At 28.7% G+C, this 72,089-nt stretch overlaps 4 protein-coding genes across 8 annotated transcripts; 2 read left to right on the top strand and 2 right to left on the bottom strand.

The window, feature by feature from the left end:
- Nucleotides 1-17,579: 17,579 nt before the first annotated feature.
- On the top strand, nucleotides 17,580-30,455 carry LOC123305386 (protein inscuteable homolog). Its single transcript, XM_044887088.1, has 7 exons — nucleotides 17,580-17,621; nucleotides 25,304-27,040; nucleotides 27,629-27,871; nucleotides 27,932-28,103; nucleotides 28,319-28,682; nucleotides 28,750-28,873; nucleotides 29,085-30,455. Exons 2-7 carry the CDS (start codon nucleotides 25,307-25,309, stop codon nucleotides 29,214-29,216), a joined length of 2,769 nt encoding a protein of 922 aa, XP_044743023.1. The 5' UTR covers nucleotides 17,580-17,621; nucleotides 25,304-25,306; the 3' UTR covers nucleotides 29,217-30,455.
- Nucleotides 30,456-31,235: 780 nt separating this feature from the next.
- On the bottom strand, nucleotides 31,236-34,945 carry LOC123305091 (MIT domain-containing protein 1-like). Of its 5 annotated transcripts, none has more exons than XM_044886704.1 (5): nucleotides 34,877-34,926; nucleotides 34,663-34,794; nucleotides 33,514-33,890; nucleotides 32,684-32,883; nucleotides 31,236-31,740 (listed from the first exon to the last, which is right to left on the bottom strand). In XM_044886704.1, the coding sequence occupies exons 3-5, from the start codon at nucleotides 33,880-33,882 to the stop codon at nucleotides 31,581-31,583; spliced, it is 729 nt and encodes a 242-aa protein (XP_044742639.1). In that variant the 5' UTR covers nucleotides 33,883-33,890; nucleotides 34,663-34,794; nucleotides 34,877-34,926; the 3' UTR covers nucleotides 31,236-31,580. The 5 variants fall into 5 exon arrangements, with proteins under 5 accessions (XP_044742639.1, XP_044742640.1, XP_044742641.1 ...); XM_044886705.1 differs by having other exon boundaries at nucleotides 34,888-34,925; XM_044886706.1 differs by lacking the exon at nucleotides 34,663-34,794 and having other exon boundaries at nucleotides 34,877-34,945.
- LOC123305090 (GA-binding protein subunit beta-1-like) lies at nucleotides 34,715-40,161 on the top strand. Its single transcript, XM_044886701.1, has 8 exons — nucleotides 34,715-34,837; nucleotides 35,195-35,293; nucleotides 35,372-35,434; nucleotides 36,609-36,758; nucleotides 36,827-37,024; nucleotides 37,264-37,555; nucleotides 37,694-37,867; nucleotides 38,741-40,161. The coding sequence occupies exons 2-8, from the start codon at nucleotides 35,222-35,224 to the stop codon at nucleotides 39,256-39,258; spliced, it is 1,467 nt and encodes a 488-aa protein (XP_044742636.1). The 5' UTR covers nucleotides 34,715-34,837; nucleotides 35,195-35,221; the 3' UTR covers nucleotides 39,259-40,161.
- A 954-nt stretch (nucleotides 40,162-41,115) lies between these two features.
- Nucleotides 41,116-63,424, bottom strand: LOC123306182 (circadian clock-controlled protein daywake-like). The gene is made up of 5 exons (XM_044888082.1): nucleotides 63,252-63,424; nucleotides 47,330-47,570; nucleotides 42,950-43,083; nucleotides 42,450-42,602; nucleotides 41,116-41,777 (listed from the first exon to the last, which is right to left on the bottom strand). Exons 1-5 carry the CDS (start codon nucleotides 63,322-63,324, stop codon nucleotides 41,623-41,625), a joined length of 756 nt encoding a protein of 251 aa, XP_044744017.1. The 5' UTR covers nucleotides 63,325-63,424; the 3' UTR covers nucleotides 41,116-41,622.
- Between the last annotated feature and the right edge of the window lie 8,665 nt (nucleotides 63,425-72,089).

Here is a 72,089-nt window from a genome sequence, read left to right as displayed (position 1 = left end):
ATTTTTTAAAATACAAACAACAAAAAACGCAGTATTTAATATTTACAAAGTATTTTATATTTTTATAAAAATTAAGACATCTGCTTTTGATTAAAAAAGGATACATCCATCATTCACTTTGGATGCATGATATGTAGAGATTTGGAACAAATAAAAACTAGAACATAATATACCACACCTTCTTCCGATTTGTGGCTTAAGTAGGGATACCTTTAAGTAAAGTGATTTAGGAAACAAATGTGTTTATAATAAATATATAGGACAGTCCTTAAAAGTGTGTATAAGTACTTAAAAATATGCGAAGTATGAATCAAGATCAAATCAAAAAGGTCTAGTAAAATTGAAAAAGAGATTAAAGTGAGAAAGAACTCAGAAAACAGATTAATTAAATTAATTATCAAAATTATAGAGTGAATCTCAATTTTAAATAAAATTCTACTAAGTCTTAATCAAATGTGAAAATTTTAGGAGGGGTTGCGCGATTGGTTGATGGTCAAATAAACTTGAATAAATTAATGACTTTAAAAGTAGGCATATTTAACAGTGGTGTCTTGGGAAAACGGTAGATGAATGATATGTTTTCATAGATTTCTTCAAAACAAGTCGGTAGAAATTGAAAAAAATACTATTTAAATTAAAGTTAAAGCCTTAACAAATTATCGAAAACAATAAAAACCAGTTGTGCCCGGCTAATTAAGGATGTATGAGCACGGTAGTGGGGACACAAATTTAAAAAATATATATTTTCAAATTTGATGGGTAATCATGTTACAATTTGACAATATAAGATGAAAAGTGAGAATAGAATTTTTCGATATCTCGAGTAATTTTCAAAATATCGAAAATTTTGTTTCATTATTTAGCTTTCAATATTTCGAAAACCAAGCCAGATTTCGAAAAATTATTCTTATTTTTCGTCTTCATTCATTCAAGTTAAAACAAAATTCATCATCAAAGTTGAAAATAACGTACAAATAATTTCAACCACAAGTCTAAACTTGCCTTGGCGCTCGTACTACCTTAAATCTATAAAAATTCTTTAAAAATTGATAAAACTAATGAATTTGCTGCAATATTAACTGAAATAATTAATACTGAATTTTCAACTCAATAAATATTTTGAGTATTAAAACAATTGGCTGAGAAAATTTTGGAAAAGTTTTATAACAATAAGTTTTTTATGATTATTATTCTTAATATTTATACTTATTGCTAATCTTCGAAAAAAATTTTTAGGTGGAAGTGCAAGTCATGACATTTAAGATATCTATTTGTTAACAAAAATTATAGTACTCTGCGCTTCCACCAAAATTTTATACAATTTTTAAAATATTCCTAAATAATGAATCGCATATTTACTTGTTTTATATCAAGTATTCTTAATATTTATAGATTTTATATTTCTGGGCTACCTCATTGTCGAAGGTGATTTCCATGAAGGAAATAAACAATCAAAATTAATGTTTTTTTAATTCTATTTTACCTGTATTGACATAAAAAAACACCTCTGATTAGTCATTCTTTTAAAATCTTTTAGTCATACATAAGTAATTCAAGCGGAAAAAGAATTACTAAGATATAATTATCATTGCAAAGTATAATTAAATTTAATTTAATGTAGGGTAAAGTGTTGTACCTTAATGATAATATCCCTTGCATCACCTTTGAATTTCTTAAAATATAAGACAATCGGCGAGACTTAATGAAGCATGCATCGGAGAGAATTATTATCCATTCTTTTTGCTATTTTACTTTTGATATCAAGTAAGAAATACAAATTTTTATACCATGTATATATAAAATATATCATGGTATACTAAGTTTAGTCCCGAGTTTGTAACGCTTAAAAATATTGATGCTACCAACAAAATTTTGGTATAGGTGTTCATAAAATCACCTAATTTGTCCATTTCCGGCTGTCTGTCTGTCTGTCTGTAAACACGATATCTCAAAAACGAAAACAAATATCAAGCTGAAATTTTTATAGCGTGCTCAGGGCGTAAAAGGTGAGATCGAGTTCGTAAATGAGACACATAGTTCAAGGTTTAGGGCCGTAGATTTTAAAACTTCAGAAAGCACAAATTTTCAAACGAACTAGTGAGGGTCCAAGTTCGATAATTTTTCGAAGAAATACAGCTGTATGAAATTTTGCTAAAATTCAGTGTTTTTTAAAAGTTTTCTTTAGTACTTTTGGTGAATATGTTTCAATTTTAAACAAAGCGTAGAATGTTGAAGAAAAAAAGACAGAAAAGACACAGCGTCATGTAATTTTGATCATATAAATGAAAATAATGATCCAAGGTACAATATTTTGTCAAAATAATTAAACCTTGTATAATTTGTCTCAATATTTTTGGTCATGTTTAAAATTAAATACCTTTAATTGTAGATGTAGGTAACGTTTAAAAAGTTCATGTTTTTACATGGTGAAAGTTCATTGACCAATGACATTGATTTTTTTTAATGCGATCATTTATAATTTTTGTGACGACAGACTTCAAATAGAAAACCAAAAAACTATATCTACACCTATGTATGTATGTCGGCGTGATTTTAATGAGATAATTTGTAATTTTATGTCACAAACACGAAAAAAAAAATTGTTTAAAACATAAAAACAAATGTAATTTAATTTAATTTTTCAAAAATTAAATGAACTGTTTATAATGCTTACCTCCATATAAATATTATCGAAGATAATAAATGAGAACTCTAGGATATGTCGAAATAAATTTCGATTTTTGCCCCAATTCCTAGATCAGTTTTTTGTATTTTTAAAATACGTATTTTCGACTACCAAGTAGTCATCATCAGTAAGAATTAGCTAGTGAATGTTACTCTTTGCTAATTTGGTGGCGGACTGCACACTGTTACATTCGTGTTTTTACAATTTATACTGTTCACAGTATCTGTCAAATTGTAGTGTCAGTGGCGCTAGCCAATCAACTGCCATCAGTTGACTAGTCTGGCCAATGAGCATGATACTTGTGCGCAGGTCCATTCGAGTATTTTTTGACGTTTAAAATAATAAATTACAAATCTAACCTAAATTAAAAAACTATAAATAAATCATAAAAATAAATAATCCTTTATTTTTATAACGTATTGACAATTTTTAGAAATTCAACCTTGATTTTGCAATTTTTATTAAATCCGAATTTGGAATAGGTCCTTTGTCCAAGTTCATTGCTTCATTACCCATCTTTTGAATGAAGATGCTTTCATAAGCGTCTAATTCGCAAGGATTGGGTACTGATTTTAAGAGCTTAAGGTTTGATTTGTCGATTTTGTGGTCGTTTTCGATAACGTGAGCGGCTACACATGATTTTTCAATTCTTCCATATTTTAAATGGCCCAAATGTTCTTTGTTATTATCACAAGATTCAAAAGAACATATGGGCCATTTAAAATATGGAAGAATTGAAAAATCATGTGTAGCCGCTCACGTTATCGAAAACGACCACAAAATCGACAAATCAAACCTTAAGCTCTTAAAATCAGTACCCAATCCTTGCGAATTAGACGCTTATGAAAGCATCTTCATTCAAAAGATGGGTAATGAAGCAATGAACTTGGACAAAGGACCTATTCCAAATTCGGATTTAATAAAAATTGCAAAATCAAGGTTGAATTTCTAAAAATTGTCAATACGTTATAAAAATAAAGGATTATTTATTTTTATGATTTATTTATAGTTTTTTAATTTAGGTTAGATTTGTAATTTATTATTTTAAACGTCAAAAAATACTCGAATGGACCTGCGCACAAGTATCATGCTCATTGGCCAGACTAGTCAACTGATGGCAGTTGATTGGCTAGCGCCACTGACACTACAATTTGACAGATACTGTGAACAGTATAAATTGTAAAAACACGAATGTAACAGTGTGCAGTCCGCCACCAAATTAGCAAAGAGTAACATTCACTAGCTAATTCTTACTGATGATGACTACTTGGTAGTCGAAAATACGTATTTTAAAAATACAAAAAACTGATCTAGGAATTGGGGCAAAAATCGAAATTTATTGCTTACCTCCATGTAAAGTAAATCGGGTCTAATTGTTCATAGTTTTCCTATGGAAGAGAAACCTTAAACGGCAAAGCGAAAATGTAATGCAGCCATATTTAAAAAAAATGAATCATTTTCAATTTTATTCAATCATTTGTTAAGGATTGAAAACGCACATCTTACGAAGACATTAAACTTAACCTAGGTTTTCAGGTTCAATGAAAAGCTCACTCTACTCCGTAACTGGTAATCGATAGATGAACACTCTAAATTAGAAAGTTCTTCTTGATTAAGAAAGTTACATTTTTGTTCGATACATTTTTCCGGAATTGAAAAATTTTTCCCATTTTTTTCGGATCAAAATTGAAATTTCTTATAATTGTTTCTGCAAAATTTAGGAACTCTTCGAAAAAAGTTTTCCAATAAAAATGGTTTGTTTTTCTATAGAGACGAAAAAATGTTACAAATAAAAAATGTTTGTCAGTTATGAATCAGAGTGAGGTTTTAATTGAACCTGAAAATTTAGATTGAACTGAACTAACATTTTTCGTTTGATGCATTTTCCTCGATTAAATTTATTTATCGAGTTCCAAGCATTTGTCAACTTAAAAAAGACAGCCTGTATAACAAAATGTCCAGGCTTTGATTTTTCGGACCGAGAAAAGTCAATTATGTATTACCATAGTCAAAAATTCTGCCAGAGAATCAGTGCAATCTTTAAGGCGTTATAAACATATTTTCACTTCTTCTGCTCCAGCATTGTGCACTTATTCAGAATCCTGAAATTTAATCGGATTTTTCTGGGATGATTGACCGTCAGCAATGCTTCCTTAATTTCTTCTTTAATAATTTATTATGTTGGAAGAAGTTATCTGCTGGTAGATTTTTGTCATAACAGCAAATGATTGTTATTATACAGAAGTCTCGTGAGTGTTTGGCACCATCTGAAAGAAACAAATTGAGAACACAATAGCAGCCTTTATTTGTTGGTTGGCGCCTAATATTTTTTTTAAAACGCCTAATATTTAACGCTTTAATTCAATTTGTAATAATTAACAAGAAGACAACTTTTTAAAAATACAAAATAAATTAATATTTTCAGTACTGATTTAAAATGCCACACAAATTTAAAAATTAATTAAAGTAATTAGATTTTTTTAATGCATTTCAGTAAAATCATTAAAAATGCAATAAAATTAATGTTGCGTTAAAAATTATGTACACATAATATGATAATCAAAGAAAACTGAATCTTGGTCTAAATACATAAAAGTCGTCATGAAAATTATTATTAAAATTAATTTATTGTGACAGAAAATTTAATTGTAAAATCTGACTTATTACGGCTGATTCCTTAGAAGAAATTTTAGTTCTTTAATAAATGAACTTTTCTTAGTAAAAAACTAGACTTTGAGCATAATATGCAGAAAAGGTGGGTAAAACCTTAAAATTACCTAAGCATTACAGTTTTTTTTAAATAAAAATACCAGACAAAAAAAATCCAACCGACCAACATTGTTTTAAACTCTACTTCTCATTTTGATATTAAATAACTTCTGATTCTAATCTTTGGTAACTTCTGATTACTATTCATAGATGGCTTTTGACATAAAATTTGAATTATGTTTTGATTACTGTTTATAGTACCCAATCAAATAAAATTATTCTGATCTTTGAAATGAAAACTTGAAATGAATTATTAAATACAACTTTAGAAAGGAACAGATTTCCTACCGGGTGTCCCATACCACCTCTCGTTCTTTTAATTTTAGGTTGATAAATTTATTCAGTTTACAACGTTCTTGTTTTTTTTTTTGCAAGATGGAAGATTGAAACAAAGTTTCTTAATCAAGCTAGTTACGGAATCCTAAAATTAGGTATATCAGTGTAAAAATATAAAAAGTAAACAAAATTTTTATAAAATAATTATTTCACCATCTAAAATAATAAACTATTGTAAGGTATGACACTGCAGTGCCATTTCGAAATTTGTTCGAATTGAAATTTTAATTTTAATTATATTTTCTTATTAAGTTTTCTTCATAGTTATTCGTTGTTATTTTCCATTTTATTTCGCTTAGGAAATAATATAGAAAGAGTTTGCAGGTCATACTCGACAAGGAATCTTCTGAAATCGACATAAGTTTTCAAGAAGTTCGAATTTTTGCTTGGAATTCCCGACATTTGCAATACAAACTTTATGGATATAAATCTTGATCGAATTAAGTAACTCTTAAATCAATTTTATCAATTCAGTTGAGTCTAATTACTTGACAATTATTTTCTTGAGGTATTTACTGATTCTGCTTACTGAGTTCTTCCCAGTAGTGAACTAAAAGGAATATTGGACCGCTTGTGATGGACATAATATCGTCCATTCCGCCCATGGAAAAGTAAATACGGCAAAAAAGAGCCTGAAAAATGGAAAACGAATTTTTCGTTACGTTATCTAAACTAAAAAATCTAAATTAAGTAATTTTTTCTCATTGCAGTCAAAACTGAAATTCTCTTCGCTATCTTACGGGTCTATAAATTAAGTTTCTGTCTAGATTTTATGTAAGCTCAAACATAATTAAGGGCGTAGTCACAAATTTCGCCCGGAGAGAAACTGGAGCAGAAAATAGCATCTTGTCAATTGATAGCTATTTAAAGCATAGCATCTTGTCAATTGATAGCTATTTACATCTATACGAAAATTTTAGAATTTGCAGAAATTTGGGAGAGAGAGCCGCGTTTTCAGACCCTATGGCTAAACATGGCCTTCGATATGTTCATCAATAGAATAACTTTCGATACTTCGAAGTCGTCTTATGCTAAACTATATTAATCCATACATCAGTGACTGTGTAACTTTTGATAAAATGATTCACTTTCACTAAAAATGTAAACATCTACTGTATTATATATATTTAAATCGATGCAGATGTTTTCATCTGTCGTCTTCTTAAAAACACGCGTCTGATTTTTATATAGCAGATGTTTTTAAAAATTCTTATTGATCGTTTCTTATACACCTTTCATTTCAATATTATTAAGGTCGATTGTGTGCAGCAACCAAAATATGAATAAAAGAAGATCTTTTAGATCACTATGATTTTGCAAAAAAAAAAATTAAAAACACTATTGAAAAAAAAGAATTTTGTTTTTATATAAAATGGATCAGATATATCGGATGTAATTTACTTCCGTCTTTTGTGAATATTTATTTTTTGAAAATAAAATAAGCGTGCATCGTCCTTTAAAAAAAGTACTGTTAGATTTTTATTTTTATTTTGAAGTATTTTATACCACAGATGGCAAAGATTTTAATTATTTTAATCTCAGCTGCTTAAAAAGGTTGCAAAAAATAAAAAATATTTAAATCGTAGATCATATAAACACATTTTTAAATTTTGAGGTAAATATATGAGGCATATTATCTTCCTCGATTTCAAAGTGTCATTTTTTGTTTCATCTAGTAAAAATCTTTTGCTGTATTAATGAATATTCGTAATCAGTGTTCAAAAAGTATATTAATTTCTTAGTAATTTTTAATTAATTTGATACCCTCTTGTGAATGAAATTATTTTTACCTTATTTTCAACTTTGATGATAAATTCTGTTAAAATTTCATGAATGTAGACTAAAAATAAGATTAAAATTTTTCGATATCTGCCTTGATTTTCGAAATATCGAAAACTAAATAATTAAATAAAATTTTCAATTTTCGATATTTTGAAAATTACTCCAGATATCGAAAAATTGTATTCTTATTTTTCGTCTCATATTGTCAAGTTATAATAGAGCCTAAGTGGGCGAGCGGTCTAAAGCGCTAGTCTCCGATCGTTTGATCACATTGTCGTCGCTTGGATAAGAACGTAGTAACCGACTCCACCCACATCAAAATATAATTGTAAAATATGTTTGTAAATGAATAAATAAAGATTAACAAATAATGAGGTGGGTGACCTCTGTTATAGGCGTATATTTCAGAGAAACGGAGGTTAAACCCCATTATTATTATTATTATTATTATTTATTACTCAGGACGTAAAAAGTGAGGTCAAGTTCGTAAATGAGCATCATAGGTCAATTGGGTCTTGGGTCCGTAGGACCCATCTTGTAAACCGTTAGAGATAGAACAAAAGTTTAAACGTAAAAAATGTTCCTTATCAAAAATTAAACAACTTTTGTTTGAAACATTTTTTCGTAAACATCACTGTTTACCCGTGAGGGCGCCAATTAGGCGGAAATTTTATAATATATACTATACTTGATTATCAGTTATGTATGTGTCACATGTTTGTATGTGTAATGTGATAAAGAAATCAACACTGACTATGCATGGTATTTCAACAATTAACTCAGTCAATTGTTTGTTTTCACTTGTTAAGATTTTAACTTCCATCGACTAGTTTTGGGGAAATCTTTGATAACATATCATCCATCTACCATTTTAACATTAAATCAATGTTAAATATGCCTACTTTTGAAGTCATTTATTTATTTAAATAATTGGGCACCCTCCTGCCCATATTAATTTTAAATAATTTTTACTAAATAAAATAAATTTACAATCGCCATTTGATGAGTAAGACAGTGTCAGTACGTATCTGAAGAAGTATAAATATTTTAAAAATATATTATTACTAATTTTAATGACTAATCGTTAAATAATCAGAATTATTATTAATAATAAACGTTCTTATAATGATACAAAAATATTATAATAAAATTTATTTAAAACAATTAATATCTATTATTATAAAAGTATCATTTTACGAAAAAGCAAAGCATGAGAACTTCAAGTAACGTCTATGTACACGATATGGATTACTATATATTTGATTAGAGAAAATGTTAGTACAAGATATAAGGTCGATCTTCACCTTAGATCATATATTTTAAATAGATGAGCCCAGCGTATACCAAGTATGTACATTTTGACTTCACAGAGTAGATTAACAAAGACAAAAATACAATATTCAAACAGCTGACGGAGAAACACGTAATACCGAAGCATGGTATTCAATGCGCATGATCGTATGACCGAAATCAACTGCATCAATGATCTATTTATATGTCACATTCACAACTGCACATAAAAATTTATTTTGTTTTAACGTTCAAACGAGTAATATTGTTAGATAATTTTGTGTTAATTCTATGAAAAAAATTTTTTAAAATGGTAAAATGGTAATTTGTTCAAAATATACTGTTTTAACTTTATTTAAAAGTGGTATAATCTTATTTTAAATACGCGCTAGGATATTATGTTGTATATTTAGACATGCGTATTATGACCATGCTTCGGCATTTATTATCCTTGTCAATCTACTTTGAGACGTGGTTCTCACTCTGTTAACAATTCCAGTAGTGAATTTTCAAAGATGTTAACCTATTGATAAGCAGATGAGACATATTTTTTATGAAATTTTATTGATTTTTAAATATGCGTATCATAGTTTTCTATCGAAATGTATTCATGGCTGTTTTTATTATCCATTTACCATAAGACCAATGTTAAATATGCCTACTTTTAAAGTCATTTATTTATTTAAATAATCGGTCACCCCCTCCCCTCCCAAAATGTTCAGAATTGATTTAGACTTAGTCCAACTTCATATAAAAAAAATCAAACCTTTTATCCAAAATTTCCCTGGCGCTCGTACATCCATAATTCGTAGATTTATTTGGAAAAAAACCTATACGATTAGCTACTTTGAATAATTGTTTAACTACATGAGTGATAATCTTAATAAACTTCTAATGATTTTCAAAGCAAAATATATTATAGACAGACAGCAGCAAAAATTAATATTATTATTAATAATAATTCAAAGAATAAAATAATTTAATAAAAATATTTTGATAATTATTAGATTGAAGATATCCGGTGTTTAAAATTCTTTAAGAATTACTTTCAATTTTTTGTGTGAATTCATGTATTTTTTTTTCTTTTTTGCTTGTCGCTAATTTCTAAAATCAATGTCAAATGTCTCATTGGTCATACTGGTCATTATAAAAATATACAAAAAAAAAAAAAAAAAGAAATTTCTTTAAAAAATTTAAAAAGTAAATAAATTGTCTAAAATTTGATACAGTTATATTATACAAACAAATTTATCAAAAAGTATAACTTTTTTTGGAGTATAATAGAATTAGATTTCTTTCTATACTACAATTTTTTTAGAATTTCACTTGCTGCTAAAATATGATGATAGAAAAAGTCTAGATGAAGAGATTAAGCCCCCGAAAAACCGCTCTACCATAATTCCTCGACCAGGAGGAAAGTTTTTACAAAAAGGGTTTTTTTTGTTCGAAAAATTGAGATATTTCGCAAAATTTTCCAAATTTTTGCTAAAAATATTGAAGGTTCATACTCATAACTTCTTTTCGTTTATTTTTTCAAGTTTTCTCGGCACCTACGCATCCAAATCGAATTTACCAGACGTCAATCGAGAGTTTTTTTTTTTTTTTTGAGATCTAAAACTTTCCCATTAAATTTGTTTTCATTGGACGTCAAATTTTTTTTTTATCGCAAGAAAACCGATTTAGGCTAACTTAACCATTTTAAGTTAACTTAACCATTGATTAGCCGTAAACAAAAAACGCTGCAATGTTTTTTGACTTGTTTTCTTCCATAACAACGTATTTTTTGTTTTCTGATAGTGATTTTGTCATCCGTTTTACAGATTAATTGGATTACAGATAGTTTTCAAGAACTGAACTATAAAGGTCCTATATTGGTCAAGTAATTAACTGTAAAATAGTTAATTAAACTATTTAATAAAGAAATAAATGAATGGATTACTCTTTAATATTAATATTTATAAATCGAACCAAATCAATCAATATCATGTAATTAAAACCAAGTAAATTCATTTTAACAACATGTTCATCATTAGTTATTTACAAAGTTTTTTATATAAGTAAATATTTTTGAAAAATTACCTGTGTTAATTACAGTAAAACGATGATAATTATATGTATATACTGTTATCTTCAATTCATTTATAATTAATGAATCGTTTAATTTATAAGAAATAATTAGATAGAATATTTATTAATAAAACATGCGCTGTTATACCATGTATATATGAAATATACATAGTATTATAAGTTTAGTCCCAAATTTGTAACGCTTAAAAATAATGATGCTAGGAAAAAAATTTTGTCATAGGTGTTCATAGAATCACCTAATTAGTCCATTTCCGGTTGTCCGTCCGTCCGTCCGTCTGTGGTCACGATAACTCAAAAACGGAAAAAGATATCGAGCTGAAATTTGTACAGCGTACTCAGGACGTAAAAAGTGAGGTCAAGTTTGTAAATGAGCATCATAGGTCAATTGGGTCTTGGGTCCGTAGGACCCATCTTATAAACCGTTAGAGATAGAACAAAAGTTTAAATGTAAAAAATGTTCCTTATCAAAAATTAAACAACTTTTGTTTGAAACATTTTTTCGTAAACATCACTGTTTACCCGTGAGGGCGCCAATTAGGCGAAAATTTTATAATATGTGTACAAACTATACACTAAATGTCGGTCGGTAATGCAGAACACTATAAAGTCATTTACATATGTACTATACTTGATTATCAGTTATGTATGTGTCACATGTTTGTATGTGTAATGTGATAAAGAAATCAACACTGACTATGCATGGTATTTCAACAATTAACTCAGTCAATTGTTTGTTTTCACTTGTTAATTATAATTTATGTAAAAAAAACTAAAGTACAAAATATCGAAAATTGATTGATTTCAAATCTCGCTGACGTAGGTATATTTATTTCCTTCATATCTAGCGTTATTGTGAAAATTAAAGAAATATTAAAGTTGTACCTTGATGATAGTTATACCTAGAATCACACTGGTTATTTCTTTACAGCTATGGACTCTTTATGAGACAGAAAAGGGCTAGCAATCGTGAGAGTGATTTTCCATGAAAGTTTCTAGTAAAGAAAAGTAATAACTTTTAGTGAAAAAGCTTTTGCTATTTTAAATCACATCTATAATTTTATCTTAAATTTTATTATGCTATACAGTTTTATATTTTATTATCCACTTTTTAACATAAAGTAGAAATCAGCACCGTCATCTGCTTTGAATTAAAAAGACAGCGACCAATTAACATAGCGTTTACTTACGTAAGCTAAAAGAAGTAGGGGTCTATTTATGTAAGCTAAAAGAGGGGGGGTGGTGAAAATTGAATCAATTGATAACAAATTAAAGATCGGCAACTTTAAAAACCCCTTTAGATGTCTTAAAAAGACTTAAATTTTGAAAAAAAATGGTATTTAAATAAAAAAATCAAAATTCGAGATCAACGTTCCCAAAAAACCCCCTATACGTCATTAAAAGTCTTAACTTGAGAGTCTTCCAGACCCCGAAAAGGAGAGGGAGATTAAAATCTTTTAAAAGTTACCTGATTTACTTTACGATATAAACCTCCTTCATCCCAATGCCACGAGGGTTAAAACTAAAAATTTTCGCTTTAAGCCATATAGACTTTTTTTAAGATAATTTTCTGAAGCCAATGAAAAAACCGCAAGTATTTTAATATCCTAGAAGTTTTTGAGAAAAAATGTTCATTTATAATATAACAGAACAACGAAAATTTAATTACGAAAATAATGGTATAGGCTTGCCTGAAAAAAACACATGGAAAAAATTGATTAAAATTAAATTAATTAAAAATAGCCATGAACACTTTTCGATAGGGAAACTATGATAGGCATGTTTAAAAATTAAAATTTCATAAAAAATATGTCTCATTCGAGTATCAAATGGATGAAAATCGACCTTTTACTATAAGTTTCTCTTGTACTATTCGTTGTGTGCGTAGTCCATGGTAGGGACAATAAAATCGATGCCAGGGCTTCCAGTGAAAAATTTTGACGTTAAAGGAGGCTGTTATGACTAATTTGCAATGTTAATATTATATAAAATGTCGAACTAAAATTATTGAAAAACACTAATTAATTAAACTTAAGTAATGCATTAAAATTTGTGAAAATAAGAAATCAAATTGCACAAATATTATTTTTATACCATGCACATATGAAATATACATAGTATATTAAGTTTAGTCCCAAGTTTTCATAGTCCATTTCCGGTTGTCCGTCCGTCCGTCCGTCTGTGGACACGATAACTCAAAAACGAAAAAAGATATCGAGCTGAAATTTTTACAGCGTACTCAGGACGTAAAAAGTGAGGTCAAGTTCGTAAATGAGCATCATAGGTCAATTGGGTCTTGGGTCCGTAGGACCCATCTTATAAACCGTTAGAGATAGAACAAAAGTTTAAATATAAAAAATGTTCCTTATCAAAAATTAAACAACTTTTGTTTGAAACATTTTTTCGTAAACATCACTGTTTGCCCGTGAGGGCGCCAATTAGGCGGAAATTTTATAATATGTGTACAAACTATACACTAAATGTCGGTCGGTAATGCAGAAACCTATAAAGTCATTTATATATTATGTACTATACTTTATTAGTTATGTATGTGTCACATGTATGTATGTGCAATGTGATAAAGAAATCAACACTGACTATGCATGGTATTTCAACAATTAACTCAGTCAATTGTTTGTTTTCACTTGTTCAAATGTAAATTATCATAATTATTTATTTAAATTTGTGAGACAATAATATTAAATTTTCATTGTAAGTCATAAATACAATCCATACAATTATATAGGCATCCATACAATTCTATAATTAAAGTATCGTTACTATGGAAACGCCTCCAAAAAAACTCACACACAGTGCGAATAAGTTTTGATAGAATTTGATTTATTTTCTGCTAAATATTTTAAAAACAATTAAGTAAAGCATTTCATAATTATAAAATGAAATGAAATAATAATTTTTAAAATGATGATCTTTATATTTTATTAGTTATGTAATTGTAAGCAAGTACTTGATAAAATGTACTTGATAATTGTACTTACTTAATCCATACATAATATATCTATCATATTATATACAGGTTATACGTTACATAATTATATCTACATCGATTATAATTCTTCATTTATAATTTTATTTATAAAACGGTATAAATATATAAAATTATGTAATAATATTTTCAAAAATATAAGCATATGAAACTGGATTTTTGTAATTTATTATTAAAATTAAAAATATTATTTTAATTTTGTTTTTTTTTTTGTTTAAATACCTATAATTTAATTATGATTAATTGATCACATGTGTAATTTGATTGAAATGTAAATTATGATTTAGTAAAATATGTACTTAATCAATAATCAAATATGATCTAAATACCTTCTCTATAATTATATAATTTTGGAGCAATTCCGAGTTTACTTGTGAAATTCACTTGCCCTAAAAATTGGATTAAATTGGAATCGAATATTAAGAAAATAATCGTGGTAGCTACACGGTAACAAATTGAAGAAATTAGATAATTTTCATAATTTTCGTGGCAGCTTTTTTCGTCACTGTCAGATTTTTTTGTGAAGCTAAAAAAGAAGTCAATTTTCAATAGAAGTATCCATTTTGAGCATATATCATAATTCCTTTCGGCTAATTTTTGCGTGGAGTCTGTACATACAAATATACGTTTCAGACTTTGCCCAAAAATTATTGGCCCAAATTTTAGATTAAGGACTGCTGTAACATCACGGGCACTTTTACTTTTTGCACTATTTTGTATGTTGCAGTATCGAAAAGTTTAAAGTAAACAAAGAATTTATGTCATGTGCACATCAGACTTCTTAGCGTATATGAGAGGAATTTTCATCTTCGTTTGAATTATTGATACAAATTTTTGTTTCAAAAATTAGTTCGCATTTGTTTTCATCATTTAAAAAATGCTCGCATAAATACATCATCAATCTTTTAACAAGTTTTGCATAAGTATTTGTTTTAAAAGTTTAAATATGCATTTGTATTTCATCTATATAAACAATTTGAAGAAGTCGGTATATTATTGGCTTCGTTTTCTTTTATAACGACTTTATAACTCAAAATACCATCTGGAGGAATCTTAATATATATCATATACACCTCTAGTATTACAACTTTTGTCAAAAACACAAAAAAAGATAAACAAGACCATATGCTTTTTCAATATGCAAAGAATTATAGATTCTCTTTAATATTATAGTCCAGTCGTCTCAGGCGAATATAAAAATGGTTCTCAATTAATGTAGTAGTATCAGGTTTCAGGAATAAAGTCTTAACCGATATGGATCAGTCTTATTTCTATCGCTTTAAAATTTATTGATCAGAATTTTGGTTTATTAATATTTAGAAAAAATTTCCTCGAAGGATTTTGCAGAAACAAAGTGTGTTATTTTTGTACCATGTATATATGAAATATACATAGTATATTAAGTTTAGTCCAAAGTTTGTAACGCTTAAAAATAATGATGCTAGGAAAAAAATTTTGTCATAGGTGTTCATAAAATCACCTAATTAGTCCATTTCCGGTTGTCCGTCCGTCTGTGGACACGATAACTTAAAAACGAAAAAAGATATCGAGCTGAAATTTTTACAGCGTACTCAGGACGTAAAAAGTGAGGTCAAGTTCGTAAATGAGCATCATAGGTCAATTGGGTCTTGGGTCCGTAGGACCCATCTTGTAAACCGTTAGAGATAGAACAAAAGTTTAAGTGTAAAAAATGTTCCTTATCAAAAATTTAACAACTTTTGTTTGAAACATTTTTTCGTAAACATCACTGTTTACCCGTGAGGGAGCCAATGAGGCGGAAATTTTATAATATGTACTATACTTGATTATCAGTTATGTATGTGTCACATGTTTGTATGTGTAATATGATAAAGAAATCAACACTGACTATGCATGGTATTTCAACAATTAACTCAGTCAATTGTTTGTTTTCACTTGTTCATATATAATTTTGGAGTACATCTAAAAATATACAAGTAGGATCGGCAAATGGATTTTTTGGGTCATATAATTACCATAAATAAGCCATGGAAACAAAATCTGCCGAAGAAATTATTCCGTTATGTCATCTTTCTTTAACGATTTTAGTCTGTACAAAAATTACTCATACAACCGCAAAAGGGACCCGTTTTTTGTCTTTTTAGGTTCAAAATAACTCTAGACAAAGATTTTTAATCAAGTCAAAAACAGAAATTTTTCGTCTTTTTCATATTTCTTATGTAGTACCCCTTTGTAAAAATTTTGAAAATCGCAAACATAGACAAAGATTTTTAATCAAGTCAAAAACAGAAATTTTTCGTCTTTTTCATATTTCTTATGTAGTATCCCTTTGTAAAAATTTTGAAAATCGCAAACAAAAATTTTCCCGAATTTTATGAAGTTTGGTTTATAAGGCAATATTGACCTAAAAAATACAAAAATCGGGTTAATTTAATGACTGGGTCGGTAGTTGTTGAGATATCTCCTAAAATCCTGTGCTAAAAGCTTTCATTCGAATCAATTTTCGAGGTATTTCGAAGAATAATCGCCTAGTCGTTAAATGTGATTTTCGAATCCTTATGATTTTTGAATCCTTTACTCAATAATTCATAGACACCAAGATCAGGATAAGTTTGCGATTGAACAATAGCTTCCTGAGGAATCTACTAAAGACACTACTCTAGGATATCATTCTTCATACCCGAAAGCAGTTGATATCTCAAAAATTACTCATTCAATCGTAAAAGGGGTCCAATTTTTGTATTATTTAGGTCAAAATTACTCTATATTATGATTCTTATCCAAAACGGGGAGGATTTTAACAACCTTCGAAAAATCGAGATAATTTAACGGAACAAAATATTTGTTTAACGTAATTTAATAAAACTTGGTGAATAGTATATGTTTGACCCAAAAATAGGTGAGTAGTTTTTGAGATATTGCCTAAAATCTTGTACGAAAAGCTTTTATATCATTCGGAAAATACTCATAAAGACAAAAATTAGGAAAATCTCTACAATTCCATGTAGGTATTATGGCCAGGGCAAGTTATTTGTGAATTATTTAAAATATTTTACTTCCTTTTGGAGAGGGCAATTACTCCGATTGCTACTCTCTGGATCTGTGCTTATAGCTTAAGTTTATTCCTTCCACTGCCCAGACTAAATGATTATACCTTTTTCTTTTAAATACATACATATGTGTACACACATAACGATGATGCATTTTTGTACGTTACCATTCGATGGCACGCGTCAACCGTTCATCGAAGAGTAACGCACCTCGTCATGTGTGTAAATTTACCCCCACCACTATACTCTTTTCTATATACTCATATAGTAGTAGTGTATCCCAATAAACCACCCTTGTTATAAAAAACTATCACATATTCACATATGCAACCACCGTGCAAGAAGACAAACTCCCGTGCGAGAGTATATTATATAGTCTAACACCTGGTGTATAATAATACTTAATATATGTTTATAAAGTTTCTTATCAAGAATTTTTATATATTTTATTTCGGAGGACTCATCATTTTTATGCAGTAATTTTTATTTTGTTAAATCAGTTTATAATAGACTTTGGAATTAATCAGTTTAATTAGTAGTGAATTTTGTAATTCTTATTAAAAGTGATTTTGTAGAAATTTTTGTGTTTATGGGTGATTTATTTTTTTATTGAACGAAAGGATTTTAATTAAATGAAGTGAGTAAATTAAATTAAGAAAATATTTAATTAATTAAAAGTATATTATTGTTATTACTTATTACTTTTTGCATAAAAACGCTCTTTTAAAAGAATGTTTGTTTGTTTGATACGCTTTCACGCAAAAACTACTAGACGGATTTGAATTTGTCAAGGAGAAGGAGATAAATTTTATTGATATCTAATCAAAAAAGGTTATCAGATATACTTAAGATGTCCATTAATTGTATCTGCTTCACCCTGTTTCTTTCATGTTATTTTATTTACTTTTTAATGATCTTTGCGAGTTATTTAAGGACCAAAGCGCGAGTAAAAGCTAGGTTTTTATAAAACTGTTTTTCTAATTTTTCATAATTTTGAAAGTTGCATGCAGTTTTTAAAAAACTTTTAAATCGGATAGCGGTAACGACCGAAGAAAACTAATGTATAACGTGTCTATAAATCTGAATATTTAAAAAAAAAATTATTAATCCCTATTTACATTTATTTATCCATATTTTTTGGTGAATTTCAATATTATTAATGATTGAGAATTGGAATAAAATACAATCAATGATGATTATTTTTTATTCAACAATTCAATCATTCTATTTTTCGATGTATGGAAAATTATGCGCACAGTCTCGTTCGAGCGGTGAAAGTATGACTGTGAAATAACTCCGCTGTGGTGGAAAATTAATGCTCACTAATATATTTTAACTAAATATCTAAAAACTTTAAACAATCTTCTTAGAACAAAGTTTTTTTACCTACAATTTAAGCCTGATTTTTTAACAGCATTAAAAGTAATCGTAATGGGCATTTAAATAACAAAATTAATTTATTTTAAAATAATCTACAATTCGGTAGCAAAATAAAAAGCTTTCCACGATTACTAGCTTCAAAACTTGGAACAATAAGTTGGAAAATTCGATAATTTTCGGGACCCGTATTTTTATTAAATATACTGTTTTTACATAAAGGGTACAAAATAAATAATGAATATAAAAAAAGTGGAAAATATGTCGACATTTTCCCTATGTATATTTACATCTGTTAAATTATTTCAATCTTTTTAAGTATTCGAATATTCGAGATTAACAACAATCGAATATAATTTTAATACATTTGGTCCAATGGGTACAATGAACTATAATCGAATTTATCTCTCCTGGGAAATATACATAAACCAAATTTCTCAGGAGAATTAATAAAACTTTTTATTTTAAATAAACATTTAGGGAAAATTATGAAGGGTCCAATGAATCTTTACTATTTACATTACTATAAACGTGTGAAAGTGGGGTAAAAGTTTAGTACATGCATCTTCTTTTTTTTTTTGCCAAAGTCTGCCTGTCTGACCGATAATTAGACACTAAAAATTTGTATAAATCATAAAATTGTTGGATTTATTAATCAAACAACGCGAAGATTAATTAATTATTTTTATAATTTATATAATCTCCGGAATTTCTATTATAAATAAATTTTTTTTTTATAAAAATAATTTTAAAGAATTTATTTAATAAATTAGGTATTTTATTATCACACGAAGAAGACTTGGTGCGGTATTTTTATTTTTTTTATTTTATGAAAAATATGTCTAATCATAAATAATTTTACTAATAACTTTAGAAAAAATAAAAAATAAACACTATTTAAACAAATTAATTTTTTTATAATATTATCTACAATTTTTTTTAAACATTTTTATCATTAAGTTTTTATTTAAATAATGAATAATAATTATGTAAATATTTATTTAATAAAAAAAAATTATAAATATCTAGTTCAGATAAATTATGTAGGTTTTTTATAATTAAATAGAAAAATTAATTATAATTATTAGGAAAAGTTCAATCTAATTAATGACTCCCACAAGTTATTAATTTGTAAATCGAGTTATGAAAATTAGAAAAAAAAATATTTAACAAAAAATTTTCTAAGATAAACAACGCCTTTGTTTCAAATGCATCTGATAAATTTCCATTCTTTAATTAAGATCTTAGTGAAAGTATTCGTATCAACCCATCCTCATACAACCCTGGAATTAATTCGCGATTTCATTAGAACTGGGTGGACATTCCTTTCCTTCTTGAAAAATTCAACCCATTCTGAATAAACCCGCATTAACTCAACCCAATTTATTGGAATTGGCATTTATTTGGAAGTCCAACCCAATTAAATTGAATTATAATCATTATTTACAAGTCTACGGAATCCTAGTGTGCCTTAGTTTTACCTGTCATACATTTAACATTTTTTTCTGCTTTATCAAATATTTAGTTATTTATTAAATGAACTCATAAAGTTCATAATTTTAATTTATGAAATGTTTTGAACTTTTTCATGGCTACGGAATCCTAATTTATAAATAGTTCTACACGCACTTGACCGATTTTTTAATTTCATCAAATAATATTATATTTTTCATATATTCATCACACAACAGACAATAATTTTAAATTAAACTAAATAAAATAGGTAATGTTCGTATAAACTATAAAATGTATAACAAACATTAGATAAAAAGTCCAGGTGCAAATAAACCCTTCTCTATTTAATAAAATAAAAAGTAAGCCACGTGCCAGTGGGTGCTTTATACTCCTACACAATACATCATTTATATCATTATTGTGGTAGGTATCTATTCTGTTTAAAAGTCCATATACAATTTATATTTTTTCAAAAAAAAAAAGATACTTCAATGCCAGCGGGGTAGAACTTCCGATATCCGACAATTATAAAAAGATGTATTTGTTACAAATAATCCGCCCTGTACAAAGAAGAGATACACTTCAAAAATTTTGAATGTAATTTTTTCGAAATTTCAAAGAACTTTGTTTTAATTTTGCTACAAACGTAAATTCGGTAAAAAAGTGTATTTCAAATATATATTATTATATATATTATTAATTTTTGTTTTCATACAATGATTTAATCATTTATGTAATAATATTGCCTATATCTATAAATAATTATTATCATTATTTATAAATACAGGCAATATTATTACATTAATGATACAAACATTGTGTGAAAGCTCAAATTAATAATACAATGAAACCATATAGGTAGTTTAAATTAAACACACAACGAATTGGTATAATTTTAAAGTTAAAAAAGTGAAAATAAATAATTGACTACTTAATTGTTGAAATACCTTGTACAGAAAGTGTTGAATGACAGTGCTTGCATTACTTTTAATAAATTAGAAAAGCCAACACAATGATGAGGTTTTCAAAAGTATTTTCTATAATTTTTTTTCGTTTTTCGAGAATGTACAAAATCACGAGTTCAAGCCACCTGTAAATTTTCAACACTCTTATCTTTTATAGTTTTGAAGAAAATGGATACCAAAGTTTCCTGATAAAGAACGGACAAACGGAAATGAATTAATTAAATGGTTTTATGAACGCCTGTAGCAAAATTTTGTTCGTATCATCAATATCTATTTTTAAACGTTACAAACTTGGGACTAATTTGATATGTATTTCATATATACAGGATTTTTCTGTAAAAAACAATTTCTCTTAAACCCTTCGGCACGAAGTGCTAAATGATTATTAACATCCGAAAGGAGCTGTCTGTTGGAACTTTTTTTTTTAGAATGACAAGAATTTTGAAATGTAAATTCTTCGATGAAATCAATAAAAAAAACTATTCTTATCAGTCTAACCCACATTCTTAAATAATAGATTTTTTATTTTATCAAAATTCTATTATATCTATATATACAAGTACCTATTACAGTAGAATCTCAATGAGTCGAAATTGAAACGAAATGATAACAAATTTATTTAGGGTTTTCATTTAAACAAAGGATTAATATTAAAACACTGTGTCTTAATTTAATGAGAGGATTTTCATTAAACTTTTAGCAATTTATAAAAGAGTATTACCAACTATAATTCGGTGAAAATATCGTTTCGGACAATGAAAATGTAACATTTGGTTTACGGCGATATTCAAATTTGTTATAAACTAAGTTTCTATTTACTTAGATTTAAATAAAATATTCTTAAAAAAACAGTTTCATGAAAACTGCTCGTGCCTTGTTTATACTTCTATCAATACAAACAGAATATAGATGTTTTTAAAAAAAAAAAAACGATAATTGCCTGATGTCGAATTTGCCATATTACACATACAAATGTAAGACTAGACTTGATATCAGGACAAAATTTTAAAGTGAAATTAAAATTGATTAAAAAATCAAGAAGTTATAAGCATTCAAAGATTGTTGCCCGTCTCTTTTTAGCAAAACAAAGTTTTATATGTATCTCTATGGTGATATCGGACAATGACGTCATTAACTTATATCTTCCTCTTTGTTTAATTAGAAATTTTAAACGTTCATTTTTTACGTATTTTTAAAGATTTTCAAAAACCAATTTCACTTTTCCGTCCGTGCCGTGAGAATTTTTCACCTGAAGTGATAAAAAAATTTAGTCAACTTGCTATTTAGCAACAACAAAATTCAAATTTTATGATTTTCGGTCGATTTTAAACTCACAGGTAATATAATACCTCTGACTTAACTCTTAATAATTATTTTATAAACTGAATAAAAAAATATAATTTTCCTCGAATTATTGAGACTATTGAGAGGTTTGACTGTACGCAATATATTTATAAATGTACAAGTATTCTATATTTATTTCGTAACGAACTTTTTCAACACTTATTGACTTCACCCAAACATTTTCAAATAATACAAAACTACAAATAAATGTATTGAAAAGAATCACAGTCACAGGATTTTTAATTTATGTACACCTAGAATCAAAAATCAAAGCAGCTGGTTTTATTTTATTACAAAAAAAATATACCCCTCATTACATATATTTGTATTTAAACCCTATGCATTAATGTTTGGTATATACAAAAAAAAGAGAGTACTTCCCTATTGTATAAATACACCCCTTTTCAAATAAAAATCTAACTGTTAAAAGTTCGTATAAACTTTTTTAATATTATGGGAAAATTTTATTATTCCAAAGTTATAATACGTCTTGAAGTTATTGGAAAGAATTTCTTTTATCTGAAAGTGAATAATAAAAATTTTTAATTTTCTAATAGAAAGTTTTAAGTTTTCATCCCGAAAAAAATAATTTTCATGAAATCTTACGTCTATTTGTAGTTGAATTTTTGGCCCCATTAGATTGGCAGTCAAATCGCGCTGTAGAAAAAGTGGTCTCAGAAAAGAGAGGTAAAATACAATTTAGAATTTTCGATTAATACTTAAGTAAAATGGAAACATTTATCATAAAAAAAGTTGTACAAAATAATTTCATACTTAAAAATGTAATATTCATCATTTAAGCGATCAGGCTTGTTAACTACATTTTTTTATAACTTCAGGTGAAGAATTCTGACTGCACGGTCAAAAAAGTGAAGTTGGTTTTTGAAAATCTTTAGAAGTACGCAAAATATGAACGTTTAAAATTCCTAATTAAACAAAGATGAAGATATAGGTTAGTGACGTCATTGTCCGATATCACCATAGAAATGCATATAAAACTTTGTTTTGTTAAAAGGAGATGTTCCACAATCTTTGAATGCTTATAGCTTCTTCGTTTTTTAATCAATCAGCAAACTATTGATCTGTCCTCTGGAGATCATATTCTAAAAAACTATTAAAAAATTTAAATACGTTAAAATTTTTTATTTTATAGTTTTGATTAAATTTTGATAATAATTTTTAATATTATGAAATTTTAAAAATTATGTAATATTGGAAAAAAACGATCTTGAATTTTCTGTATATGGAGAATTGAATAGCTCATAGTTAATATACGACTATGGGATCTTTCTGGAAACATTTTTTGAACCATTTTGAATAAAAATATTCGATCTGATTTATGATTATTTAAAAGGTCCAGATTTAATCATTTTAATACTAAAAAATTCTTCCTGCTAGGTTTGTTTTCCACTCAATTCTTATCGAATTTTTCTAGTTTTCTAAATAAGAAATATATATTTTTATATAAAAAAAAAACTTTAGGATTTTAGGATGCCTCTAGTTACGGAATCCTAATAGTAACGGTTATAAAAAAAAATTAATTTTATTGTTTTAAAAAAAATGTGTAACCTGGTAGCTTTTTCAACATTCACCTTTGATATTTTTATTATTTTAGTCAAATAATAAGTAATATTACGGTCTATTACCCGCATTTTATATTAAAAACTGGCACACTTATTTGGAATATTAATTTTTTTTTTGTATCCACATCTTAATTTTATAAAACAGTTTATTTACCTATTTAACTACTTTAACGTTTAATGCGACAAAAATGAAGTAATTTTTCTATTCAGAAGAATTAATAATCATTTTGGCAGACAATATGAGGTCAAAGAGTTCACTCAAATAAAGGTCTATAAATGTGAACTTACGTTAGCTGTATAATTTTGTAATTTTAGATTTAAGACTTTTATATCATCTTGTTGTGAATTTCCATCATATATTAGCAGCCCCGAATACAGGGGGGGGGCATGGTTCAAACCGGATTACTTGACCCGGAAATCATAATATAATGTATTGAAAAAAAATGTTTTAAAACGCCTAGTTGGGTTTTGAGCATGAAAATATTCAATAGACTTGAATGCAGTTGATTTTGCCAAACACATGCTGTATTTAAAGAGATAATAACGGAAATTCATGAAAAATCAAGTGCACTCGAACTGTTACAACATCTATTAAAGCATGACTTCCAAGTATAGCTTTATTTAATTTTGTGTCCCTACAAATTAAAATTATTAGCTAACAGGTAATAAAGAGTCATAATTTAGCAAAGGGTTTTTATTTTCCCACAAAAAATGCCACATATTTTGTGAATTTTGTTTAACAATTTATTTCAAACACTGGAGAAACAAGTCGCCACTTTCAAGTTCCTTCCCCGGTTTTAAAAAACCTTGATCCTGTCTGCATATCAGTAGGAAACACTTTGAGTACCCCTAAATTCATTTTGACTCTAGCTGAATTCATTTTGATTAGTTCAGAAGCAAACAAGAAAACCATGTGATGTCTAGTTTAATTTTTAAACTGATTTCTAAAAATGAACCCCCTGTAAAGAACATTTCCTTTGATTAAGGAACCTTTTCTTCTCAACACCTTGTAAAAATACTAATGAAGTCATTATACCTTCTTTATTTAATTGCATAACGATAACCCCTTATTTGCATGTGTATATTATTAAATGACTTAAAACAATATCTATAAAGCTTACGTGATGAAGCCTTTAAAAGAAGGAAGTATTTATCTTTAAGGAATTAGTTTAATAGGATTTTTTTACTGTTGCATCGACAACAAAATAATTTTTTAAAAAAATAGCAATTAAATGCTGATTAAGTAAATTATTTTAAGATGCAAGAAACCTTCGATTAAGCTTATTTTATTAATAGTTTTTTTTTTTTTTTTTTTAAGGATAAAAAAAGGATAATTGTCTTAATTAAAACAATAATTTATTTCATTAAATCTTCCGAAACATTTTTGCAAAAATAATTATTATTATGCCAGGGAGGGGGACAATCAAAACGATGCCAGCGCTCCCAGTGAGTAATTTTGGCGTTAAAAAGAAATTTTATGACTAATTTTCAATTTTAACTCTCATAGTTTGAGAAAACGTAGGATATGTTGAAATTTTATGAGAAAAATAGAATAATTTGCAGTCTTATTAATTATAATTTCTTTTTCTTTCCAGAAAATGAGTGAATTTCACCGTAGTCCAAGTAAAGTATGGTGGGGTAACAATGAATACACATCCCCAAATGCACATCGATTAAATTTTGAACAATGGCAACAACAAACCCCAGAATTCGAGGAAGAACCTGCAACGGAAGTTGTCACTGATATGAATCAATATGAAGGGATTACAAGTTTTAATACATCCAGTCGTGAAAATACACCAGAATTAAATCAAAAAGATATCGATTGGTTAAATCGTAACACATCTGGTAGTCCAAATAGTCATAAGAGTCAAGATTCAGGATTTTCAGATTCTGAAACATCGAATAGTATACCAAATGAAACAGTAGTTATTTCTGGAAATTTTATAAAAGACTGTCAATTAACTGATAACACACCGATAAAAAATTTAAATACAAATTATAAAGAGAAATATTCCCCCAAAAAATGTATATCCAGCCAAATAAATTGCATGAAAAAATTCCATTCAGCCCCTACAACCCCAGAACAAATTACCTTACCCCAAACACATTTAACACAATCATTACCGTTTACTCGAACAATTCAACAGCCATTATTAATTTATCCAAATCAAATTGAAAACTCCCCAAATATAATTATTCCATCAAATTTTGAAATAGTTTACACATCTCGTCCGGCCACAACCAGTAAAATTCCATTCAAATCAAATTCCACCCCTTTATCAACATCACCGTTACCAACGAAATCTCGAACTGAAAACGTAAAATTTCGACGAAGTCGATCATCTTCAAGTCGATCTTCTCCGAAAGTAAATCGAAATTTATTCAGTTGTTATCCAAGTCATGAAAATTCGATGGAAGATATCACAAAATTAAATGATGACTTAAATTGGACACCACAAAAAGTTTTGGATAATTCAAGGCTGATAATCTCACCAAATAACAGTCCAAGACTGTCAAGGACTGTACCCATTTATTTACCTGAAAAGCGGCAACCAAATAGATTAAATCAAACAGCTCCAGCTGGCAACGAATTAAAATACGATCCGAACGAAATCTCTTTTGAAGAAACGAATGTTATCCAGCCAAATTTAACTGCGTCACCCTTATCGAATGACTCACAAAATTTACCAATAACAATTGATAATTTCGAACCAAATCCAAATCATCAATCAACTCCGAATAATAACATGGGTCCTGTTTCAAGGAGGCAGAATTTATGTTTACAGAAGAAAATATTTAATAATATCATCGAAAATAAAAAAGAAGCATCACCAAAGAGTTCACCTCAACCCCCACCCGTTGCTAAGTGGTTAGAAGAATTATCGAAATTATACGAAGCTGAATGTATGGTAACTTTACAAAGTAAATCGCTGGCTGCTCATTTATCAAGACAAGTAGCTGAATCAGCAACACAGGCAACGATAACAATCAAATCATTATTCGCCCATTCGAAAATTATCTATTCTGATTTTTATACAATACTTCGACAGTTATCGAATAATAAATTCGAGCATTTAGCACCGTTGATACAAAGTTTAAATGGAAATATCACCGAATTTATTTTAAATTATATAATTAATTCACAAGCTAGTTCTTTGACGAAAACTGAAGAACGGGGGCAAGATGTCCAAGAAATTTTACAATTATGTGATTTTCTTCGAACGGCTACCACAACCGATTGTTCAATTGAGGAGTTAGAATTAAATGTGAAAAAGTTGAAAGCTTTGTTCAGAGAGGTGGAACGTGGTATTTTGGCTATACAGATTCAGGTAAGATTTCAACAAGTAAAATTTACAAAATTTATAAAACCCCCGAGAAATTTTTCGAATACGGAACCCTAAACTCGCATTTGAAACGTATCTAAGAGCACTCTCCATTGTATTACCTTTTTTCTAGAGCCTTCCCCAAACTGAACCGATTTTGAGGATCATAGCCTATTTTTTAGTTGTTTCGGGTACGGAACCCTAAAGTCCATCTTGACCTTTCAAACAAAACCAAAAAAATCAAAATCCACAGACAGACAAACATAGCGGTAAAACTTATAACACCTCTTTTTTTGGTTCAGCTTGAAAACCAAAACTGCCTCAATGATATCGAATGATAGTATCGTTCCAAGCTCGAATCAGGATTGGAAAACCAATTCTGGTTTAACTTTAGTCCCATCCTTAAGTTTAGCGTTTATTTCTTACTTGGGTATCACACTATGACGTTGATATATTATCTTTGGTTTACCCCACTCTTCTAAAGGAAAAACATGAGAGCGAATATTTTTGCGACGAAATAAAGGATTGACTTGACTGATTTCGATTTTCCGTTTTCATAATTTTGATATTAATTGTTGGCGTTCTTTTTTCCAGCTATTAATAAATATGATAGACGAACCTACTACTGAATTAGCTTTACGAGGCGCAGTTCAAGGTGTAACCTGGGTATCATCTCAACAATGTACTGGAGCAACTAATCTGCTAATACGATGTGGCGCTCCCAGAGCTCTGCTCTCAGTATGTTTGGATAGCAAAGCAAGTACATTACGAGCGGCAGCTTTTCGAGCTTTAGCGACAGTTTGTTCAACGAGTGATGCTATTCGGCAGATTGAACAAGTAAGTTGAAATAACATTAATTTTTTTGGAGTAGGAATTAATTAACTCTGTTATTAATAGGCTGGAGGAATTGAAATTATTGCTGATATATTATCAGAAGATTCACGCCCAGAACCAGAATTATCTGAAGCAGTAGCAGTCATTGCTCAAATAACTGCTCCATGGATTGAAGATAATCATACAATTTCTGGATTAAAGGAAAATGCGAAGTCTTTAATAAATTCTCTAACACGTAAGTATCGCACAATCCCTTAAGCTAATACCACATCGAAGAAGCCTAAACGACTGTTGATAAGGTGAGTTCGTTATTTAAGCATTCCCAGGCTCAAACTTGTATCCAGGCAAAAACACTGGGTAAACCAGGCACCTAACTAGTCTCCTTCGATGTGGTCTTCAATTTCAAAAATTATGTATCCAAATTCTAAAATTTTGCTCTAATTTTAACAGGAATCTTAACAACGTCCCAGTGTTGCCAGAATTTATTACTTTGTGCTGCGGCATTAGCTAATATCTCGTGTATGGAACCATCCACTGTTTGGCCATTATTACAATGTCATACCGCGGAAAAACTATTGACAACAGTACAAAAACGTGGACCAAAAATTTCAGTATTTCTAAAGGAACAAGTTGCTACATTATTAGCTAATATGTCGGCGGCAAATGAATCACGATTACAACTAGGCGAAGCAAAAGCAGTAGCTGCTCTCTTATGCTTTTTACAAATACCACCAACAGTGTATGATGAAACACGTGCATCGGAGCAAGCAGCTAATTTACGATTACAACAAAAATCCGCGATTGCTCTTTCTAGGTAAGAAAATTTAAACTAAATTTCTTATTCACAAGAAATCTAATTTTTTTCATTTTTACGATTTCAGATTGTGTAATGAACGAAGTATTTCCCAACAAGTTGTAGAACTTGGCGGTGTTAATCAATTAGTACGACTTTGTAAAGAAAAACGGGAACGAAGTCACAGTGATGCTGTATTAGTAGCGTGTCTTGTAAGTTGAATATTTTTATGTAATTTATTCGTAAATACGTCATGTAATGTTATAATTACATAATACGAAGGTTGTAGAATGATTCACCTTTTTACGTAAAAATGGTTACGTAACAACCATGATGAGTTGTGTCAGCTTCTTTATATCCTTGTTTTTAGCTCTGTTTGTTGCAATTTTCTCTGATTTTAATTACTTTTTCGTTCTTTTACAGGCAACGCTTCGAAAAATTGCATCAAATTGTGGAAATAATGTTATGAAGGAACAAGATGCGATGGAATTAGTAGAACCACGATTATTAGATTCTTTTTTAACATATTCATCACAAAATGAAAGTTATGTGTAATTTTCCTCGTGAAATAATTTTTGTGTATATAAAATAGTGCCCTATCCTATTATTATTTAAATTATATACCTCAAATTTTAAAATTGTTTTTACGATTTAATTCCCCAAACAATTAAATCGTAAAAATTAAATGAGATTAAAATTATTAAAAATAATGTATATAATAACTTATCCCAAACTCATCTTTTTGCCCTAACATAAAAGGCGTTGTCTTAACTTCTCTAGCAAATTACATGTGCAAAAACGACGCATTTACATGTGCTGAAAATTTAATCTGTACCCGAATCAGGTGCGGGTTGAAGTTCAATAATTATGAAAAACCGCTAAACATTTTCCAACTGTTTTGCATAACTGAACTGTTGTGTTATACAACTAACGGTTATGTAAAATGGTTGATTCGGCAATCCATCTACGACAACTCTCTAACGTGCCATACAAATTTGTCATATTTGTCAAATTGTTTTAATCAAAATTCATTGTTTAAAAATAGTGTCGTTTCGATAAAAGAGGGAGTACCGCGATTGCTTACGATTGCTTACGAATTATGTAGATGGATACGTAAGTTAGTATATACATTGAAAATTTTTCAACCAATTTCTTTGCGAGTTTATTAAAAGGAAGTTGGTAGAAAATTCGTAAAATTTATTCAAATATGTACATTAATAATAACAAAATAAATTTGAAACGACTTGAGTAATAAAATATGATTACAGCCTTCTTAAATATTTTCGAAATACGGAAATTCTAGAAACTGTAATTGATGAAGAAAGCCATTGACGGATTCAAAAAAACATTTTATTCTACTATTTTTATCTGTAAGGCATTTAATTTATTTAATCACGGTGGGATCAGGAAGAATTAGCGGTCGAAATTTAGATTCCCAATATAAAATATTCGCAACTAGCTTTTTTCAACTTCTGCTTGATGATGTATTTAGGTTGACATCTGGAATAAGTGCTGCCAAATAATCATCTTTTTTAACAGCATTTGTTCCTATTTAGAATTTTTTCAAATCCACAGAAATAATTTTCTGGTATGATATTTTTGACAGCATTTGTTTCTGTAGTTCTGCCTCAAGCCTGATCTGTGAGAAATATTTTTTGCAAAAAAACCATAAAACTTCGTTCTGGAACTATAAGGAACTCAATTACAAAAAAATTTCCCAATTATCCTCGTCTTATTCAGATTAGTGTGCGTATATTGAAATATTTTTAATAAATCAGCTTCTTTAGCAGATATTTTGCGCTTTGACGTATGTCATCTTTTATCCAATAAGAAATTTGGATATCATAAACCGCATTTTTAATGGTTAGTTAACTAACGTGCTCAGATTTGCAAAATATCTGCCAAATAAAGCAAATTATAAATTATAATTTCAAAAAGTGTCAAAAATCTTAAAAATTTTGTAATTTATTTTAATTTAAATATAAATTTGTTTGTTGTAAAATGATTGTAATATATTTTTTGTTTTTAAATATAAAATTTTATTAAATAAAAATAAAACATTGGTTTTTGTTCTTTGTCTTAAAACATTAACAATACATTTAAGGTAATTATTCACTTAGGCGTCGTTTCGTCGGGTCAGATTTCATAAATATCTAAATTTTCTCGCTGTTTTTTCATTAAACTATACCCGAATCAGAAACATGAAAATCTGGTTCGTTTCTGATATATCGGCTGACATTGCTCCGGGATATTACCCTTCGTATACGATTTTAGGAAACATCTCAAAAATTTCACTGTCCTGACATAAAATTACTCTAGAAGATGATTTTATTTCCAAATCGGAGACAAAAATAACCTTCCCGATTTTCTCGTACCTACTTTTTTTTAAAATGCGAAATTTTGAGCGAAAGTACAAATATCGAGAACATTTAACGATCGGATGAGTAGTTTTTGGGGTATAGCCCAAAATTTGATACGAAAATCTTGTATTTTGGAACAAGTCTAGCTCCAAGATATCCGATTTATTTTATATTAAGTCTAGGAGATGCAAATTAACAGAATTAGAGTATGCTTGGTACTGTACTGTTAACAAATTTCTGTCTGTGTAGATTTTAAAAACTCGTAAATTAGGCCAATTAACTTCAAAAGCACAATAATCAACGAGCCTTGCATCGTCTGTTATTTAAACTAGTGTATCATGATGAAAAAAACTACTGAAGATATTGAGATGCTGTGTGATAAGCTGTATTTAATGATAATGTCACTTCAGAGAGTCATTCAAATATAAATATGAAATAGGTATAAGAAATTGTGAGAATGATAACAGCAAATGTCCATATGGTGGGCGGGGTGCATCACGAAGCGACTCCTAAGTTGTCGTACAATTTATAAAAACAATTTTAATTCTTACGCGAACTATCAACTACTTATTTTCACATCTTTGGAATGAAATATATCAACATTTGTTTCATGGCACGGACGGAAATCCATATCGAATACACCTAATGTAAATTTATTCTCAGGTGCTTTGAAATAATCAAGACCACGTCCAATTTTTATTATCCATCCTGTACTCAATCTAAAACAAAAATTTAATAAAAAATTGTTGGTTTCAAATTGAAGACACGTATAGTTTTATTCAAATAACAAATAAATTTTATTTCGAGTGTCGTGGTATTTATTTCATCTCCCATAAGAATTAAATTCAATAAAAATTTCAAAATTAACATATTTTTCAAAATTAAAGAATTTTTGAACGTAAAAGTCAAATTTTCGCTGATTTTATACCAGTTTTATTACGATTTGACTTTCTTCTATTCGTCAATCCAGCTAGCCCGTCTTAGCTTAACATATGAGGGGGGGGTAGAGCAAGGCTGCTGGCCTTCGGTGGACGCTGACTTGCTGATTTACCATAGATTTATTTGGCTAACTACGTGTGTACGCCAAAATATTAGGCCAAAAATTTATACTTCTATTCACTTTCCTTGGGCAAAAATCTGAATACGCATCCACGTAGTTAGAAAATATTCATCTAGAAATTAAAATAAAAACCAATCGGTAGTTTTTAGACATTTTCGTGGTAAATATTTCCAAAAACTTACTTGGCAAGAGGCACAATCTAATTAAACAACGAAAAACAACTGTTTGTTTAGCGAGCCCAGTTTATATTAGCTGACACTTTTGCACTGAGCCCTAACTTTAAAGTCCAATATTTTAACAACAACAAAATTTAGTAATCGCTATTATATATTATTATTAACAAAGTCAATTAATTACTTTGGTAACAAAATGTCGAAAGATTTTATTTTAATTGAAATTGTGATAAGAGATGGTGGGAAATATTGGGTCAAATCTATCAATTTTCGGTTATTTCAGTCTCATTAGATGTTTGTATTGCAAGATAGCCAAATTTTGTATGCCATCGCGCGAGTTAGCATGTACGAATGAGCATCCCATGTAGGGATTTTCCAATTTAAATATCGGGACGCCGACGCACAATATCTAAAAATGATTAAACTTACGTGATTTGCCGATCATGCAACGATTCGGAAAATGTATGATGAAAAACTATATTATATTTATGAAGACCTTTTCCAATCAAATGGAACCATTCCACTTGTTCTCGTGTATTATCCGGATCTTCAGTAGTCAGAAGGATAATTTTCTTCAAGTTTGAACATTTTTTTACTGCTAATTCACAAAATCGTAACAAATTTTGACACTAAAACCAAATTCATTAAAGCGTAAGTATTTTCGATCAATTATTTTACAGAAACGAATTTATAATAAAAATCCTGAGAAAATAAATCGAAAATCGAATCCTAGAAGTATAAATTCTTTGAAAATTCCTTTATTGAATTTTATATCTTAAAATGTAGATGTCAACAAAAGCAGTTCCATCTTATTCGAAAATTTAACTAGCAAGCAAAAGATCTTTTTTTTCAAAATTTGGAATGCAATTTACCGACAAAGGTCGAATTAGGAAAAACCCTAAACATTGGTGGGGGTAATGAAAGCTACGTGGGAGTAAGTTTGGAATCTTGCGATATAGGTTTTTCGAGTTCCTGAAGATTTAAAGTGTACGAATCAGTCAACAAATCTCATTCCAGAATCTGCTATAAATGTCCTTGGTTAAGAAAGACTTCGCCCATATTATGAGCTGTTTGTAAGTGGGCGCTGTAAGCCCTCCTTCTATAATAAACTATCTATTTACGGAGACAATCCCACGTCCTGCTTAAAAAAGAGCGCAGTATTGGGTAACTACAACTATTTATACAATTTTGCATGCGGTTTCTACGAATCTATACGGTTTTCGAAAAGTTTTAAAATATTAATTTATTAAGATAATTACTTGATGAAAATTACGAATATATGGATCCTCAATTTTAATATGCGTAATTATAGCATCCTCCAAAAATCGACCAAATACTTTCTCATAACTATGCGATGTCGAATTATTTTCAATTTTAATTTGTTCATGAAATTTTCCAATATCTTTTAAATGTTGAACATGTTGTTTGATTTTTTCTGCGTGTGTCATATACCCATCGATTTTCTCACGTAAATAATTTTTCTTTTCAGCACTCTTTTCGGCTTTTAGGGAATTCATCAAAAGTTCAATCCCTTCTTGAAAACAAACCAACGATTCCGTAAATTTCTGCTCATTTTCTAAAGCAACTGCACGCTGCAATATTTTTGCAGCTGCACTATCCAAACTCATTTTCGAACCTAGAAAAGAAATTTTATATTTTGAAATACATTTTATGAAAACAAAAACACATACATATTAGGTCGCCCGATTTTTTTTAATGCCATTGGCAGCCTCCCCTTACGTGATGGGATTCCCTAAAAATTAAAACACCTCCAAAATTAAAAATTCACTTTGTATTTTGATAAAAAGAGTCGCTCGTGAATTTGAACATGCTTTGAACTAAAATTTAATAGATAAATGCTGAAAAAGTCTAGCTTAGGAACTTTGAATTTCTCAACGTTTTCGGACTAGTCTAATTCAGAGTTATTCAGAATTCTTAATACTTTTTTAAAGTTTCTAAGACTTTTTCAAAGTTTCCTAAGACTTATTCTTTTTTCAAATATTTTTTCCACCAGGGTATGCATTAATATGAGAATATCAGTGTGTGTGTATAGCTATTTAAAAGTGGATATCTTTTTTTATTTACGTGACGTCAAAAAACAAACGATTGCTTCATCAACACAGTCTATACATGGTATTTCAACAATTAACTCAGTCAAATGTTTGTTTTCACTTGTTATATAATAAAATTTTTCATGCCTCTGTAACAATTATCGCAAAAGAGGTGATTTTTATTCAAAATGAGAACTATTTTATAAAATTTATCAATGACTCGCCCCCGGGTTGTCCTAGGAGAATATTTGTAGTTTTCATAATAAATTAAACTCGACATTTTTTTCCTGTTATGACAATGGTTTAATATCTTAATAATCATATCTTACTCTATAAAATAAAATTTATTTCAAATACCTTTTGAAAACAATAAAAAAAATTCCCGCTAAAAATAATTCAAACATGTGCTATAGATGTCTCTAGTTAAAAAATGATGACGTTTCGAAGGCGTCTTTTGTGATGAAGCAGAAATCTTATGTGAATAAAATTCTTTTCGACAAGATTTAGAAAATAAAATATTTATTAATGTAATGTAAGTAATATGCAAATATCCAATCGTCGTTTTATCTACCTCAATTTTACCTACTAGAAAATATACACAATGGGTGCTTTACACTTCCGTTCTCGAACAACAGGAACAGGAAGCCTAGGAGAAGATGGCGATTTATTTTGTGAATATCCTGCCCTGTGCAGAGTTGATGTTTTTATCGTATTTCAAAAAAAAAATGTCAACAATTTTCTGTCAAATGATCAAATCCTTCAAGAATATATTAAATAATTATTTTTGATAAAAATTTTTTTTATTTCATAACCTCTTTGACAGCCATATTTAGTTAAATAAAAACAATAAATAAGTGTATATTTGTTTATACGATTATGTATTCCGTAGGATGTTTTGAAGTATATTTAAGGCAGAATGCAAGCAGTATCATCCGAAATGATTTTGTCCGATGGAGTTCTTGGTTTCGATACATCTACTTTCATTCCCGTAAGCTTTAATTCAAATCGTTTTAATTATTCTGATCTACAGGAGATACATTTTTGAACTTTTTATGAATAATTTTAGGTGGAATTAGGTGAATCTATCCAATTTGCCCCCAGTACTAAAATAGATGCCAAAATGATTCCAGTAAGTATAATCATTTTGCTTAATGTTTTTTAAAACTGTATGACAAGAAACCTCAACAAAATGTAAGTTAGGGGAAGGTGTAGTGTTTGAATTGTGGACCTTTTCTGACAAGAAAAGCAAGTAGTAACTGTCGAAAATCGAAACAATCTCAGGGAATATAATGAATTATTATGGGAATCCGGGAAATCTAACAAGTATAAAAAAATCAAGGGAATTGTCCAACAATAAAATAGATTTTTATGTCGTTTGGATTTTAATTTCTCTAGGCAAAGATTTTTATTTTGGCTGATCACATATTGTTGTGATATTTTCGATTTTATCGATATTAGTTTTGGTTTAACATTTGGAATGATTGGATTAATTTAAAGATTTAAAAAAAACACAAATATTTACTTCATTTTTTGGCTAGATGTAGTTTTTCGGAATTCCAACGCAAATATCTCAAGAATACAGAGCTTCATGCATGATTTCAGGCGATACTTTAAAAATTACCCGATGTTTTCAAAGAAAATCGAGAAAAATTTGTTATTTCGAACAGTGACGGTTTAACTATTAAAGGGTTGCAACCCTTAGGGGTTTAGGGGCCCCTCATAAGTTACTTGTACGAGAAGGGATCCCCGTGCACTCTCCAAATTTTTACGAGAAGGGTACCAAAAGCGGGTACTAAGCAGATACAAATTTGTATGAAAAGGACCGCACACAATGGGACCCCCGCTTAAGAGCCCCCGAAATTGCCCAGGAGCTCTGACCTGTGTTAATCCGGCACTGATATCCAATTTCGATAAAATTCAGTATACAAGGTAATTTTGACAAGAACTTCTAAAAATTTGGTTTGTTTGATGATTCGATGTAGTTTCCGAGATTTTGTCAAAAATTCCGTACGAAGAGTGATTTCTCGCTTCGAATTCATGCAATTTCATAGAAAATATTTATCTAAGAATCAAATAAACCATATTTTCGTCATTTTAGATAAAAAAGTGATACAAAAATTCGAGTGCAATTTAAATCGTATACATTACAAGGTTTCTGTTTTCGATTTAAGTCAATTTTAAGTGTAATGAGAACCCCAAACCGCCTGAAATCGGTTTTTCTATTACACTAACAACCTTAATATAGTAGCGAAGGGATCACTTACTAACAAGTTTACGTCTTCAAAATTGATTGATATTTTTAGATGAATAATTCAAAAGTGATAACAACGAGTAGAGCCCATACAATACCTGTTATGGAATTAGGAAAACGGTTACTACAATGTTCCAGAGATGGGAATACCGAAGCTGTACGTGAATTAATGGGGAAAGGTGCACCCTTCAGTACTGATTGGGTAATATATTTACAAAAACAAATTTTATTGAAAAGAAATATTATATTTTTCATTAATTTCGTTTACAGTTAGGGACATCGTCGTTACATTTTGCAGCCCAAGGCAATCATGTGAAAACATGTGAAGTATTACTTCGTGCAGGTATTAGTAAAGATGCTCGTACTAAAGTCGAAAGGACGCCTTTACATATGGCGGCGTATGAAGGACATTCAGAAGTTGTAGAATTGTTATTGAAACATGGTGCTGAAGTAAATGCAAAAGATATGGTAAGTAATTTAAAATCGGGAAATTTCACTTCTTGATAAAATCGTAGCACAGCAGATTTTGCAAAAACTTTCTGCAATACTATTTGCATGATTCCTTTAGTCGCATCTTGTTTAAAATACGTTGAAATAAAAATGCTTTTTCTATTCTTAAATAGTTCCAAATGGTTCAAAGCATGGTGGCTGAAGAAGAGTCAGCCTTCTTTAGGTATTATAATTGACAATGATTTTATCGGTTTTAGTTAAAAATGACTCCATTACATTGGGCGGTACAAAATGAACACGAATATTGTATAAAATTATTAATCAATTATGGTGCAGCGGTTGATGTTGTAAGTAAATTTGATAAAACACCTTTATCGATGGCAATTGAACAAGATCGTATGGATTTAGCACAATTACTTCAATTAGCAATGAAAGTGATGACGGAACGTGCTCAAAATATGGAATTACAACGAGCAACTTTAGCAGCCACACAGAGTTTAACAGAGGAATTAAATGTTTCAGAATCATCCTCGCAAGATAATAATAAAGGTATGCATTTTATTAAATAGGTTTAGGTGTCAGTCATTTCAGAACGGTAGGAAATTTGAAAGCCTGTTTTCGGAAGTTGATAAATTTTTGGGTAAATCTAGGTAGACTGTTTTATTCAGAGAAATATCTTTGTTGCAGAAATTACAGAAAATAATTCGGGAAAAGAATCGTCGTCGGATGAACCGATTGACGTGGATACTGATAGTCATATGAACAATGCCTATAAAATATTAGAAAATCATGGTTTAACTACGGTACCCAGTGAACATCCTTCATTGACGTTAGCCAATGGAAGTCAATTAATATTATCAGGTAAGAAAATTATACCAATTTTCCTCACTTAAAATTAGCTTACGTAATACTTGAATATCCCACAACTAACACAAGATTTGAATTGTATGCCATTTGAGAGGTAAAGTGTCGACAATGCAAAAAAAGCAAAGACAGCGTGACAGCTGACAGCTTGCATTTTTTTCAAATAGAGGTTTACCTGATAGAAATCAAAGCGTTTTCACTGTAGAGTAAGATTTGGCGGATGCAGCAGCTAACTACATCAAATGTGAATAGATATATTTTTTCAATTGATTTTACATGATTTGATTTTAAAAATTGAAATCAGTAAACGTTGACCTGACTAAATACGAATCCTAAAATTTTAATCGAAATTGAACTGCCAAAACTCGAGATTTATATATAGAGTGGCGCGTCAAAAGTAAAGGAAGTATGGATGTGTACGGCGCATGAATAATTTATTCTCCATTTAACGCACACGAAACCTAGTTGGTTTTTTTTTATAATCAAGGAAACTTCAGCACAGTTTAAGGAAGAATGTCAAAATTGGCTTGGAAAAATTTATGTGTTATAGCGAATATATTTTAATATACTTCAGGTGATAATAATAGTTACTGGTCCACCCGGTATATATAATTGGTTTATTTTTAAGAAAAACCAAATTCAATCGATGTAAAACTATTTTTTCAGACAATTGGGTCGTTTAATTAAAAATAATAATAAATTTTTTTTTCAATTTTATTTCAATTATTTTGAGAATTCATAGATTATAAACGTTTTTTGGACACAGTGTGCTATGTTCGTGACGTTAATCAGAACTAAATTTCGTTCAACAACTCAATTAGTAAAGATTTCTTTAAAAAATATTACAAAATTTGTATTAATATATTATAGATGGTGGGCGACTAACATTAAACGTACCAAAAACAGCAGAATCACCAGATTCAACTCCACAAACTATATCAGAGAAAACAGCAGCCGCATTAAAATTAAAAGGACGTAAAGTGATAACATTACGTAGTGATCAATTTCTAGCATTAACCGGTGGTAAATATCCATCGAACATGTTTAAAAAACTATTAAATAATAATATAACAGCATCAACAACAACACATGCGCATCACAACAATACACAGCAGCAGCAGCATCATCAACTACTACAGCAACATAATATAAATGATGTGACAATAAAACCATTAAAACGTATTGTTATGACAAAAAATAAAATTACAGTGTCACCAAAAGCCATACAATTGGCACAAGTGAAATTAAATGCAATGGCAAAAATTGAAACAATTACAAAACAATTGAATGAGGCACGCCGAATAGCAGCCGAATATAAACAAAAGTATAAACAGAAAGAAAAAGAGATTGAAGAGTATGAAAAACAATTGAAATTGTTAATTGTATAAAATAAATAATAAATAAAAAAAATCAAATTATAATTGTTAAAAAAGGGGGGAGATATTGACATTGAGATTGTTTATAAATATTTGTGAAAAATTACAGTGTGATTATTTAAACATAATGATATATTTGTTCAATCATCTTAGGATTTCACCTCGGAATCTAACGAAATAAGCTAAATATTTGTACAAACCTTTATTTGGGAAGTATAAATGATGTTTCAATTCACATATAGTCACGTGTCAGCGTCATTAGATATTCAAGGTCAAAGATCGCAAGGTTTTTTGGAGAATATCTCGTTTCCTTTTATACTTTCAAAAAACTAATTTTTGCGACCTATGCCCTTGAATGTCTAAGGTCGCTGACACGTGACCGACCTTAGATGACTTTTGAGACAATATTTATACTATCAAAATAGAGGATTGTACAAATATTGAGCAATATTAACTTCTTGATTGCATTAGTGATTTTCCTAATGTATTTAAAATCAACTTACTGCAAAAACCAAAATCGAATTATCCGTTTAGGAGCTACGATGCTATCGACAGACATACAGATACACTGACACGTTAAAATTATAATAATACCCCTCTCTTATGTCGGGGGTTAAAAATTACAACTATTTTGATAGTTACCATAGATACCAACAGCTAATCATGTTTTGATGATTTTAGAAGTGTGTAAATACTTTGGATGAGTTTTTTTCAGGCGTTACCTACCAAGGGCGTTACCACCTCACTAACAACATTAATAAATCTTGTTGAATAAATGCTTAATTACACAATCTAGACACAGGTAGCGTTGCCGATCGTTTCTGTTTAAAAATCTATCAGGCGTTATCTCACTTAAATTTTTTGCAAATGTTTACAAACTCGCTTGAATATTGGATGAAATTTAAGTATGGGGGGGGGGGGAAATTAAGTTTCTGTTACTCACCTTTTTACGGAAAACAGTGGTATATTTAATCTTGGGTCCATTTTATATTGGGTAATTCTAAGATTAGAAAAGAAGAACTGAGAGAAGGATACTATCCTCTAAAATCTTTGTTATGACAGGAGTACTATCCAATATCGCTTATCAAGATGGCAGTACCCCCCTGCTTATAAAGGGGAGACACTTAAATTGAGTGTTCTGGATGCAATCGTGAATTGTCTGTTATTTTTTTCGATGGTGTTCCTGTATTACAGATGAATTTGTTTAACACTTTGGTTTTCGATTCAAATAGAACCCAAGAGACATAATTTTAAATTTTCTCCACATGTTTAACTTACATCCGATGAAAATTTTGTTTTTTTGTAAATACAATTATTGATAAGGACTACTTTTAACTAAAATTATAAAAATAATGAAAAAAAAATTGTTATTTTGATCATGGAGGAATAATTTTTTACGTTACTAAAATTGTGTACGAACTAAATAAATTAAGTACAAATATTTTCATTATATTCATCATTTTATTTCATGTCCTTTCATTTTTCTCCAAAATATTTTGCTTTCTAATTTTCTGGAAGGGACTATTTATTGCCCCCAATTACCCCTTCCTAGATGCGTTTAGTTAGAGTGTGGAGGATACAGGTAAGGATGATTATCTTAAATAAGGGTCATAGTAAAAAAAGTGTTCTGCTTTCTCCAAACTGAACCGGCTCTAAATCGGTTTATTCGTTTAGTTAAATCAAAATCTTGGACTTCTAGGTTCTAAATTCAATAAAAACTAAATCATATAAGTTTTTTATAAAAAAAAAAGTGTTAATTCTGCCAATAATTAATCAGTACAAAAATCTTATAAATAACATATTTAATATAGTACAAAATTCAATGCAACGTACGAGAAATTTCTACTTTTTCGCTGAATTGGTACAAAATCGAACATTATTTTTGGGCGTAATTCTTTTTTGTTTATTAACTTTTTTCGTGAATGATTTTTATCAAGACACATAAACAAATAGGTATGGTATTCGAATAATAAGCAATTGAATTAATTTTTAGGTTAGGTTACTTAATACTTAGATCTTAGCAACAGAGTTAGCACTATCTTCATACTATAAAAAATAATCCCCATTTATTAAAAATATAGGCAATATTATTACATTAATGATAAAACTTTGAAAACGATCAATAAATTTGCCTATGTACGTCGTGTAATAACTATGAGATGAAATTATAATTATTATTATTAATGAAGAGTAGCGTTAATTTTAGAGCGAAGTGGTATATTTTTCCACTTTGTTTTTCGCGTGATTTATGGTACACGCAATTACATACCCATTTTTTATGTGTCTTTATTTTCAAAAAAATATATTTTTTTTTGTCTTTTCAAAATAATATTGTACTTTGGTTTAATACTGGACATAAAAAATAAAGGGAATAATTTAGGCACCATGTAACCAAACTTCTAATGGAATTTTTAAGAATGCACTGTTTAAGAATGCTTTAAAATATCTGGATATACTTGCAGACGCTGCTGGTTTCATTTCTTGGATAATTTCATTGGCATTTTGATTTAGAAATTGGTTCATTGCTTGACCTAAAATAGATAGATATTAATTAAATTAGTACATTGCAATTTTACAGTACACTCTAAATTTTTTTATAACAGAAATTCAAAACTTGAATCTGCAAATTAATTATTTAAGATTAGATAGTATCTAACATCATCAATAATCGGGTTTATATAATGATTTAATTACTAAGAACTGTTAAAATAAGAAAAAAAATAAGAAATAATCGTCTTTTAACGTCTGTTTTATTTAGTACGTATTATTATCGCCAGTTGGCGGGGTTTATCTGATTTGAATTTGAATATTCAAATATGTAAGTAAAAGTATTGCTATCTGGTAGTCTAAATTGGAATTACTCAAAACGAATCCACTTCTTGTTTTACGTTTTACCTAGTGCGGGGGTATTCTTGTGCGGGGTTGCAAGTCCCATTTACCATAATATTAAAGTTAAAATAACATCAGTAAATCTATCAAATTCAATCCTTTTTGCAATGTCTTGAAAAATATGTACTTATCAAAATTTAATGAAATTTGATGATAAAAAAGTTTTTGTAGACTTTTCTTTCAGATATTTATCCCTTTAATTATAAGGAAAGATAAATCTTCTTTGTATGAAACACTGTGCCCAGGTTTGAGTTCTTTTGCGAAAGTTTTTGAAATTGATTAAACTATTTTCAGATAATATTTATTGAACTTACCAATAACGTTTGCGTGGTTAACTTGATCTCGAATTTTAAATTTCGATTTTTGTAATTTAAAATCAACGAGTAAATTATCAATTTTCATAAACCGTACATTTTCTTTATTCTTTACAATTTTTCCAAATAGTTCCACTTTGGCGCTGACATCACCTACGATAAATTAAAATTATTGAAATACATATAAAGATCAAATCAGAATAGAAATCCTGGCCTGATTTACCCAAAAATTTGTATCATTATAGAAATTTTAAACATTCATAAAATAAATTTGAAAATTTGTTTTATCAATTTTAATTGATTAAAAAGTTGGTGGAATCAGCGATTTACATTTTCTATGACATTCCCGATAATTTCAGGAAAGACTTGAGTCCTTGGGTTGATCAGATATTCTGGGGCTCATAAAAATAAGCAATGAAAACTAGCTTTGATTGAAAAAAACTATTTCAATCAAAATTGTAACCTGGGCGAAATTATTTGTAAATATATATTATACATACCAAATGCTGCCCAAAAGTCACCTTTAGACCGTACAGGGAATAAGAGAATTTGACCAATTACTTCATATTTGCCTTTAACTTCAATTCGTGGCAACGATAATATTATATTTATTCTCCAAGTATCAATATCAGCGCTGAAACAAAAACATATTTTATTTTGACATTGTGGATATAATTAAGCTTGTTTTATTCTTTTTAGTCATATTTTCGCCGAATATATAGACACGTGAAATATCTTTTTAAGAACATTTCGGGTATCAGAAAGCCTTAATCGAGTTTAACTTATTAACTAATGTCAGGCAAGTATTTTTACAAGTTTGTATTTAACTTGCAATGTATGTGTGTATTTAACTTGCAATGTACTATGTTCGGGTCAAATCTTGCAACTCAATTTTGAAGCAGATGTCTTCATCCGATTGAGCTGAAATTTTGTATACACGTTTAGTTTGAATGACAATGCATTTTTATGGTAATGACATGGTTTTCCCATCACTTCCACCGTATTTGACATACATGTTTTTTTGGTTTTTAAATATAACATACTTTTTAAAGGATAAGCTTTTATTGGACCTAAAAGTAGAAAATAATTTTGTAGGAATCACTCATATGTGACTATTCGTAAAAGCTTGAGTAGCTCAATATAAAATATCAACAATGATTCGGAACTTCTCAAGCTTTTACGAATAGTCATGAATGATTGACTACTACAAAATTATAAATTGACTACTACTAATAAAAGCTTCATCTTAAAAAAGTGTTTTTATTTAATTTTTTATTAACCTTTATAAACTCAGGGAATACATATTTTTTCTTCGAAATTTTAAAGTTGACTAAAAACAATTCCTTTTTCTCTCTCCGCTATACTTTCAAAATGTGAGCTAAGAGTATTTTTGCATGTTTCGAGATTCAAACTTTCCATTTTTCTGAAGAATTGGACATGGAAAAGATATATTAGAGCAAAAAGCGGCCACCGTGAAATATAGGACGCCTGGCTATGACTTATAAGTGCACTTTATACCACTTTTATATTGGATGGCAAAATCAAGAAAAGAGAATTTTTACTGCCATTTGCCGTACTATATCTATTAGGTCAATAATCTGACTCCTATGTTCGTTATAAAACTAACAATTAATTATTAGTACCAGAGTCATAAAATTCAGCAGAACATAAAGTGAAATTCAAAAATAATATATATTTTCTTTCCAGAAACAAGTTTTCTTTTATTAAAATTAAGACATTTCTAAATAATAATATATTAAGTATCGTAAAATAATAACTTATCAATATTACAATGTTACTTATTTATTCAAGTGAAAAAACATTTTTATTTTAAATAATAATTTTTTATTAATAATATTCGTAATAGGTACCAAGAGGAGTACCGTAATCTAAAGGTTTTCTGTGTTCTTTTTGAGAACAACTCGTCCCTTTTAGGTAGAACGCCTCTCTGTATGTGCTGTTACAAGAAAATAGCTAATAAAAGATTCTGTCAAGCCTAAAGGCTTCTTTTTTTATTAATTTTAAATTAAAGTAGCTCGGCTGTTTGAGTAAGTACGGTGAATGTTCATTTTTTTGCGGTAAATAATAGTACAAAGTTCCTTTGATCACAAAAATTTTGAATTATTTCATTTTAAAATTGTTATTTTTAACACAGTACCTTATGGCGAAGAACTCACAATAATGTTAATTGTACAAAAATTAATCGGTGAATGAGCTTCAAAAAAGTCTTTATCATTAAACATAAAAAAACATTGGTTTTTGACGCTTTACGATAGTTTTAGACCATTTTAATACATTTATGTCATACAAATTGCCTAGTTTACGATATTTTTAGAGCATTTTGTTATATTTACGTCGTACAAATTGCCTAGTTGACTACACAGTTGACTATACAACAGCCGGATTACTTTCAAATAATAAATGTTGATGGAATTTACTTTAGGTAAATTTAGAAGAATTTTATGAATCGACTATAGTATCAATTATTCTAACAACCTTTCAATACTGTAAAAGAAAATATTTTTTTGTAGTATAATATTTTATGTTTCTTTTATTTTTCTATACGTACGATGTTAATTATCAATACGCCTATAAACACAAACCTATGCAATTGATTATTGCTGCGAATTATAGTCATAATACTTAAATAGTTCTGTTATTTTGCAACCGTTTTTAATTATATAATAATGACTTGTATAATAATTCTTTTGGAAAAAAATTCTCAATAAATAATATTTTTATTTAAAAAAAAAGATATTTTTATTGTGCAAATGTACTTCACGATTTTTAAACATACATTTACGTGTACAGGGCGTTTAGATAAACTGGTGAAATGCAAATTATGTGCGCTTTAGAAGAATTTCAACGGTTCACGTTGTACTAACCTTTAATGTTCACTTAAAAGAATGGAATGGAGCACTTATTTGAGTAAAAGACTCAGACTTATTATTAGGGATAGATGCTATATTTGGGAGCATCCATAAACCACGTGGATCGGTGAAGAGAGGAAGGAGATTAGTTCAAAGGGGAGAAGGGGTTGACAATGAAGTCAAGCTACGTAATTTTCTTGATACTTTTTTTTTACACAATGACAATAATTTGCCGCTTTAGTTGCGGTATATGGATATTTAATTTCAAATATTGTATACTTTTATATTTTACGAACAGAAAATACAAAATTTCTTCTTGACTTCATAATAAAAAAAACTACCTTCTATGCGAGGGGGAATCATAGTAAAGGCTATGGTAGGCTACATGGAGGGTGGGTAAGTCCCAAAGAAGTTGGAATTGAGCCATATAGTTTATGGATACTCAACCAAAAAATCCCTTCCCCGATTTTCATTTTCCACTTTGTATTTTCACTAATCTAAAGTGTAGTATAAGCGCAATATTCGCGAGTAAACCATGGAGTCTCGATTTTTACAATCTCTCAATCCAAATAAGGTATTATCTTTTTTGAGACACCCTGTAAGTATATTTTATTTCAAATCAGTAAAAAAAACCTTTAATTTTAATGGAGGTTTGAAATAATTGAATTGCCGTGAAGAAATATTTATAATAATAATTAAATAATATTATAAGCATTAAAATTAAAAGTATCTATTGGGCAGTGACCTAAAAATTTATGTCGATGTAATTAGTAATTCTAATAAATCACGACGGTCAAAAGAAAGAAAATTAACTATGCAGGAGTAGCGCAAACATCTTCCACTGACTGTGTTGACTAAACAACACGCTTTTTTTTGGTTGTATAGTTGTAAAATGAGAATTAAATAGAGAAGAATTAAAATTTTTATAAACGGAATAAAAATTGCAACCTAATAAAATGTAGGTATTAAAAATATTTTATGTGAAATATTTTTATATGCATTTTATTTGTTATTATAATACACTGACATTGATAATGAAAGTGAAAGTAAAGAAAGTAAAATGACAATTTCACTTAAGTGTATTGAATTTAAAATGGTATCATTAACCTTGAACTTAAAAAGGTATACTATATACCATTCATATAAAGAATAATAAATAAAATAAAACTTTTTGAATTTAAGTCAGAAATAAATTAAACCTTTACTAGGTCCGTCCAAGGGATAAAGTAGAATAATTAATTTAAATTAGCAAAAATAATATAAGTGAATTCAAAAATTTTCCGCTTTAGGAATCTATGTGGAAAATGATGAGTTTCGGTGTTATATAGGGTCCCTCGATATTATTAGAGCCAAGGGCTAGGTACTATTGAAACTCTTTACAATTTTTAATGTCTGAAAAGGGTTTTTCACTGAGAATGTCCGAACTTTAATCTTAAATTACAAGTTATATATGATATATCATTCCTTTTAATTTAATTTAACTTTTTTTTTTCTTTTAAATTTTATTTTATATTATTTTGTGTGATATGTACAGCGTGGTCCTAGCAGAACTTCATCAAATGGTATAAAACGTTAAAATAATGATAATTTCCAATATTTATAGCCAGGAAAACGACCTTTTGTTTTTGTAGATACATCGAGTAGAAATTTTAGAAAAAAAGGATATTACTGTGACTGTTGACAAATTACGCCTGCTTAGAAAAATTGGAAATCTGGCACAATTGCTACAAGCATGGGACATTGTACAACATTGTATGGGGCTTATCTCTATCGCTGGTTTGCGTAATTTATCACCATAAACTTTAGAAGAATCCTAAGACCATACTGTTCAGTTTCCAATTTTTCTAAGCGGGTGTTTATGCTATATTCACAAAAATATTCCATTTTTCCAAAAATTCAACATCCAGTATCTAGAAAAGGACGCTTTCCCGCCGAAGATTGACGTAGATGAATTAGCCAGTCAGTGAGTGGTATTTTGCTTATATATATTTAGAAAATATTTTTACTTACTTTAAACTTTGTATTGTATAATTACTGGATCCAAAAATTGTATTATTTACAAATAATGCTTTCACACGAACAGCTCCAGCATTATTCTCCATAACTAAGCGTGGTATGATCATTGGTTCAATACTTGGTACTTGTATATCAGGTATTCCACGTATTAAATATGGCCGCAAATGATTAAATGAACCTAATATACATGCATTAATATCTGGATCCGATTTGTTACATGGTATGACGTATTCGGCTGAAACAAAATAAATACAATAAATTAATAATTAAAGATAATATTCTAAATAACATCAATCAACCATTTGTAACTGTTTAAAAACAGTAAGAGTGCTTTGATGCCAACGGCCCTTAGATTGGAGAAAGAAAGGCTGACTCAAGCGAGCCAATCTTCTCATAACAAGAGCAAAAAAGTTACAGGGAAGATGAGACATAGTTTCTTTTTCTTCTTCTTTCTCGCTGTGACAGTCCCTACAATATGGCTGTGATTCACTAGTTAGCCCAAACGTTCAGCGGGTTCGCCGCCTGGCTACTGTCCCCAAATACATACATACAAAGATATAATAAAAGATGATGATTTTAATAAAAGTATACAAATACTTAATAACTATGAATTAAACAATACTTTCACTTTCTGATTATAAAGTAGTCAATATATGTAGGTACTAAAAAACTAGGGTTTCCCAAATAATAACGTCTTTCTCATATTTTGGTTTAATCCTAAAGCTGTCATCAACTTACTCCCCTGTAGTTCAAAAATGATTAACAAACTTCAAGCATTTAAATCGTAAATATCTTTGTAATTGTTAATAAATTGAAATGAAGTAGAATTTATTTTCTTCAACTGTACTTATTCTAAAAACAACCTCTTTATCTTCTTCAGAAAGAGCAGATGTAGTTCGTTATTAAATCCTTTAAAAACAAGTGAAAACAAACAATTAACTGAGTTAATTGTTGAAATACCATGTATAGACAATATTGATTACTCTGTCACATTACACATACATATATGTCTCACACATATAACTGATATACCCATATAATACTTAGTATACAATTTACGCATAATGTGCGCTCTCACGGGTAAACAGTGATGTTTACGAAAAAATGTTTCAAACAAAAGTTGTTTATTTTTTATAAGAAACATTTTTTACATTTAAACTTTTGTTCTATCTTTAACGGTATACAAGATGGGTTCTATAGAAACAAGACCCAATTGACCTAAGTTGCTTATTTATGCACTCGACCTCACTTTTTACGTCCTGAGCACGCTGTAAAAATTTCAACTTGATATCTTTTTTTTTGTTTTTGAGTAAACGTGTTCACAGACGAACGGACAGCCGGAAATGGACTAAATTAAAACAACTGGATTAGCGTTACCAACTTGGGACTAAACTTAGAATACTTGGATATATATTACATATATACAAGATATAAAAAGAATCATAAAAATTAAATTTTACTTTATTTACTGACCAGAGGGGGGCAAGCTGATTTTCGCCTCTCGACTCCTATAATATAGTTAAACGGTCATATACGTCATGGTAAGTTATGTATAATCGTTGATATTGAAAGATATACACGTCTCTAATTAAATCAAATTTTATTTAGACTGTTTTCATTTAATAAAGAAAATAATTTTATATTGGACCTCTCGCTAGTAGTTTGTTGACATATACTGAATAAGTACTACGATTAGTAAGCTTTACATTAAGATAATAGACTATTATCTACAAGTGATCTAGAAGACAAACTATTATTAATAGTTTGTCTTCTAGTTCACTTGTCTAAAACCTAATCACATAAACCACATAATTATCGTACACATCACATAATTTAACACTTCGTACGATCAAACATAGAGGTGTCGTTATGTGACAAAATTGTACGATAATCCAACGTATGCAACATAATTTTGCGATAATTTTATTCTGTTCAAACGTTCCCACCAAAATTGAAATTTCACTATGCTGCCCTCTCGTATTAACTTTCTGAGTTTCTAATCATCTACTTTCTACTTTTCCCAATTGACCTATGATGCTCATTTACGAACTTGACCTCACTTTTTACGTCCTGAGTACGCTGTAAAAATTTCAGCTCGATATCTTTTTTCGTTTTTGAGTTATCGTGTCCACAGACGGACGGACGGATGGACAACCGGAAATGGACTAATTAGGTGATTTTATGAACACCTATGACACAATTTTTTTCCTAGCATCATTATTTTTAAGCGTTACAAACTTGGGACTAAACTTAATATACTATGTATATTTCATATATACATGGTATAAAAATTCACAATAGCAGAAAGTTGTTGGATTTATTTATTCAAATTCAATTTGCCACGCCCGGATTTACCCTAAAGGAATTGTAGACATGAGCCAAGAGTGGCAAGAATTGGAGGGAAAGGGTGGAAAGTTTTGGTGGAAACTTAAAAAATTTGTTTTATCCGTTAATATTTGAAGTTTTTGCTGAGAGCTTCGATAAAAAGGACAGGCGGTAATTAACTAAGGTTAAGGCTAAATTTCTAATCCTTGCCTGAAAATGGGTATTTCAAGGGGCTTTATAATCCATTTATCACAGTATATCATTTTCAAAATCTACATTAAGAAAACGTATGTACAAATTGTAGTGTAGGTTACAAAACATAAATTTCACTTCACAATTTTTTATTTATTGGGCAACCCTAGTAATATAATATTATAACACATATTTTGTCGGCATAATTTATAATAAATTTATAGTACTGGAAAGAGATTTTGAAACTTGTTTTAATCTAATTGATTTAGCTGTTATGTAAATGGTTTTCATTGTACCATAATACCTACATACCGAACATACCGAACATACCGAGCTATCAACGAAATACTTTTTATTGAAATTGAAACTTTTATCATTATTATGCATTCATATCTTTTTGGCAAAATCGTTTTGTTTCTTTAACGAAAAAGATCAATTTTCTTATTTGTTAAAATAACTGCTGTCACTGAAAACCACTAAAACCACGCAAAATGCATAAGTGGGTCAATATACTATAAGAATAAACTTGGGAGGATCTGAGTACACGAAATACGAAGCAATCTCCATTTGTTCACTTTAGCAAAAATTTCTTTACGTATTGGATCAAATTTAGTCATTTTGAAAAAAATTGATTTTTTGTACTTGGTGAAGTTATTAAAATAAATAAATAATTGAAATTTGACTACCACAGGAAAAATTAATCGGATTTTAATAGATCAAGCAAAAAATTATACTAAATTTGCGCAGTAGTTTCTAATATATTTTTAAGTTTTGCATATCTGATTAAATTCGGCCAACTTATCCAAAAAAATGGATCTCTTGAAGCTTAGCGAGGTTCGCCATCGCTCTTTCAATATAAAAAGGTAATAGTGGTTGTTTAAAGAATTAAGGACGTTCCCAAAAAAAATGAGTGTATGAAAATATTTGAGACTTACATTTCAAAAATTTGAGGATAGATTCTGTTAGAACTTGGGAAAATTAGACGAAAATTAAGAGTAAAATTTTTCGATTTATACCATTATTTACCGATTTTGAGAATCATATCCTATTTTTTAGTTGTTCCGGGTACGGAACCCTAAACTCGCACTTGAAACATAGTTAAGAACACTCTCCAATAAATTACCTTTCAAACGAAACAAAAAAATCAAAATAGTTTAGGAGCTACGATCCGTTTAGGAGCTACCATTCGTTTAGGAGCTACCATGCCACAGACAGACAAACAGGCAGACAGACACACACACAAAGCGGTGAATCTTATAACACCCCTTTTTTGATTCGGGGGTTAAAAAATGATTTTGATGATATGTCCTACACAACTTGTGTTATTATACCATGCATATATGAAATATACATAGTATATTAAGTTTAGTCCCAGTTTGTAACGCTTAAAAATAATGATGCTAGGAAAAAAATTTTGTCATAGGTGTTCATAAAATCACCTAATTAGTCCATTTCCGGTTGTCCGTCCGTCCGTCCGTCCGTCTGTGGACACGATAACTCAAAAACGAAAAAAGATATCGAGCTGAAATTTTTACAGCGTACTCAGGACGTAAAAAGTGAGGTCATGTTCGTAAATGAGCATCATAGGTCAATTGGGTCTTGGGTCCGTAGGACCCATCTTGTAAACCGTTAGAGATAGAACAAAAGTTTAAATGTAAAAAATGTTCCTTATCAAAAATTAAACAACTTTTGTTTGAAACATTTTTTCGTAAACATCACTGTTTACCCGTGAGGGCGCCAATTAGGCGGAAATTTTATAATATGTACTATACTTGATTAACAGTTATGTATGTGTCACATGTTTGTATGTGTAATGTGATAAAGAAATCAACACTGACTATGCATGGTATTTCAACAATTAACTCAGTCAATTGTTTGTTTTCACTTGTTTAAAGTTTGCTAAGTTTAAACTTGAGCGCTATTAATGGAAAGTTATAGAACCTTGTCTTGATTTTTTTTAAAAATACGAATCACCCTGTATACCAAAGACTTGTAATATAATTATATTAAAATAGGAAATGAAATTATAGGTAAAAATTGTTTTTTGATATGTTTTTTTTTTTAACAAAAATTGTGTAATACTTTTAAATATATTATAATAATAATATGGAAATATTACTATTATACAGATAGCTATTACATTTCTTTATTTAATAATATGTGAACTTGACCAATTTAAAATAATATTTTAAATATTTATAAATCTCTAAATACAAAATCTCTATTAAAATTTCTTATTATATAATTATTATTATATTATTCTCTATTTTTTTTTACTAGATATACTACGAAATAAAAAAATAAATTGCTTTCTCCAATTTATTTAATTAAATATGTAATTATTGAAACATTGTACGGTGAAAAATTTTAATGGCAATGTTGAATGGAAAATGATTTTTGATTTTTATACTATGTATATATGAAATATACATAGTATATTAAGTTTAGTCCCAAGTTTGTCACGCTTAAAAATAATGATGCTAGGAAAAAAATTTTGTCATAGGTGTTCACTTAATCACCTAATTAGTCCATTTCCGGTTGTCCGTCCGTCCGTCCGTCTGTGGACACGATAACTCAAAAACGAAAAAAGATATTGAGCTGAAATTTTTACAGCGTACTCAGGACGTAAAAAGTGAGGTCAAGTTTGTAAATGAGCGTCATAGGTCAATTGGGTCTTGGGTCCGTAGGACCCATCTTGTAAACCGTTAGAGATAGAACAAAAGTTTAAATGTAAAAAATGTTCCTTATCAACTTAAATTAAACAACTTTTGTTTGAAACATTTTTTCGTAAACATCATTGTTTACCCGTGAGGGCGCCAATTAGGCGAAAATTTTATAATATGTACTATACTTATACTATACTACTATATCAGTTATGTATGTGTCACATGTTTGTATGTGTAATGTGATAAAGAAATCAACACTGACTATGCATGGTATTTCAACAATTAACTCAGTCAATTGTTTGTTTTCACTTGTTATCTATAATTTCACTCTTTTATCAATAGTAGGTATCAGTGATTTTAAATTGAAAGAGAAAGAAGATTTATTTTAGGTTTTGAGTAATAATAAAATTTTTGAGCTTTCAGGATTTTGATGCTTTCGAAAATTCAAGAAATTTCACAAAGGCCCAAAAAACTAGATTAGGTTACATTAGAGTGGCTGTCCTAGGGTAGACATACTTTGACCATAGGGTCGGTTGTGAAGTCCTCTACTTGACCCATTTGGATCTGTTTAAGAATAGAAGGAGTGCTTTGACGTCAACAGCTTTTAAGTCATCAAACAAAGGATCACATCAAAGAAAGGCCAGGGAATATGGGGCATCGTTTTGCCCAGTCGTTCAGTGTGTAAAGCTGAGTAAGCAATAGTGTAATAGCAGTTACGTTTTTGCTTATAGAAGACCTCCAAAACTCCAAGAAAATTCTTATTGCCAGATTTTCACTACTCAAAGCTACAACTTATACTAATTCTCTAATATATTTGGAAAAATTTTAGAGCTTCTTATACAAAACCCATGTGTTAAGAAATGGTTCTCACCATATTTTTCTATTCACCCATCGATATCCCGTTTGGAATAACTTAAAATGATGCAGTACTTTATGATTAAATATCTATATTTTATGTAGTAAAACTTCCTTGGCTTCCAGGCGCTTCCACCATTTTCGATAATTAAGGGCTATCGTGCATCAAAACTGAGAATCGGAGCAGTAAAGAATCGGAAAGAAACGTCAGAGACAAATAAAAGTTTTTCATGACGAAATATTTCATATACTGAGTAATAACTCCTTAACTATTGGGTTTTGGGTAAAAGTATAAGGTACTTTCGACTTTAAGTTGTCCAAAGAGTATGCACTTAAACTATGTCCATCGAGTCACGGGACACCCTGTATACCTATTTCCTTCCTGTTCAGTTTTGGAATTATCTTTAGAAATAAAAAATCTTGCGATAGCTTGCACAAAAATGTGGGATAATTCGCTATATTTAAATGACAGATGATGAGACTTACCGAGACTCAACTTTATATAATTCAATAGAATCATAGAAAAGAGACTCTTAGGAGAAATGAGGAAACCAAATTTAAATAGAAAATTTAAAATTTGTTATTTAATTATTACATGAGTTTCCAAGTTTATAAGTTATTTTTTTAATGTCTTTTTCCTCTTTAGTTAAATTGTAGTTTGATCATATATTTATATTAAAAATATTTATATGTAATATATAAATAATAATTATATTACTTAATTAAATTCCGGTGTATTACATAATATAATACTAAGTACACTAATGATTAATTAATAATATATTGATTATATATTGTTATACTAATAACCTTCTTTATAAAATAGTATGGTGTCAGTAAATATAATTAATAACAAAAAGGTTTCTTCTTCTTTATTTTTAAATTAATAATTTAACACTTTCCAATATAATTAATAAATTTACGAAATATATATTAATTATATTCTGCTAATAAATAGTATTTAGTGATATCTTTTGTGTGTTACACAAAACAAAATAGTTGGATGACTCCTAAAAACAGAATATGTGTCATTTTGAAATACAAGGAATATGAGAGATGCACAAGGAATGCAAGGTTGTAGAGGATATAAAAACCAAGATATGCGGGTTTTTGAATATACAGTCAAAACTGATTAAAAGAGAGTTGAAGACGCTTATATTTATACACGACTTCGCTAAAACATAATCTTAATTGTTTGTGTTTATATTATAGTTTAGGTTTTAATGGCTGTCCAAGAAGGATACACAAGATCCATGAGATCCATGGTTACCATCTCGTACAAATTACTTTGGTTACACAAACAACCAATTGCCCTTAAAAAGTGGATATAAAGACGTCAAATAGTCGTTGTTATTTCTTTTCCACATTTCAGTATTAAAACGTATGAGCAACCTCATACATGCCCATTATGATACCATATATGTTTTACCACTTTTTCCGCTGATAATTTCATTTATCAAGCTCCTCAATTATTTTCAGAGGCTTAGTGCATCTCCTTCATGCATATACCATGCACTACATCAGTCCATCACAACAATTAATTAAATTAATTTTGGTTGTGACAGCGCGAATCGAACCCGCTATACTCTAGACATACCGCGAACGGTATTGGCTACACCTTCCGCGAACGGTATTGGCTACACCTTAACCTGCAGCTGAGCTACTAGGGTTGACTTTTTATATAATAATATACGGAAGATTTTAATTTTTATATAAATTCCAAGGTTGTAGTAAGTGTAAGTTATTGTATTTTTAAAATTTATGCACTTGAAATTTAATGAGCATTTAAAAATTCAAGTAATGTTTGTACAAAAACAGTAATAAACATAAATATAATAAAATAAAATAATTAATTGACATTAATCACTGGTTAATTGATGTGTATCTTTAATGGCTGCCAATAAATTTTCTATACTATTATGTATATTCAAGAAAGATTTTGTTTTTATTGTTCAATTACACGTGTAAAATTTTCCGAATATTCTAATGAACATTCTGCTCCGATCAACATTGTCTTGATAAAAAGATGTATATATGTATATCACTAATTTTAAGATAATTCGAACTCCTTAAAACCGAAACGACCTCTGTGACCGTAAATAAACCGGAAGATGACGACACATCGAGATGCTTCTATCTCGAAGGAAGTTGAAAAATGTATCAGTTTTTAACTAGAATGAGAAGAAATTTTCGCAGTTTCCGTGTGGTTAATATAACGAAAAGACTTGAAATAATACTGACTTTCTAGTGAAATAGTGCAATTTTCTGCATTTTAGAAGAAGTTTAGTAGTGTTCTGCCAATCGAATGTATTATTAAAGTGGATATCTTTAGGTATTAGAAAATTGCTTTTCATTATATCATTACATCAACATTCAAATCTGTAGCTGAGGGCCAGGGCCGTCTTTAACCTTTTGGAAGTCCTAGACACATAAAGATCACGGGGCCCTTTTTCTGTAAAACTTTACTTGGCAGCTATTTTGAGTACGCACTCCATTTTCTATGCCTATGATCAAGTCATTACTGACATACATCGCAGTTTTCTGTCCCGAAATACAAAATATTAGCATTTACTATACTCCGGATAAGTTTTTCGACTTAATTAGTGAGATAATTACATTTTACGTAATTCGATAGTGGGAAAATCAAATTTCTCTCAATGTTCAACTGAACCTTATTATACCTATATTACTGAACCTATATTATATAAAACCAATAAAAGAAAAATAATACTTTATAAGTTTGAGGCTGGAAACTTCGAAAATCGTATTGCAAAGCAATTATTTAGCCATTTCATCGTGCACCTTAATGCTTGGAATGAAGCCACGAATGCTTTTTTTGAGGATAGATCGAGACCTCCGTCAATAGCGAGACGTTGGGCACTTACCCAGAGCAACCAGTGAAAAATAGGCTCTTGTAAGGTATCTGTAACTATCTTACCTAACCGATACTTATGCAAGAAATTCAGAAATTTCGCTAGATGTTTTATAGCAATACGACTTTGAAATACAACTCCATATTATATTACTTCTTTAAGTACTTTAACAGCTGTACTGTACGTATACTGGAGAAAGTTAATAAATTCTTAGTAAATATATAAATAATATTTTTTAACAATAATATTACTACATATATGTACCTATAATATATAGAAACAAGTAAATAATACATATATTAAATATGTTTTAATTACATAATAATTTTTATAATACAATACACAATACATACACCTTTTATATTATTAATATTTATTAATATTAATAAATATCTATACTTGTTGGTAATTTTTATATAGGTCAAGTTCGATTTTACTTTTTTATTTATATGTTATGTCAGTCATATTAACAACATCTTTAGATATATTATCATAGTCATACTTATGTCACTAAACAAATCATTTATATATTGTTAATAATTAATTATGTAATTTATTTTAAGATGATCGAATGACAATTGTATATTATGTATTGATTATTATTAGAAATGCATTGTTAAATGTTCGATCAGTAATCTTTAATCAATCGTGGTGGCTATGACTTTTAGAAGCCATTACCCTGTTTTCGACCAAAATGTCATTTCATCATGCTTTTTAAAATAGAAGAAACAAGATAACAATTTAAGACAGTGTTAATAAATTTTATGTTGATAGGCACCGATCTACAGATTTAGATTAGTATGAGATCGAAAAAAGTAATACATAATTTTGGGAAAAGTGTCTATGGAATGTATTCGGGGCCGCTGAACACGAATATTACTACGAAAATGGGTCCTGAGGTACCTTGTGCAGAAAGTGGGCGAAAGGGGACGCCCAGGGTATAGACGCCCTGCTACATATTCTGGTAAAATTCCAAGAGACGAGGTGTATATGGCCCACCCTTTTCATTGTGATATTCGAATTCAGCGGCTCCAAAAATTCACTAGTAACCAAATTAGACTCATATTCATCAAATTTAGCTTCCAAATTTTCCTATTTTTCCAGTTTTCCATTTCTCCCTCATCACGTTTGCTCACAAAGTTTGTAAGCGCCCTGAAGAAATCGAATCGTTTTTATTGCGTTATTGCTTCGTCTATTACACTAAACGCTTATTGCATTTGCAAACAAGCCACTCTGAATTACGTCTAAACTTTTGTTTAACTAAAGTTCAGCTCATCACTTTTTATGCATAAAAGAACTGTTTTGTAAAATAGTGGATTCGACAATCCATCTGGGACATATACATACCAAGAGACAACTGAGAAAATGGCTTAGTGACTGAAGAACAGGAAGCTTCAATATCTACCGATACTTTTGTAGCCTCGAGAGGGTGTCGGTGTAGGATTTATTGAGAAATTTTTGATGTTCCTTGTATAAACCTCGACATTTGACTACCCAAAAATGTTACTTTGCTTAAACCGGTAGGTAAAAATAAAATTATAGCGCCTAAGATGACAGTATCGAAGATGTTGATGGGTATTCAAGCAAAATCTACGCTGTATTCCTCAGTCAGAGTGGTTTGAAGCGAAACAGAGGCGAATAGATAAAGTAGGTGCCAAGAAGAAACACCGTGAAGTATTTGGATTCAACGCTACTATGAATGAAAATACTAATCTAATGGGAATGATCGGTGGCATGATTATAAAGTATAGGGAAATATAGAGAGACATGACAGGTTCGAATTTATATGATCCATGGCACTCTCGAAACTGTCATTACACCACTGGGGAGTATACACCACCTTCCTATCAGACAAGCAGTTAATAAAAAGATTTAAAACTATTACATAAATTATAAAAACATAAAAAGATTTATAGAAATAAAAATCTTTTTTTTTTCCTTCATATTGCATTGTATTTTTATATTATGTATGAATATATTAATTTCACTTGTATTATAAAAAATATAAAAAGACAATACTGATGATACGACGACTATGTAATGAAATTAATTATTACATAATGATTAAATTGATATTTAAATGGACAGATGAAACTCTTTCAGACAGATGTAATATTTGTTGATAAAACATACACCTTTTGTAGGTCACGTTTTACAATAAATTTTCTGATTATTTGAGACTTGTATTTCGGTTTTCTTAAACTTTAGTGCAAGATAATAAAGATCATTCTGAAAAGATTTTATTTAGAATATTCTGATAATGTTAAGGGGCGAATAAATAAAATGTTAGTGAGCCAGCACAAGGCTTGGAAATTGACCAATTTTAAGTAAAAAGCCCTTTGAAGATCAAGAATAAATCATCTTTTTATCAATGATATTTTGTGTCTTCTAAGTCTCTTAATATTCCTTGAAAAATTGAAAGACATGTTTTATTTCCCAACTAAAAATTTGCAGAATTATTAACGATTAAAGATAGCCAATCAAAACGCATTTTGTTTGGCTATGGTTGGTTAAGCGTTAATAACTCCGCTAGTTTTAAATTGTAAAAAAAAGGCTAAGGAAAAAATGTCTTCGAATTTTACAAGATTAGATTTAAAAAATCCAAAATGGCATTTGAATGGAAAAAAATGGTTAAGGGACGGCTATCAATCCATCAAAGTAAGGTATGGACATTTTTATTTTGTTCCACTTCATCGTATGAACTAGGTACTGCTGAAGAAAAAGTAGTCACCTTTTTCAAGAATTTTACTAGAATAGAATTAATCTTATATGATTTGGGTATAGTTATTTATTTGACCCATTTTCCAAAAAATTAAGTATCCTTAAAAATCCGAAACTGAGTTGCATTTCTATCAGCACTTGAAAACATATTTAGAACATAGAGTATCAAGATGAAGCAAAGCAAACTGGAAATTTTCATTTTTCTAAAATGTATGTGGATGAAAATTAGCAAAGAGTTTTACCACATTAAAATTTTTTGACTGAGTTGTAGACTTACAGCCATTCAAAAATTCAAACATTCAGATTTAACCACCTTAAGATTATAGGTATTAACTTTTTATAGGTGTTGTAAGGATATCCATTTATGGTGGGAGCGCAATTCAGTGCATTTAACATATCTATTTGTTATAAAATAACTTATTTTCAATGCTTCCACCATAATTATATGCTACAAATTTTGTAAATTTTATAAATTTATTTTTTTAAATATATTGCTGTAGTTTTTATCTACTTAAGGTAAGCACAATCGATATAACCAAATCCATTTAAACATGCCCCTATATTTGTGCCCTATTTGTAACAACAGTGTACAAATCTAAGACATTGTACCTGCAAATTTATAAGTGGTTTGTATATTTATCTTTTTATCATAATGGACAAGAACCTTATTCTTGGAACATAAAAAATTCGAAATCAATTAATTTCAATACGTTCTTTTTGAACAAATGATAAGAACCGTTTTCGAGATAAGACACATTTTGATTGTTATTATCTCATTAACCAGACGGTGAAAAATTTTCTTGTATTAAGTACAGAAAACTTTCAGTAATATTATATTTCAATTCCTAATAAAATATATAATAGAATAGAATTCCAAATTTGAAGAATAGCCATTTCACGATTGAACTGCTTTTAATTAAGAATTAGACTATAATATCACATATTCTCTTTTTAATCTCAAATCACACTTTATATATTGAACATTTCTCAGACTCTATTTATGGGTGTGTACTTTTTAGAAACATTTTTGTTTCGTCATTAAGTTGTTTTAACCATTTTTATAAATCAAATTCTTAGATAAATTAAATATAATTATAGAAAAACTTTAATTGTATATTTCTGATTCTATCTCAAGAACTATATGTTGTATGTCCTTAGCTTAGTTTTATCAAGATAAATATCTATTTATAAATCATTTTTTTGAAACTAATAGTTTTTCATTTTTGAATGATTTTAGTAAATTAAATAATGGGTGTTCCAAAATTAACGCAAGAAGTAATTTTGATAGTGAGCACAGTTTTTTAATTAAAAGTTGTAGATTTTTTTATTAAATCAAAATTTTTGCAGTATATGCAGTATATTTACAATATCCGGTAAAATTTATAGCGTATCAGTTAAAATTCCAAGATCTTAAAAGCACAAAGAATATTTTTTGTCAAAAATTTCCTTTATCATTATGCATAAATGTAGATGAATAATAGTGAAAGAAACTTCAAACTTCAAGAAACTTCTTAGAAAAAAATCCAAGAATGTTAAATCATTCAGCCACCGTTTATTCGAAAAGAGTGAGCTTTATTATTTTATAGCCTTGACAAAAGTGAAAACACGTTCTGTTTTCGTTTTAATAATAAGTATTATTAAAATTTAGTAATTCTAGAAACTGTATTGCATGACCATTTTGTAAACAATCAATTTTCGAGGTCGAAAACGCATCATCGCATCAATCACTTTCACTTTTCAATTGTTTTTACTTTTACGATATTTTAATGTCCGGAAATTTACGATGTTTTAATTTGAAGATATTTTTATATGTATTTTTTAATTAGCTTTAAGAAGATGATACAAAATACAACGTATTTATCCGTATAACATTTTGTCGTAGGCATAGATGTGTTTAAGCAAATCACTTTTTTTTAGACATAGAGTAAGATAAATTAATTCTCCATGTTTTATAGCTCCTAAATAATATTATTTTGTTTTATGAATTAGTTAGGGCTAAAATAAAAATTATCAGATCGTTTAATTAGAAATTATCGTATCCCATTTGCTAGTAAGGATCAACGCAGGTCTTTAAAATTTGGTTTAAATTTATTGATTACTCTTTTTCCCAATTAAAAGTCAAACTCGATTATGCAAAAACTATCAAATTTTATATTTCCAGGAAGACAAAGAGTGTTAATTTCCGGTAAAAGAGGAAATGCAATAAAATATTTAAAAATTTTGCCACAAATTCTCTAATCGGTTCGTTGTATAATATCTCTATTTCGTTACTAGTTCTAAGGATCTGCCTTTTTTTATTTCTTAATCTATTGCTATATCTCGTTTTATAGTTTTAAAACTACCACCTGTATTTTATTTTGCAAAGCTTTCACAAAGTATCGAAATTAATTCACTTTACTGTATCTATAAGTGCGCCAGAATGTGGCGAAAAGGGTATTGTATGATACTAAATATCCATGAGTCTAGGCGCGAGTGCTGCCTGATTTAACGACTTTATGCCAATTTTATTTTTTAGATATCTTGCCAAATACCAGCCCATCTGTGCTCCAAATATCTTAAAATCCTTGCAACTTTGCCACACGATGTTAAATTTGATAATATTGAAATTTTTATTTTCATAAATACGTGTATCAAGATATAAAGCTTCAAAAGATGCTAAAATTGCATCCTTTCTTCTAACTTTAAAATCGTGCGAATCTAATTTGAAATGGTTGACAGCAGTACTCGGTAAAGACTTTCAATAAAGATAGATTCGAACCTGAATAAATTAGGTGCAGAAGAAGGGTAAGTTTAAGACTTTGGGATACCACTTTAAAATAAATTAAAAGTCCAATAAAATTTTACGCATGAATATTGCGTTGAGAAAACGACTATTTGTCTAAATTTTATTATGCTTACAACATTTATAGAAATAAATATATTCAAGTTTGGTACTCTAATAATTATTATAAATAAAATAATTTGGATACTACAGAGATTTAGAGAAAAGTACTGATTATATAAAAATGGCACCACACTAAACTATATCTAAAAATAATTATTATTGAGGATATGTTTGCATTCTTTATTATAAATTATCCATTTCTGTGTTAGTAAAAGTATACTTCACACTATTACTTTTTAGTAGATATCTAAAAAGTTTATTACGTGACCTCGACTGAAGAGGTGAATGTTTCATTAAAATAAATAAACAATAAGTAACCTAATGCAAAAAAAGTAATTCGATTCTGTAATTAATATTGAAAATTGAAATGTTAATTGACATATCGAAAATAAATATAGCTGCATTATTTGTTTAAATACCCTGCATATAATTTTTCTCGCTTCAAACTTTAAAATTCTTATTTTTAGATAAAATATTCTTGGTTCAAGCAAAAATTTCTTGCGTCAAGAAATCCTTTTTCCTGTGTAATAAATTGGTATACATACATTTTCAAAAATTGCATACTATGATTCAAATGGTTCAAAATAAAGGTTACTCGAAAAATCTAGTTCCCAAAAACAGTGTGCCCTGAACTTTAAAAGAATAATTTAGACAAAAAATAAAGTTCAGAAAATGATTTTTCGTTCTTATGTCAAAAAAATTCCCCTCTTAAAATTATTAGCAACGCAATTTATCGAATAATGTAATAAAATTTGGAAAAAGAAAACTCCTTTGAGAGTAGGAGAATAAACAAAAATTACTCAATTTTCGATCATTTTTTGAAAGAGGTCCTTTTTATCGTGATATATAAGCTGGCCAGAAAAATAGTGCAAATGATTTAATAGGCGAACAACAACTTTAGACAAATTTTTATGAATGAAAATAGTATAGCAAAAAATTAATTTTTCGCGAATCGTAAATAAACTCGACATGTTTAGAATTGATAAGGATCGAATACTTATGAGCAAAGTTCTAACAATTTTTCATTTTCGATATACGAAATATTATTAAAGAGAAAAAAGGAAAAGCATTTTTTTGGATCTCAAATTAATATGAACATTTTTTTAATTTTGTAATTTTTCTAACATAGCTTTTTCGAATCTGCGTTCACTAAAATTTACCCCTCTTTAAAGACCTTAAATTTCTACACTATTAAAGTCCTAAAACTATTGCATAAATCCAAATTCGAAAATTCTAACTGTAAAAATTAAATCATGACTTTTTTATCGTATAAATTGTAAAAAAAATTTTTGTCCGTATTTTTCATTTTTTAATTTTTACGTGAGTTTTTCCTGTCTATTTTGAACTCGAAAATTATAGTAAGATAAATTAGAAAAATTAAATTAATAATAAATACTTACGCGTAACAAAATTTGCAGCATTTAATTGCGTGATAAACGTAGAAATAATGAATAAACTTAAAAAAATCAACATTTTTATTTTCACTTTTTCAAAAAAAAAATTTTAATCACAATTTCCCCAAAATAAAATTAAAAACAACTTAAACGAAGAGACTTTAATCAATAAAGCTTAAATATCTCTTCGTAAAAGAATAAATAGCTTAAATACAAGCTATTTAAAAAGTTAAACCATCTATGTTAAGATTCTCATACAGATTAATTTTACAATATTTCTCTTTTACAAATTTATAAAATGAAATTAAATAATTTTTAAGAGTTTAATAATAATAAAATAATATATAGGTAATGAGTATGGATGGATGGGGCTTAACTAACTAGTAAGCCTGCAGTGTTATATGCACAATAAGACTATGTGTTTTTTTAGTAACAACCTTAGAGTGAAAGTGTCTCAAAAGTTATAGCCGGCACAGATTTTTATAAAATTATTTATAATACATAATATTCATTATATTATATGTATATATGATGATATAATATGGTGTATTATACCTATTATAACTATATTTGTTTAGCTTGGTTTATTAATATAAAATAATGAGGTGGGAGAACTCTCAATTTTATTTATTATTACTCATTTTATGAGACCGTAAGTGTATAATGTTTCTCTAACTTTTTTTAGCTACCATTCGGCGAATTGATAAAGATAATTTTGATTATAAAAAAAAGTTAAGAGGACTTTTTCAGCTTAAATCTTCAAAAAATACATTTTCATATCTTAAAAATACTGTTGATAAAATTAAATAATGAAGAATTCGAAGAATGAAAAGACGATTTTATTATGGTTGCGTTTTTATACAAATTTCCCCAAAAAATTTCGTATGAATTAATTCGTAGGAAATAGGACTAGGAAAATAAATGAATTAATTGATCGTTTCATAAGTTATTTACTAGCCAAAAGTATAACTTTGTAATGGCTCGGGAATGGTATCACATAAAATAGATATTTCTAAAATAAAATTATACTTCAATTATTGACAAATATTTTTTATTTAATTGTTCCTCAACAAACGTTAATTTCTTTAAAACATCAGGTTGTAAACCAGGATCCATGTTATTTATTATCCGCTATGAAAATATTCAATTCATTTTTAATTTTAAATTTATGACAAATTCAACAAAACCCATCTTTATTAATTTGTAAATCAAACCAACGACGCGACGATGATATGCATTACATACTTCAAAATTCAAATTCTTTTGAGCAATCTCAAAATTTTCTGCATACATTTTAAAATTAATATCATCTCGATAAAGATATAAATCTTCTTGATCTTGTTTTCGTCGTTCACGCATTAATGATTGATTACGATCACGCTTTTTACGACCCGTCAACGTAGGACGTCGTGGCATTTTATAATAACTATAATTAAAATTTTTTCATTACTTGTATTAATATCACTTAAATTTTTAAGTTATTCTACTGCAGAACTGCAAAAATTAATTGTTTATGTTTTGTTATCACGTTTTTTGTATTTTTCATTATGACGTTTTTAAATACTTGAAAGAATCTACAGATGGCCACTCAATTAAAATTAATATTAAATGTAGCCAATTATATATTAGTATTAGATGTAGCTCACAGATGGTGCCACTATCTCTGCATATATATAGATAATACATTCATGTAATAAATAAAAAATACTGTTGTTTTTTATTATTTATATAATTTTTTATAAAAATAATGATTGATAACACATCTAGACATAAATATGGAACTACAACATTTCATTTCATGTCTAAATCTTTTGTATTTTTTTGTAAAGTTTACCACCAAAAAGTTACATTTTAACCTAGTAGAGGCTCGCTTTGCTCGCCTGATAACTTCCTCAGCAACTTATTATTATTTAATCAGCAACTAAAATTTAATTCATTTATTCTTTTAGTCCTATTTACCTACGAATTAATTAGTAATATAAAGAATGAATAACAATATTGACGATTTTTTTATGGTTGACATTTTTATAAAAATAAATTAATTCAGAATACAATAGTCAAAAAAAAAATGACCTAAAATTTGCACCTGTGGAAGGAGCTGGAATATGAAATACAATTTTTCGAGTCTCAATTATTTGCCTCATTGCACAATAAATTTCTTTAGACATAAAAGACAGGTATAAAAATATCGTTGAAATAAGAAAAATAAAACACAAAAGTCCAAAAATTCCATTTCTAGAACCAAAATTGAACTCTATAAATAAGAATCATAGAAATGTCATTTCATTATAAGCTCACGGTCTACAATTACTCATGTTATTTATATATATATATATATTAATTCACTTATTTTCAAATTAACTAATATTTATTTACCTATAAAATGGAGAAAAACCTGTCGAAATTGGATAAGTTATATGTACTTGCACATTCTATAAAATAGTGATAGATTTGAAATTTTCCAGTGAAAGCAAACATGAAGAAATTGAATCAAATGGATAATGTTTTCACTTTTTCGGACTCCTAACTTTTTGTATTGGATTGGAACCAAATGGATATATTGTATTTTGTAATTGTAAAATGCTGCAAATGCAAATTGCCGTATTTCTATAGAAAATCTCATATCATCTTACTTAACATTTTTTCGAAGAATTCAATTAGCAAACATTATACCCGATAAAATTGTAGCTGTTTCGAATGGTTAACAAATTTTTCAAAAATTTTGTGCTTTTGAAACGAAAATTTCGTAAGCAGAAACATTTTGCACATGGGGGGTACCTTGATATGTCAAGTGATGTTTTAATTATTTGAAAAACGTCGAACCTTGTGCATCGGAGCTTTGACAGAGAATATTCAATACAATTATTTATACGTTACGTATGAAGATTCACTTTTCTTTGTATAGATAACAAATCCCCTGCAGAAATAATTGTTTAATTGTGGTATCTCAGAAAATGTGGTAGCAAAATAGACTAACAAGGTGGTTTGCAAAAAAAAAAAACACCGTATTTTAATACTATGGAAAATCAGGTCCATTTTACAAACACTTTTATTTTGCACAAAGATCTTCAAATTGGTGGAAGCGCAAATAAGTGCATCGGATATATCAAATTAATTAGAAAATTGAGTGTGCTCAACGCTTCCACCAGAATTATGATTCTATATATGTCCAATGCATTCGTAAAAATCTATTTATTCTAAGCGTCGTTTTATCGGAATGATTCTTAGTTGGACACAGAGTTGGATAAATATTTGTAAAGTAGTTCCATGTAGGTACAAATGAAAGTAAATACTGTGACCGCTTAAACTTTCTTTTTGTACTTATGCGCCGATGTTCCTTATCGCACGATATTTATTTGCTGGTTGGGAATTAAAACTAAAAAAACTGCAACAGATACCAAAAACCGACATCTAGGTTTCCTAGGAAACTGAAATTGAAATCGATTCAGGTTGCCATGAAGTTTGAGAAAATTCAAAAATCTTTTTTTAACTGTCAATTTGTATTTTTTGTCATAATTTCTTGTTCTATCATTTAAAAAAATTGAGATGTGAAAGTTATCAGAAGTTAAAGAAAACAGAGATCATTTAAAGTAAGTACAATGCAATTTGTATGTTATGTCATAATAAATATCCTAATCAAACCAAACGTGATGTACTCACATATTGGGTTGACTACTAAATCAAAAGTATGTCTTTTTCAAACTAATATTACAATTAATTCATACAATAAAAAGTATAATTAGCTATAAAATTAAATTCTTTAAAGAATCAATCAAGTATTTGATTTCTAAAACAAATACCTTCGATTTTCAGAAAAATATCTTGTAAATAAAAAAAGTAAGCGCTACATTTATAATGTACAGAGGTACGAAAGGAATATAGGTCCTACCTAGTGTACCACTACACTTCTCGATCTTTTTAATTTTGAATCGAAAATATCCAGGTTTAACATAGATCCCATCTCTTTTGAAATATCGGTCACGCACTTGGCACACATATATTTCACTGATATAATTTTATTGTAATAAAATATTTAAATTTTATTTGATTTAGTCATAATGAATAAAATGATATTATAATAGTATTTTATCATAATGTACATAAATTTTGAAATATTTAATTGTAAAAAAAAAAATATATAATTTTTTAATAAATATAACAAAATGGTAAATATATATATTTGTTAATCGTAGATTAAATATTTTTAATATGTTTCATATAATAATAATATTTGTACTTGAAATATATATTATTCATTTATTAGTTTGCAAATTTTTAATCGACATTTGGTATATTCTGCGGTCAAACTTTATTTTTATACCATGTATATATGCAATATACATAGTATATTAAGTTTAGTCCCAAGTTTGTAACACCTAAAAATAATGATGCTGGAAAAAAATTTGTCATAGCTGTTCATAAAATCACCTAATTAGTCCATTTCCGGTTGTTCGTCCGTCCGTCCGTCCGTCTGTGGACACGATAACTCAAAAACGAAAAAAGGATATCGAGCTGAATTTTTACAGCGTACTCAGGACGTAAAAAGTGAGGCCAAGTTCGTAAGACCCATCTTGTAAACCGTTAGAGATAGAACAAAAGTTTAAATGTAAAAAATGTTCCTTATCAAAAATTAAACAACTTTTGTTTGAAACTTTTTTTCGTAAACATCACTGTTTACCCGTAAGGGCGCCAAGTAGGCGGAATTTTTATAATATGTACTATACTTGATTATCAGTTATGTATGTGTCACATGTTTGTATGTGTAATGTGATAAAGAAATCAACACTGACTATGCATGGTATTTCAACAATTAACTCAGTCAATTGTTTGTTTTCACTTGCTTATTTTATTTTTACACTGTGAAATTCTTCTACGAATAATTGTTTTAAGGAAAAATTTTTCTATTTCAATTAACATGTTTACTTGGAAAATTATTCATAGATATTTTTGTTCCAGTCGAATAATTTTCAAGAAATGCACTATTTAATCAATTCTCCAATTAATTCTTTTAGAAAAACCATTTTCAATTGTAAAATTACATGAAAAATCAATTAAAAATTTTTTTTTAAATTTTTAATAAACTTTCGATGGAAAAATTAAATTAAAAAACATGCAACTCTTTATATTTATTTCTCTGGTTCAATTTTATTTTTGAAAAATTTTGACTACGAACTTGCAAAATTGAAAAACAAATACGATTTTTGAGGTCTAATTTTGTGACATACATTTGTAGACAAAAATAATAAAATAAAGACAACGAAATTATATAATGGCATAATTTAAGCACATACAAAAAAAATTATTAAGTACAACCTAAGAATAAAATTATGAATACAAGATTTCTAAAAATCTTCTTATTGTTTATAAAAAAAAAATTATTTAATTCTCAGGAATAATGATGGATGATTAAATGATGATTTTTTTCAGATTATTATGTCAACACACATATAGCTAGGCTATATAACATCATAATTATATTTTTATGTTTGTAATATTTGCTTATATTTCATCACATTCACATCAAAAAATACGCTGCGTTTATTAGTAATACCTATACTTTTAAGGTTTTATTGAGTATAGGTGCTAAGCCGGTTGAAAGTTTGAGAAATATTTATTTTCTATTTTCTTTCCCTTTCTTTTAATTACAAAATTCTTTAAATACACTCCTATATATCTCTGGAGTGATTTCTTAAATCGTTTCCCATTCTATCATGGTCTACATTTCTAAACCATTAACATTCCTATCGAAGTTTTTCAATTTGTGGGCATCTTGTAAATTCGATGTCAGAAGTGTATAGCTGAATATTAATACTTTCGAAAGCAGATATTCTTATAGAGAATAACTTTTTTTCGTAAACTTATTAATAAAAAAGTTATCCACATGTAGCCAACTTAAGTAGACACACTGTATATGAAATATATATCAAGGTGTATCAATTTTAGTCCCAAAAGTTAGTAATGTTTCAAATATTGATGATACAAAGAAAATTTTGATATATGTGGTCATAAAATTATCTGATTATTCCATTTCCGGTTGTCCGTCCCTCTCTCCGCCCGTCTGTCGACACAATATCTCATTTACTAAAAGATGCATCAAGTTGAAATTTTTATAGCGTACTCAGGACGCAAGAAATGAGTTTGATATGTAAATGAGCAACATAGGCCAATTGAGTTGAAAATTTTGTAGCTTCAACCAGTGGTCTTGTGAAAGATTCTTGTGAAAGACTAGTGGTCTTCTGAAATACGAAAAAAATTATAGAAAATACTTTTGAAAGGCACTTTAAACTTTTCCATTTTATTAAAAATAATCCAAGCACTGACATTCAACACTTTAGTTAACTCAGTCAATTGTTTATTTTCGGTTAAGTTTTTATAATAAATTTGTTAGCTCATAACTTATGATTAGTTTATAATTTTTGAAAATTTTTAAAAGTGTTATTTTTCGATACTCTCATCGATATCTACTTGTAAATACATTAAAATTATCATGCGCTAATAGTTATAGCAATATAACATCATCAATCGAATCAAACTTAATACGGTTTGCCTGATAACTCAGGTAACTTGAAAGCTAGACTTGATAAAATGACAAAATTTGAAAGTGAAATTAAAATTGATTAAAAAACGAAGAAGTTATAAGCATTCAAAGATTGTTGTCCATCTCCTTTTAGCAAAACAAAGTTTTATATGTGTATTTTCAAAAACCTTCACTTCACTTTTTTGCCCGTGTAGTGAGAATTCTTCACCTGAAGTGTTAAAAAATTTAGTAAACATGCCTAACATGCAAAATAAAATATAGTTAAAAATTTGCTGTTTTACGTTGGTAAATTTTTTTTTTTCTAAATTTCCTTCATCAATATCAAAAAGATTTTTCTATTCGATTCTATTTTCTAAACCTAAAATTAAAGTGCGTAATAATGATTTTATAAGTAATATAATGTGTCTATAATAAATTAATGGGTAGTTATACAGAAACTTATTCTAGCGTTACATGAAAAATACATATTATATATCTACTTGTAATAAAAATTCAATTTATGCTATTTTTTACGCATAGTTAATCAACGTTTTATAAAAAAAAAAAAATTAATATATTATTTATGTGTCACTGAAAACGATTTTGTAATAATAATATTCATCATTAAACAATTTGCCAATGACTTTTAGTTTTTTGAATTGAAAGTTTTCTTTATATTCCTTAATTCCTTGATTAGTATCGATTTTGTTTTGTAATTTATCATTTTATAGACATCTTCGGCATTTAATCACGTTTTCTAATAGGATCATCTTTAAATCATGTATATTCATTCTCATTAATGCCCTTTCCAAACAGGCAAATTTTTTAATATCTCTTACGCTGTGTTTATAAATTTGAGCTGTTAAAGTTTGCGTTTTTAACATATAAATCCTATATTGGAGTGTTTTGTTAAGGAATGCTCCATTATTTAAAAAGGCTAATTTTCTTAAGATTAATTTGCAAAACTAACATTTATTAGTTAAAAACTTGACAAATATTTTCTTATAATCAAAATTATAACAAGCGGTACTCGTTTTTTCATAAAATACATTTAAAGTGATGAAATGAATGGCATTTGTGTGTTATTTCTTCTATAAGTGATTTTCTCTAAATCTTTAGGCATCAATATTTCAAAAACTTTGGTATATATAGAAAAATTTTACTCATAATTTTCGTCTAATTTTCCCAAGTTCTAACAGAATCCACTCTCAAAATTTTAAGCGTAAATCTCAAATATTTTCATACACTAATTTTTTTTTTGGGAACGTCCTTAATAGGAAGCATTTTTTCGCTCTGGATTGTTTTATTTATACTACCGTCGTTCGTTTAAATGTTTTAAAAGCTTTCCCACTGATGTTTTCGAGCATCGTGATAAATTTATGCAACTATCATTCGTTTTCTCCTATTAGGAATATACCTAATGGATTCACAAATTTTAAACCGAATGAGTTAATTTTATGTCATCATCACATACATCATTATCATATTTTAAATCAACAATACAAACAAATTACAAAAAATTATTCTTAATTTTAATTTCAATTATTATTCATATAAATATTATTGTAATAAATCATCAGGCAGTAGCTGCGTGAACTAAGCGAATTTCCTGTTAACAATAATTATAAATAACATGATACATTATGATATTTTACCATGGTTCACAAATTTTTGTCGATAGATGTTAAATATTTGAATTCTTGAAAAAAATACAGTGTTCAGGATTAACAGAGGTATTGGTACCGTGCATAAGTTTCCATGGTAACGATTCCATGGTAGTTATTTGAGGATTTTGCATTTTAAGGATACACTACTTTATTAATATAATTGTATGGATTGATATATAAGTCAATGGCTTGAACTCGCTTTGCTCACCAAAGAGTGACACCCGTGACGGCCTTTGGCCTTGGTTTCGCGTCACGAAAAACTTATTACATGAGAAATACAAAAACCGCATCTTTCTAGCTTGTAAAGAAGAAAAGTAGTTAGTCGTGTTTTTTATGATATATCAGGTCGATTGGCGAAAATCTCACCTTTCTAGCATGTATCAAACAGAAAACCTAATTTTCTGGGTATTTTTCCGATTTTCTGAATGCCGAAAACCACATCTTTCTAGCACGTTTTAAAGTGCCTTAGAATTGATCTCTTATTTTACAATGCTTCTTATTTTATAAACAATTGAAAATTAATCATAACAGCCTCCTTTACCGCAAAAATTATCCACTAGTAGCGCAAGCGTCGATCTGATTCTTCATATCATGACTACATACATAGTCAATAAACAGAGACAATTTTCATTGTGATCTGTTAATGAATATCTTTAAAAA

This window comes from Chrysoperla carnea, chromosome 1 (assembly GCF_905475395.1).
Source record: "Chrysoperla carnea chromosome 1, inChrCarn1.1, whole genome shotgun sequence".
NCBI lineage: Eukaryota > Metazoa > Arthropoda > Insecta > Neuroptera > Chrysopidae > Chrysoperla > Chrysoperla carnea.
Note: the sequence above shows the minus strand (reverse complement) of the source record. Positions and strands in the feature narration are given on the sequence as shown.

Excerpts from the sequence above, each read along its gene's own strand:
- LOC123305386 (XM_044887088.1), top strand. The coding sequence starts at position 25,307 with ATGAGTGAATTTCACCGTAGTCCAAGTAAAGTATGGTGGGGTAACAAT. Across the intron at positions 28,683-28,749 it reads TCCGCGATTGCTCTTTCTAG|ATTGTGTAATGAACGAAGTA; the intron begins GTAAGAAAATTT and ends TTACGATTTCAG. Across the intron at positions 28,874-29,084 it reads CTGTATTAGTAGCGTGTCTT|GCAACGCTTCGAAAAATTGC; the intron begins GTAAGTTGAATA and ends GTTCTTTTACAG.
- LOC123305091 (XM_044886706.1), bottom strand. The coding sequence starts at position 33,882 with ATGAGTTTGGATAGTGCAGCTGCAAAAATATTGCAGCGTGCAGTTGCT. Across the intron at positions 32,884-33,513 it reads ATATTCGTAATTTTCATCAA|TGTCAAAATTTGTTACGATT; the intron begins GTAATTATCTTA and ends ATTTGGTTTTAG. Across the intron at positions 31,741-32,683 it reads TTGCATGATCGGCAAATCAC|ATTGAGTACAGGATGGATAA; the intron begins GTAAGTTTAATC and ends TTTTTGTTTTAG.
- LOC123305090 (XM_044886701.1), top strand. The coding sequence starts at position 35,222 with ATGCAAGCAGTATCATCCGAAATGATTTTGTCCGATGGAGTTCTTGGT. Across the intron at positions 37,025-37,263 it reads AAGTAAATGCAAAAGATATG|TTAAAAATGACTCCATTACA; the intron begins GTAAGTAATTTA and ends TATCGGTTTTAG. Across the intron at positions 37,868-38,740 it reads AAGTCAATTAATATTATCAG|ATGGTGGGCGACTAACATTA; the intron begins GTAAGAAAATTA and ends AATATATTATAG.
- LOC123306182 (XM_044888082.1), bottom strand. The coding sequence starts at position 63,324 with ATGTTGATTTTTTTAAGTTTATTCATTATTTCTACGTTTATCACGCAA. Across the intron at positions 47,571-63,251 it reads TGCTGCAAATTTTGTTACGC|CCGAATACGTCATACCATGT; the intron begins GTAAGTATTTAT and ends ATTTTGTTTCAG. Across the intron at positions 42,603-42,949 it reads TGACTTTTGGGCAGCATTTG|GTGATGTCAGCGCCAAAGTG; the intron begins GTATGTATAATA and ends AATTTATCGTAG.